The following is a 62974-nucleotide window of genomic DNA, read 5'->3' on the forward strand; positions in this document are numbered from 1 at the left end:
CGTGTATGAGGGGCTTAATCGCTAAATGCATAGCCTACGCCAAATGTTATGTGGGTGCTACTTATGAAGGTTAAAGAAATTAAATGGTTACATGGTGTAACACCCCGACAGCGGCGGAAAACTCGAGATGTAAGATAAAGCACACGCGCACATGGATGTTACATAGGAATACTAAATGAGTGCTTAGGATAAACATAAATAGTCAATTTCATAACCCAACAAGCATAGTAGTAGTTATTACACACACAAGTTCAACAAAGATGATCAAATCAAGTACGAAAGGTTCCCACGCAGGGGATACGATTGGGCATATTGCCACCCAACACAAAGTACAAGCATGCAAACTCCAACCCTAAATCCTGAAGTCTGCTAATAGTCCCATGCTACCACTCCTAGCCACGATTAGCCTGATTACCTGAAAGGAATACTTAAAAGAGTCAACACAAAGGTTGGTGAGTTCGTAGGTTTGAGTATAAACAAGTAGTATAAAAGCATTTTATACCGCCAATAGATCTCAAGTATTAAGTCGTATGTAGTGGCTAGTGACCAACTTGCACATAAGTAAGCGAGCACACACAATCCTCGATAGGAGCGGCTAATAGTATCAATAGAGCACACACAATCCTCAATAGGACCGGCTAATAGTATCAATAGAGCACACACAATCCTCAATAGGACCGGCTAATAGTATCAATAGAGCACACACAATCCTCAATAGGACCGGCTAATATGTAACAAGTAGTCAAATAGCCAAAGAGTAGTAAAAGTAGTTACGACATGTATAAAAGCATGAGTAGTATTCCTTTCACCCCGAAATAAGTAAAGAAAAAGGGGCTACGAAGACTCACAGTGATCTGCTACAAGCGTAGTTCTACAAGCACAGGGTATAAGCACAGATATAGTAAAATATATCTACTCGAATCCAAGTATGTCTTGATGTCAACCTAATCACAAACCATTGAGCATAGATGGATACATGTATTAGTTCTCGTGATTATTTATTTACTAAGTGTCAGGGATTAGAGGGCAATTAGGCAGCCCTAATTGTCACAAATCTTCTGTAACTAGTGTGTGAGAAAAGCTCTAGCCGATCCTTTCCCTCTCCAAGCAAGTTACCTCAAGATTCAATCGTTTCGTGCCGTTTTGATCAAGTATTGTTTAGATCTTCAATCCCCTAAGTCATCTACAGGTAATATAGGTACAATCCTCTTTGAAATCTGATTATTAAAGTCATAGGTTGGTATTCAACCTAGGCCATGGGGTGTGGGTTGGGTTATTTGATTTAACGTTTATCGATTTCATGTTATTCGAGTGATTCAATGATTGATCTAAGTTGTAAAGGATTAAAGGATTGATTGATGGATTAAAGTTAATAAAAGTGTTTTCAAAAAGGTTAATTCTATGTCTCCAGGTCGGATTAATGGTTGGTATTCGTATGGATTTCGATTAAAGGGTTAAAAAGTTGGTTTTTGGTCGAACTGGGCTTTATGTGGCGCATAAGGCTTTTGTGCGGCGCACAAAAGAAAGTTTTCAAAGTAGTTTTCAGATAAATGCCCGATATGCGGTGCACATATTGGCTGTGTGGCGCACAGATGCAATTCTCAGATATTTGCAAAGTTTCTGTGTTAGAATTTGTCGATTTGTGCGGAGCACAAATGCTATTTTTGGTTCTGTGCGGACCAGAAATGGGTCCAGTTGGTACTTAAGTTTTGTTTAGCTTATAGATCGATCTTATACTCCTTCTAGGTTGTCGGGAGCACTTAGCAAGCACTATAAGATACTCTTAACTCGTTGGTAAGCTGTATCAAGGTAAGATACACTACTTTGACACGCTGAGGGTTCAACAAAAACATAGTTTTCATATAATAATTTCCTCTAATGATATCTTGTTTGCTTATGGGTACTCGGGATTATATGGGAGGTGATATGGGCTATGTAAATGTATAATGATGCCTGAAATGCTACCCCAATGATATGAGATAATATGTTCTTAGATGAGAGGCCATGAACTGCTATGCAATGCTTGAAATGTTATGAAATACGATATGTGATTAAATGTGTTATGCAATGAAAGATAATAAGTAATTGTATATGCAATGCAATGACATATGGTGATAACGATATGAGATATATGATAATGTACGTCATGTGACCATGCTTGATTTGTAATGATGCTTAATATGTAAATGTGCATGTGTGAATGTGAATGTGAGATATGATGATTACATGGCTTGTACATCTAGTTCACTAGACTTTGTAAGTTGCCATGACACGTGCACGTTTAAGGGCCCAAACGTTAATGAGATTTGATGTGATATGTGATTAATGTTTAGGTAACATGAACACCTTAACTATATGTGATGAAAATGCTCGAGCTATTTTACAGAGATGAAAGTGTTAAGCTTAACCCGTATGTGCCTTTGCCAATGTAGTACGTTTGATGTGGTTGCTTGGGTGGCACCTTGCAACGAGGTACAACGTGAAGAGTAATACGGGAGGTCTTACCAACCCCACTTGTCTTGTACATACGGATTACTCAGGGATTGGCTTGCCATTCCTTAACGACATTGATGTACTACCGAAAGGTTGTCCATCCAGTCGGGTGTGACTTATGTCTCACTTATAATGATGCAAATGTTATATGAGATGCATGACTTATGTCATAACTATAAAGATATTTAGATGTGATATGTGGAGATGCAAAAGATGACTAGGCACATTTAGGATGACCCATCCTAATATGAAAGATGTTGATGCTATGATATGTATGCGAGATGATATGTTTGATGATATGTGCCTTAACGACTTAATATGACTTTTATATGATGTTTTAATTGGAAAAACGTTTTATAAACTATGTGTTATCTGCTATAGTTTACCCATAGTGGCTGCTCGCTTTAGACATTTGTTTTATGTTTAGATGATAATGACTTGTATTGATAATGTAGTCGGTTGTTTAATGTTGGGCAACCGATGGGTTTCCATTTGAACTTATTTTGATGATATGGCTAGTAACACCATTTAATGAATAAACCAAACTATTATGCTGGTTTGGAGTTTTGGACTTTTAAAGTTTAATTCCGCTTTCTTTTGATTCCGTTAGGCAAAAGTTTTTGGAAATCCATATTTTTAAATGATGGGTGTTACAGTTGGTCTTCCTGTGATTAATCTCATTATACATACATTAAGCATAATCATAAGCATAACAGCAGCAACAGTTAACCAGAAAATCCAAAAAGGAGTTGTCGGAAAACCGAAGCAACACTAACCAGAATACCAAAAAAGAGTCGCCGGAATAAGCAGCGTCATAGTCAAACCAGAAACCTCCAAAAAGAGGTCGCCGGAAAGCAGTAACGCCACTCAAACCAGAAACCTCAAAAAAAGGTAGCCGGAATAACATGTAGCAACAGTAACTAGAAACCCCAAAAAGGAGCCACCGGAAAGCAGCCGCAACAACAAACAAAACCCCTCAAAAAGAGGTCGTCAGAAAAGTGAAAAACCATGGCCCATGGCCGGCGATGAATAGAAACCCCAAAAAGGGGTTTCAGATCTCACCGAAAAAGGGTGTACTATGTTAGGAGCATCGGCAAGTCGGTTCCAACAATACAAGGCAAGAAAAAGTTAATATTATTCTCAAAATCGAAAACCCCCAATAAAAAATATTAGGTTTCTGGTGCAATGACATAATTGGCACTACAACAACTAAAAAACGGTCACATAGCACGTTCCCAACGTTCGCAAGAATCGGTAAAAAAGAGCCGATATATATATATATATATCCGATGCAAGTTTTCGATTGGAGCCAATGGATAGGGTACAATGGATGAATGGAACCCAAAAGCCGATACTTGCCAATTGAAGAAGCCGATGCAAGGTGCCGATACCTTTACCCCTAACAATCTCATTACCAATACAAATAGTTGAAGTTTAGTTACACACTTGAACCAACTGGATTGAATGAAATGTTTGGAGCCCTTTCCTTTAGAGACATAGTATAAAAGTTCGACCTTCATGTCCAGTTAGGTTGGGGGTCGTTTTTTACCTTTGGTAGAAACTGAAAGTAGTCTCTCTACCTTAAGTAAAGGTCAGGTTGTCTACATCACAATCTTCTCCTTACACTGTCGAAGATGACATTAGGACCTGAAACCTATAGAAAATGACAATGGGTGTTACTTTTTTTTAGTTAGCCCACTTGGTAGTAAATAAACAATAGTACTGGTATGATTTAAGAATAGTTGATGCAATTTAGCTGGGGTAAGCATGGTCGATTTGGGTCAGGTTTTTTTTATTTTTTTTTGCCTAAAATCGAACCAATTCGTCTAGTTTTTAGAAAACCAAAACTATTGGATTCAGTTTTGGTTCAGTTCGGTTTGTCGTTTTCCTGTTTGGTTTTTAAAATTAGATAAAAAAGATTACGTTTATTGTTTATTATGTAATAAACTTAACTTTCATATGTTAAGGGGAAAAAAGGACATGTAAACTAAAATATATGGATGCTTTTGTTAAGTAATTATATCTTGTAAGTGCTAAAATTTGTATACATTTTTATAAAATGAATTGATTTTATAGTGTGTTTTCATCTAAACATACAAATTTTATTGTATTGTATACTAAAAGGGCTAATATATTAACATTTTGACTAACTATAGGTAATATATATAAATGTGATATGATATAAATATAAAATAAATTGGAAAATATTTGGTTTGGTTCTGTTTTTGATCAATTTTTTCGCACAATAAAACCAAAAGTCGAACCGATCCGTTCGTTTTCTAGTGAAATGAAAAGCAAACCATTCGATTTTGTTCAGTTTTCGGTTTTGACGGTTCGGTTTTCTCGATTTTTTTTTGCTTTTGGTTTCCCGGCTCGGTTTTTGCTCCACTTATAATTTAGTAGTATAGTGTATTGCTTTTTTTTTTTAAAAAAAAACAAAAACACTTTAATGCTTTACATAAGGTTTTAACTTAAACTACATAAAATCACTACTACTCAATTAAATATTATAATTGTTTAAATAATGGTTTATATTTTACTAGATTAAACCCGTTTGTTGAACGGTAACCTTATAATAATTGTAATATTATAATAACTAAATAATATATGTTACTTTTAATACTTGTAGACTATTAAAAACTAAAATATTATTAAGTTTTTAGAAATTATTATAAAATGATTACTAAATAGTTTTTAATTTCATATTATATGTATGACCGTTTATATAACTTAAAAGAAGAATTATTTGTTTTAACATTTACATAAAGCTAAATGGTCCGATCTATTCACTGATGTAATATTATATTATAAAAAAACAGTCCCCTTGTTGAAAGTTACATGAGATAATTGTTTAAAATGTCGTTAATGATAAATTACACTATAAATCCTTCATATTTATTTAGATATCTCTATTGGTCTTTTACATCAATTACTTTTACATCAATTATCTACCACTTGACGCTGTCTCTACCATTAACCGTCGGCTTCACCACCACACCGTCACGTCATTACCACCACCGAATTGCACGATTACCATGCTAGTTAATTTATAAAAAAAGTTTTGAACAAATCTTTTTGAATGACTTTTCAAAATAACCAGCTTTTCAAGTTAAAAAGAAATCGAAGAATTCAAGATGACATTCAATAATAAATTGGTCTTAGATGGCAATAAAAAGTGCCCGGTTGGTGGTTGAAAATTTTTATGGAATAGAATGAAGAATTACTATTACGTAGGATGTTAAAAAAGTTTACTTTAATGTTGTAATGACTTTGGTCGGACTATTAGGGCTTTTTCTTTTTATTAGGTATTAAGTGAAGGGACTCTCTAACATGAACTCGATTAAGACAACATAGTCTAAACTATCCGTTGTGATATTCGATCTTCAACTTTCAAAAATAAAAATAGACCGCTTAAATCGGGAAAACTTATTTTTTTATGAAGGATTCCCCCCCCCCCCCCTTTTTTTAAATGTTTTTATGGTGGGGTAACCCATTATTGATGAAGTATAATTTCTCAAAATATTTTTACTATTTCTATGGTATATAAATCTTTTGCAAAATTTATAAATGGGCAAATGGGTGTACAATGGGTTATGTTGTACAATGAAAAGGTTGTCCAAACATGAACCATACACAATTAAATGGTGATTCTAATGGGTTGTGTTCAAAATTAAATGATGATTAGAATGGGTTGGGTTCGACTCGTCTGACATAAACCAACGTTGTTTTAGTTTGATTTAAGGATTAAAAAAGTTTTATAGTTTACTGAAAGTTATAGCAGAAACTAATATTTAAAACACATCAAATAATTTAATGTATTCATCGAACCTGGAATATTGACAAAATAGACAAATAATAATTGGATTAGAATTCATGGAGAAAAAACACATGATGGAAAACAATTTCTTAAACCCTTAAGAAAATTCCGTGAAAGTATAAAATCTTTGATCTATCCTAACTAACGATAATTCAAAACAATTGTATGTAATTGTATAAATATAGTTTCGAAATTTTCAAGGATGATATTTTTATTTTTTAAAAAAATTTAGAGGAATGATCGAAAGGTAAGATTGAATTAAAAATTAAGTATGAAATAAAATATTTAAGAAGAAAAAAAAAAGAGAGGACGTGTAGATTGAGATGAACAATTAGGTTGACAAGCCTAGTGCGTTGGCAAGGGTTAAGATAGAGATGTTTGTGTTTCTCGAAAAGTAATTACACTAGGTGAGGATGACATCCCGAAATAAGGATGCAAAGGTACAATGTAAAAACAGGTGATTTGCAGATTCATCACATTGCTTCACATAAGGCAAATTCTTGAAGATATGTGATGCTTATTTTCTGCAAAAGATTGATTGTTGGAATCTATATAATGGGTTTTAGATAAGATAAAATTTCGGTATGGTAACTTTTATATACTTATAATTGTAGCACCTTATTCAACGTGATATTCATGCCAGTGATAAAAACAATAATGTTTTTTGTTTTTTTTTTTAATTACAAATTTCGTTAGGTGATTTTCAATAAGTGGTTTCACTACAAATAATCATGCATTTGTTCACACTTTTAGTTAACGTGAAAATCACACTCTTAACGACACTTCCAAATCACCCAACAAATGGCATGAACAATTAGGTTGACAAGTCTGCGTTGGCAAGGGTTAAGATGGAGATGTTTGTGTCTCTCGAAAAGTTCCTAGGGTTTAATAAAGGGAACATTACATCAGGTGAGGATGACAGCCCGAAATAAGGATGCAAAGGTACAATGTAAAAACAGGTGATCTGCGGATTCATCACATTGCTTCACATGGGGCAAATTCTTGAAGATATGTGATGCTTATTTTCTGCAAAAGATGAGAAAACTACATTTTTGGTCCCTTAAGGTGGTAGGATTTTCAGTTATTACCCTTAACTAAATTAATTACAGAAAAAACCCTGAAGTTGGTCAGTTTTTTCACTTTTCACTCTGTGACTAACAACCGTCTATTAGGTCCATTAAGTGAGGGGATGATTTGTCATTTTACCATGATTAGTTCTTTTTCTACTTCCAAACTCTAATACAAACCCAGATTTTAAAAATAACGGTGACTGAAAAATGAAATGTCAAATGAAAAACACACATCGAGCGCACATACATACTCAGAAACACACACTAAAAAGACACACATCTGAGATCGAAAACAAGGTTTTTGGATTCGGAATTGCTTGGATCGGGATCGGATTTGTATAGATTTGGTTGGATTCGAAGTGCAATTGCTTTGGTTTGTCTTTCTTTTCAATTCAAACAAGTTTTTCCGGCGAGTCAAGTTTTTTCGGTAAAGTTTAGATCGGATTTATTTTGGCTAGGGTTCGTGCGTGATTGATTTCTGATTCGATTGCAACATGTTTCGTGTTCTCATTCGAAGAAACAAGAGATACATTTAGATTTAAATTTTTTCGGCGTGATTTTTAACTTTCCGGTCGCTCGATGATACTTCTTGGTCAAGGAAAGGTCAAAGTTGCAAAAGTTAGACTTTGAAAATTCAAAACATAACCCTTCTAATATGATATAAGACACACTACAATATGATATAAGACACACTACAAATTGGATTACGATTATCAACACTTTTAGTTAGTGTAAATAAATTAAAAAAGTGTGTCACACAGTGAGTATAAATTTATACACACTAAAAAGTGTGAAATTTTAAAATCCATAATTATAGATGTGAACTTTTATATTAAATTCATCACACTACTTTTGTACACATTAACTATATATTTAGTGTACGTAGACAAAAATGATGTGACGAATTAAATATATAAGTTCAGACATAAATTTGTGGCTTTTTGAAAATTCACACTTTTTTTCTGTGAATAAATTTCTAGTTTAATATGGTTTTCACACCTAAAAATATGACAAATTTTTATAATTTAATCACCTTAATTAAGAAGTGTGAATAATTGAAATATTATTTGTTATGACACCATGATCAGTAGCTTTTGAATTGAGTAATAATGATAACTATTAAACGTACTATAAATTTTAAAATTTGTGTTACGATACTTAATTTGTGTTACGATACTTATAATCATAATTTAATTAAGAGTTTCTGTCAAACTATATTCAATTGGCATGCTAATTGTAGAAATGAAGATTAATATATCAGTTTAAGTGTTTAACTAGGGTCAATGACTTATTGACTTCATGTAATATGCACGATTTCATTGTATAAATTAAATTTAATATACGAGATTAATATACATCTTTGTAATTTATCTGAACCTTTTTCTCCTGCCATCACAACGTATTTTATTTGGACAGATTCGAATCCTAAAACAACTAGGAAGTATGAGGACTCATAATTATTCGACTCAAATACATGATTTTTTGACTCGACAAAGTCTAGGCATGTGTAAATATTTATATAATATAATTGTATATGTAACGTCATAATAAATAAAATATAAGCAAATTATCTTAATATATTTATCAAAAATTTATATGTTCGATTGTTTCTAGTCATAACAGTTTACCCACAATTTCATACTAAAAAGACCAAAATATATATATTATATAAAAAAAACAGTCATAAATACAATATACAATATATAATCATAGCTAGTATTAAACTACAATAATCATAAATTTATAATTAGCATTGACTCGTAACAAATCAATTAATATATCGATTCGTTTTTAGTGTAAATTGGCTCAACTCGTGACTCGTAAGACTATTAATTGATTAATATATCGTTACCATGGTACGCTACATCATTTGCAAATATAGTTTTTTTTCTTCTAATAAGAGGGGAGAGAATGGAGTTGAGGAAGAGGTTTGCCGGTAGCGGCCCCGCACGGGTACACTTCTGCTGGCAGTTTGCCGAGGGAGAAAGAAATGAAGAATCGTGGTGGTTCACCGTTGTGGGTAAAAAGAAGAGAGAGGAGAGAGGGAGGAGAGAGAGTGGTTCGTTCAAATTATTTAAAAAAAAAGAATTTTTATTTATTATTTTTCTTACCTTTTATTCTATAAAACCAATACCTTTCACTATTTTTAAATTATAGTAACAAACCATTCTTCTGTATTTTTTCTCTTTTTTTCAAATTATATACCAAATCTCTATCCCTTTTATTAAAAAAAACATGTCACGACTCAAGACTTGTCATACCTCAATGAGTAGTTTTTTTAAAGTATTTCGTAATGTTTTTTTAAGTATGCCATAATGTATTTTTTATGTATGTCGTAATTTTTTTTTAAGTATGTTGTAATGCTTTTTTAATATTTTCAATAAAATGTCATGTTTTAATAAATTTAATGTTTTAGTTTATATAGTTTTTGAAATTTATATAGTAATAAAAATAAATGAAAAAAAAATGAAATGATATTAAAAATAAATGAAAAAAATGATGGGTCGAAGATTGGAGAAAGTAACACTATTAATTTTGAGAAAATAAGAAAAATTGGAGAAAATTGAGATGAAAGATTTGGATTGACTTTAAAGTCTCCCTACCCCCTAATAGTATTTATTCCACCTAAATGATTAATGATCTATCTATTTTTTTCCCCCCAGCTAATTAAGGGCTTAATATCGACATCTATTTATTTACTATTATTTAAAGAATCAAAGAAAATATCTTTTGTATAACTTAATCGCGTTAATTACTTGTGTCATGCATGGTCCTATAAATACAAACACCTTCACTACCTCTTAAATCACAAAAATATCTCACAACATTCATATTCGATCATCAAAACAACAACAAATATATCCAAAAGGGCCTTTAACTATTTTTATATCAAAAACGTACAACAGCCTTGAAAACTAATCATGTCTAATGAAGCGGTTTACAGCGAATCCCCAAAAGTTGACGAGGCCACTACTCCTCCCGTGGAGCAGTCGGAACGTGGATGGTTCGATTTCATGAAGACCAAGAAGACGGACGAAGGAACCAAGTGTGACGATGAAGACGCCGCAATCTCGTCTGAATTCGATCAGAAAGTTCATGTGTCCGACCCCGAACCAAAATTAGCCGAGGAGGAACATAAGCATGAAACTTCTTTCGAGAAAATGTCGACTGAAGCCGAACCAAAGGCTGATGAGAAGCCATATGAAACTTTGTTCCAAAAAATGTCTGAAGCCGAACCCGAAGCTGATGAGAATAAGCATGAAACTTTGCTCCAGAAAATGCATGATTCACATGTCGGTTCCAGTTCTGGCAGTGTAAGTTTTCCGCCGTCAGTCACTATCTATATATATACACACAACTATATTTATATATAATGCTCTTTCATGTATTAACAAAATACTCGTAATGCTTAAAGATGTTTAATTTGGATCAAACTAAAGATGTTTTGTGTGGATATATATTACAGTCGAGTGATGAAGAGTGCGAAGACGGAGAAAAGAAGAAGAAAAAGAAGAAGGAAAAGAAATCAATGACCACGCAGATCCAGGAAAAGATAGAAGAGCGCAAAGAAAAGAAAGAGGAAGAAGAGATGGCGAAACATGAAAATGAGACACATGTCCCAGTTGAGAAATATGAAGAAGTAGCGGCCCCGCCACACATTAGTGAAGTGGCCCACCCCATCGTGACCCCCGAGCAACCACACACTAGTGAAGTGGCCCACCCCATTGCGACCCCTGAGCCAGAGGAGAAAAAGGGGTTCATGGAAAAACTCAAAGATAAGCTTCCTGGCCACAAAAAGGTCGAGGAGGAGGAACACAGTGCTCCTCCTCCATCAACACCAGCAGTCGAGACATATGATGGTGAAGAGAAGGAGAAGAAGGGTATTTTTAAGAAAATTAAAGAGAAAATTCCTGGATATCACTCAAAAGCTGAGGGGGAAATGGTTAAAGAATGTGATTAAGCAAAATGCCGGGTTGTTTTGCTTTGGTTTGCAAGTGTGGATTTATGATTTTTCTTGTTTTTGGTCTGTACCCTTTTGGATGAATAAGTGGTAAATTTGAAAAAAAAATTATATACCTTAAATACAATATTTTTTTCGTGATCAAAATTTGTGAAAAATACTTCAAATTATATCCGTAATTTCTTTTCTCTTTATACAATTAAAAAGAGTCCGTCGAGAGGTTAGACAACCCCTCAACCCAATGCAAATTGCTCCGCCATCTATGATGCCATTTTTGTAATTACGCATCACTATTATTTGGTCTTTAATAATCTTATTTTTAGTTGGTGTCTAATTAAATTAATAACGAATCTATAGCGGTGAATGATAATCATCAAAATATGGTTTCGAATTAACAACATTACTAAATTAAACTTATATTTTCGGTTACGAAATTTGCTTCGTCATGAAACATGTTTTTTCCTTGGTAGGGAAAGGAATTCACGATTAATTTGTTCAAGGGAAAGGAATTCACGATTAATTTGTTCAATCCAAAATGAGTTTCCTCAATTTCCCTAAAGCAATACTCACCAATTTTCATTTTCACAAGAACTACGTTTGTTGACGTGATATGACGTATCAGCATGTTTATTGGCTGAGATGCTAATCTTTACCCCTATTTATATAGACTATTTCTACTCATTTTAAGTAATTCAGATTTTGAAACCATAATTTTACTCAACTTCATTTAATATATTTATAATTTTTTTAACGAAATAATTTATAGATCCTTCAACATACCCTTAAATAATAATATTAACTCATTTACATCAATTAATTTTACATTAACTACCCCCACTGCCATCGTCGTCACATCGCCTCCGCATCACGCTAACATACGTCTGGTCCTACTTATGTGTTTTCATTCGAAGGCATCTATCATGTGACAATACATTTACCATACCCGTCAGTCTTAGATATTTTCTGTTTTTTTTATATTTTTTATAACAAAGATATTTAGAAAAAAAATTTAATAAAATATAACTTGATAATTCAAGATAAACCAAAAGTCAAGATAAAAATAAAAAATTCAATTTTGAAATATTCCTAATGATAAACACTTTTTAAATATATGCATATATCTATAATCTATACTTTATAATATTATGTAAAATATCTCCCTCTTCAAAAATTTTTTTGATATACTCCATTCAATTTTATTTATTACTTACGTTATTCTCTTTAAATCGATTACCTTACATCAATTACATACGTTACTTACCCGACGCCATCACCACTAATCACCACCACCACTACACCGTCGTCACCAACATCATCGTCAGCGCATTGCGCACGACCCTCTATACTTTTATAGTGTCCGCCGTTTCAACTTTTGATATTTGATTCAACCTATTTTACCTCTTCCATCTATGGTGGGTCTATGTGACTTTTCTATATCCATAAATCTACGTTTCAGCATATTGTAAGTTTCTCATCGAGGAGTTTAGATTGAAAATCTAATTGGTTGGGGAGACTAAGACAAAATATGTTAAACCTCTTGATATTAACAAGTAATTACACCTTAAAAGAAAACTATTTATCGTTAACAACTCAACATTGAAATAACCTTAATACTTACCAATTTCTTACTTATACCTTCTTTATGCATTTAATCAAATTAGTTACGAATTTAATTTATTAAAAAATATATATTTTGTAGTTTCTAATTATAACTCATTGGCACATCACATTTTCTTGTATACGAATTGAAGTTAAAATGAATAATTATAAAAGTCATTTAATAGCGTCTAGAAACTATATATATAATTCCGCAATTCACCCTATGCTTAGTATGTTTTTAAAAGTTACTGTATTATGCAACAAACAAATGAAAATCGGTGGCTCGACCTTCGTAAATGGGTTTTTTCTTGTGTCTTGGGTCAGCGTAATCGGCACAAGTTTTTTTCAACTTTTTTACAGTCTTAGCAATTAAAGTTTCGGGTGATCGGTCTAGATAATGTATATGTGTTGATATGAAGAGTAATTAGACATATCAGCTCTTAAAAGTTGAAGGAAAGCAATCAGTTTTTTTTATAGGGGTGTATAGACAGGGATGAAACTTTTAAGAGGACAAAGGGGTTCCAGCCCCTCCAAATGTTTTTATTTTTATACATATTAATTAGTTTCTCTAACAAAACTAAAATTTATGTCTTATTGAGTTCTGCCCCTTTATAGTAAGTGTTCAAGTTCCGCCACTGTGTATAAGTTTTTGTTATAGTTTTAAAAAAAATTACGCAATAGACAAATGAAATGACTTTTTTGGTACTGAAGTTGCTGCCTTGCTGGTTAAGCTTGACAACCGACCATCGACATTGGGTGTGGGACCCATTAGTAGTACAACCATCCATGATTTTATCCTGCGTGGCGTGATAAGAGTGGTTAACTACATTAAAGCAAGACAGCGTGTCCGTCTCCTTCTTTGATTATTTTATTATTAGTTATTAACTATTGTGAACAATGCTAACTTCATATTTGTTCCTTTCTTTCTAAATTATTCAAGTATGAAGTAATGAAGTATACGTGGTATTAATTATTACTTATTATTTTAAAAAATATGTGGTATTAACTATTTTTTTTTAACAAATATGTGGTATTGACTATTAACACGTATGGATAGATATATCTATTGGTTTTGAGTTGTTATATACACTTATATGAGACGAGCACCCGCACGATATAGAGCGATAATAATGCGCAATAGTGGTGATAACGGAGAGTAATATATGTTATTTGAATAAAAATGATAATGTAATTATTTTACTTACTAAAAGGTAAATATTATAAATTATCTACGTTAACTATATATTAGGTATTTAATAGGCTCACCGCCCATGGATAATGATATATTAGTAATGCACTATGGATATTTTAGAGGAAGAAAAGTTTAGAAGGAGACCGAGAATTTGTTTTATATATAATTGAAATACTAGTACTGATTTCCATACACATTGATTATCATATTATTCGAAATAAAACTTAACATAACTATGTATTATATTATAATTAAATTTTTTTTGGGTTAATAGTTATAATATTTTGTCCTTTAACATTTTGACCACTAAATTATGAAACTTTTAAATTTATATTCCTTAACACAATTTTCTATTATAAAATTTACGATGTATTGTTTCACCATATATATGTTTTTCTTAATCTCATCGTAATCATTAACATGTTCAAATTTCTAGCACAAGTTCGAGTCTATGCTAAGTTGTTACTTCGGCCAAAGATCGGGTATAACAATAATCGAGTAATATTACATGAATTTGAAGTTCATTCACATAAACAATAAAAAAAATGTATGTTATAAAAGAATTTTTTTTAAACCCTTAAAATAGTTTTCTTTTAGACTTTTAAATGACTTTGTTTTCGTTCACATGTAATAAACGGATATATATATATATATATATATGTATGTATGTATGTATGAGGTCTTGAAAAAGAATAACATTCATCTCTACTCCTTTATAAAGTAAAAGACTTATTTTTATTTTTAATAATTTCTGTTTTTGAAATACTAAAATTGTCCTTGACATTTTTTATTATCTATACTTCTTTATAAAAATTATCACACCCCATATTTTCAGAATTAGTTACACAATAGTTACATACATAATTACTAAATTACCATTAATAAATATCATTATGGAAATAATTAATTTAAACTTTAAACCTTTATTTTAATAATTAACACTTTATGCCCTTATTTCTAAAAATTTCCACTGTCACAATTACATCAATCTACACCACTTGACACTGTCACCACTACCAATAGTACCATCACCGACACCACTAGACCATCTTCTCCACCACCGCGCCGCATTGTGCGGATACCATACTCGTTATTCATTGTTTATATGTTCGTTTGGAGATTTAAAAGTAAATTTGTTTGAATATCGGACAAAGATCGAAAGTTTCACAACCACAAATTTGTGATACATTTATGTGGCATTAACAATTGTATCATTCTACTACTTGGCTTTCTTCAACAAATAACAACTCATCGTACATATTGTTTTCAAATTTTAAAGGTTTAAGGGATGGAAGGCGTTTATAGAATAAATTATGCGTTTAAAAACTTTATTTAAATAAAATATGTCTCAACCTATTTTTCTAAAACTGTGATTTCTTTATATGAAAACACTGATGATCACTTATTTTGCAAAAAAAACAAACACAATAATCAAATACTTAGGGGTGTTTGGTATTGCATTTATAAAACATAGTTTACGTTTCAAAATATATTATACGTTTTTAAAACTGCGTTTTGAAAAAACATGCATTTATATGCTTCTCAAAAACTGCATTTTTTATAGCAGATAATTACTTTTTTATACAAACACATTTTTAAATTATTTACGTGTTACAAACGTAATAATCAAATAATTATTTCAAAACGTAATTCCAAAAACCTTAGTTTAAAACGCATCACAGTAAACAACCTCTAAAACATTAAACCTTTTGTATAAGAATTAGAATCTTAATATGTGTTGATCAATACCGATAATATAATTGATGTAAATCAATATTGATTATCAATAAACAAGTCGACGAACTCAAAACTATCAATAGATTAATATATCATTACCATATTTACATCATTTTCACAGATAGTTTTTTGTTAATTAATAGTATCCATTTCACCAAAATAAGAGGCGAAGATTCTTTAAAGTCAAAAATTACTTCATTATCATTAGTAAAGTTGGATGGATCTTAACTATTGGATTAAAATTAAAGGTCAACATTTAAACTCATATTTAAATCTTGACCCTTAATTTTAATTTAAAGGTCAAAATTATTAACTTTATTAGTAAAAGTTGGTTTCAAACTTAGAGGATCTCAATCCCCAAATAATCAACTTTTTTTAGTTACCTAAATATCGATATTTATTAAAGAAAAACGGTTTTGTTAAACTCAACATAATCTTAAGTGTCTAATTTATTTAAATAGTTGTGTACTTACCATAAAAATCAGGGATAGAGTAATATGTAAAATATATGAGTAATTTTTTTTTATGCAGGTAACATATATATTTTCAAAAATATAAAATTAAAAAATATCTTGTCTAGAACTTTTAATCGCGTTAATTACGTGTGTCATGCTCCTATAAATACAAACACCCCTCGCTACCTCTTAAATCACAAAATATATCTCACAACCTTCGATCATACTTTCAACAAATCTATATATACATCAAAAACAAACAGCCTGCTTTCAAATTAATCATGTCTACTGATGAAGTTGTTTACCACCATGCCCCAAAAGTTGACGAGGTCAACGAAACCACCACTACTACCGTGGAGCAGTCAGATCGTGGATTGTTCGATTTCATGAAGAGCAAGAAGGAGGAAGAAAACAAGTGTGAAGACGCCGCGATTTCGTCTGAATTTGATCAGAAAGTTCAGCTGTCTGAACCCGAACCAAAAGCCGAAGAGGCGAAGCATGAAACTTTGTTCCAAAAAATGCATGAATCACATAGCGGTTCCAGTTCTAGCAGTGTAAGTTTTCGGTCACCATATATATTATACAAGTACTTTATAATAATGCTCTAATTTCGCGTTTCAATATCCATATATAATTAAAATAAATGTGTAGTAGTACTACTTAAAAATATACTCTATAAAATTTGAGAACTTCTATATTATAAATTAATGTTTATATGTGAACATATTTGTTTACACATGAACTATCAAGTTATATTTATAATTATCTATGTTCATATGTGATTAATTTTTAAACCTTATCTGTTCATTATTAATAAAACACCATATATATGTACTATAATCTATATATATATATATATATATATATATATATGAACCTAGACATTTATTAAGTTGGGAATGCAAAAATTATATTGATGCGAATTATTATGAGATCATTGAAGAATTTGAAGCGAAATGATATTTTGATTAACAAACTCATCAATACATCTCCAGAGCATTTGTATTATATCTTTAATGGAATATATATTTATACAAGTATAAACTTGTAGATCATGCAAGTTTTTGTGGTTGTACATCGCATTGTCCTATATTTTTCTTAGACATTATGTCTTTTTTTTTTTTTTTTAAGTTCTTTAATTTGGATCAAACGAAAAATGTTTGTTTGTCTGGATATATATTACAGTCAAGTGATGAAGAGTGCGAAGATGGAGAAAAAAATAAGAAGAAAAAGGAGAAGAAGTCATTGACCGCACAGATCAAGGAAAAGATCGAGCATAAAGAAAAGAAAGAGGAAGAAAAGGTGGAGAAACATGAGGATGACACATGTGTCCCTGTTGAGAAATATGATGAAGTAGAGGCCCCACCACACGTCAGTGAAGTGGCCCACCCTATTCCGACCCCCGAACCAGAGGAGAAAAAAGGGTTTATGGAAAAGCTCAAAGAGAAGCTTCCTGGTGGCCACAAAAAGGTAGAGGAGGAGCACGTTGCTCCTCCTCACCCACCAACACCAGTGGTCGAGGCACATGATGAGGATAAGGAGAAGAAGGGTATTTTTGAGAAAATTAAAGAGAAAATTCCAGGGTATCATTCGAAGAGTGAGGAGGAGAAAGAAAAAGAAAAAGTTAAAGAATGTGATTAAGCAAAAGGAAATATATTATGGTGGTATGTGGGTTGGCTTGCTTTGGTTTGCAAGAGTGGGTCTATTATGATGTTTCTTGCTTTTGGTCGTTACCTTTTTTGGACTTTTGATTAAGTGGTTTTCGATGTGTATCTGTTTGGAATTTCTTGTGTGGTGTATTGGTGTTACTGGATTTGGTTGTAACTCTATACCATTATTATTTGTATTGAATGTAATTTGTTTGTACACACTATTGTTTCATCTATCGGGTTTATATGTTTTTACTTTATAGTCAAGTTAAGTTTCATTGTTTTTTTTTTTTTTTTTTTTTAATTTAAAGTTTTATTGGTTATCTTTTAATTGAGAGACTATGATACTATAATGGAAGATAATGACTATTTTATATCCTAAACACAAAGGTGGGTATGGTTCAAGAGGTTTTTGGAATCGTCGATGAAAATATCAGTTAAGCTAGTTAATTAATGATGGTTTTAGACTTTTGGTTCCTGTTACCTAAAATAAAGTAGTAGTAAATAAATTTACTAAATAATTCATATAAATTCCATACATTATAATGTATCCTAATGGGATCCCATATAACCTATAAATTGAAGTTATTAATAAAATTACAAAAGCTAAAGCTCAAACGTACCTCAACAAAGTAATGGTTTGGTGCTTGTTGTAAGACCGAGATGCGATACTTTATTTTTTCATTCTTTTGAAAAAAATGAGTTGTGAAGTTTTTTTTTTTTTTAAGTTTTCTAATGAATATATAATCAGGAAAGGAAAATTTTAACCAAGATAAATACAATCTATCCAATATATATATATATGGAGACATCATGATATGGCATGATCTTTTTCTTTGTTTGGGTCCCTTGGTTCCATAATTTTCTTGATTATTAGATAAGAAAGTGATACTTTCGTCTGGAGTGAAGAGAGTAGCATTGAAAAGAAAATGAGATATTCGAAGTAAATATATATAATTCGTTGATTACTTAAAAGAAAATGTTTATCAATACACAATAACATTAAAATTTTGTCACATAAGGGCTATATTGTGCAGAAGGCTTTACTTATTGTCCATATAAGATTTATTCAAACAACCAGATGAATGATGATACATTTATATGGTTTACCAATAGATAATTTAACTAACATGACTAATTGACATCATGTCGAGATTCCTTTTTAGCTCATTTTCGGCCTATAAATTTGTCAAATAAAAAAAAATTATCACTCTTTCAGTCTTTCTCAAAAACTTGATCTTGATACACCCAAAAATAAATGGTGCAGTACTGCAGTGTTTGCCTATTCTGTCATCTATAAACCCATTAAAAAGTAATAATATATAATGAATTTGGGCCCCTTAATATGAGCCCAAACGTGCTCATCTGCAACCCATTATCCAAGCAAAGCCTAAGCTGCATCCCTTAACGACCATTTTCTTTCGTATGTTGCTAAGAATATTCAAGGTAGCCTACTCATTGGGCTATGATGTGGTGGCCAGAAAAAAGGTTCGGAAACGGTCACGTAGTACCCGGATTGAGCAACATCCATCTGATTCAATGACTCGATAGTCTTTTTCAAGTAACCCAATAGGTTATAATTACATCAACACTAACTAAATGAGACATGCCTAAACATAGAAAGTTTTCCATGTTTAGGTTATTCGAGAAAGACATGTATTTGACTCAAACATATGCATTGTGGCCTAACCAAGATACTCCAATTACCAGTTTGCTAGACCTTGTTTGACCACCACACAATGTTAAATTGGAGGTTCAAATAAAACATATTCTGTGGAAGTAAGTTTTCCGGTTACATGCATTATGCATAAATATGAAAATGGAGCATCATTGAAGATATACAGACTATATATTAAGTATTTGACAAATGGAGCATGATTATTGTTCGATCGACACAATTTGATTTTGGTTTATAGTGAGCATAGAGACGGCAAAATTCCCACAATCATGTATTCGTACGACAAAAAAGACATACTTCAATCCTAACATGCTCGTTTTAAACTATGAAACACACGATACAAACCATAACCAACTTCTATAAATTTATAACAATTCCTTAAAATGAATCAAACTTAAAAAATAATATGTATCCAAAAACTTTTATTTTCATACTGTTCATAATACTCCTCAATGTTTTCCTATCTCCAACTACTGCCCAATACTTGATTGGAGTTGGCAGCTATGACAGCACCGGACCGGCTGCTGGAGTCAACATGATGGGGTATGCAAATTTGGATCAAAGCACAGCAGGAATACATTTTAGGCTAAGAGCACGAGCTTTCATCATAGCAGAGAGCTTAGACGGCCCTAGAATTGCATTTGTCAATCTAGACGCTGGAATGGCGTCGCAACTTGTGACAATCAAAGTACTTGAGAGGCTTTCCAAAAGGTACATACTATATAGAGTTGGTACTATATGTACATAAACAAACTTAAACATGAGACTATAACTCAGAATGTCTTGGTCATTTGGTCATCTTGATACTGCTAAGTTGGAGACTGAACTTTTGTTATAATTAGTACTATTTTCAACTGATAATGTCATCGCCGATGTTGCTAAACTTCATGTGATTTGGTTTTTATAGGTTTGGGAAGTTGTACAACGAGGATAATGTAGCCATAAGTGGTACTCACACTCATGCTGGTCCAGGAGGCTATATGCAATATGTATTGTACTCTGTGACTTCACTTGGCTTCATTCCTCAGTCTTTTGATGCCATTGTTACAGCCATTGAAATGAGTATTCTTCAAGCTCATCAGAATCTTAAATCCGGTTCAGTTTTCATCAATACAGGTGGGTTTGAGTCTATGCTTTGATTGTTATATTGCACTTAGTGATACAATCTGATCATTGTATTTATAGCAAAAACTTAACGAAGAATCTTTTAACCAGACAAGCCTAAAAATTGGCTGCTTTCGACTAGTCATTCATATCAGTCGCAAATGCTATTGTTATTTGTTGGGTATTTTATGTTGCAGTCACTAAACCTCATTGCGGATTCATGTATTTGCAGGGGATTTGGTAAATGCAGGGGTAAATCGGAGCCCAAGTGCATATTTGTTTAACCCTCCAACTGAGAGGGAAAGATATCCACGAGATGTTGATACCCTAATGACTCTTTTGAAGTTCGTCGATGGTACAAGTCAGAAAAGTGTAGGAGCTTTCACATGGTTTGCAACTCATGGAACCTCTATGAGCAGCAACAACACACTTATTAGTGGTGACAATAAGGGGGCTGCTGCTAGGTTCTTTGAGGACTGGTTCACTTCTACAAGCACAAACTCGACTACTTTTTATGCACAAGGTACAAGCTATCATAGCATACAATTACTAGGTTCTTTACTGACTGACGTAATTGCTGATCATTATAACAGAGAATACCAGCACCAGTGCTTTGATAAAAAGGGCTTCGACTATTAAAGCTACCGGAGGTCAACCTTGCAGTCAGACATCAAGTCAAGGGTTCAAGGTGAGAAAGAATAATGGTGGGTCACAATTTGTTGGAGCGTTTTGCCAATCCAATGTGGGCGACGTTAGTCCAAATGTGTTGGGAGCATTTTGTACTGATACGGGCTTACCTTGCGACTTCAATCACTCTTCTTGTCATGGAAATGACCAGCTTTGTATCGGACGTGGCCCTGGGTATTCATCTTGTTTTATTGCCTTCCTCAGTGGACATAAACAGTTTTGTTGACATCTACTCGTTATGGAAATATGAAATCGCCAGACAATTTTGTATTGATTATATTGTGCCAAACATAAAAATCTGACAAAAGTTCTAACAGGTACCCAGATGAAACAAAGAGTACCAAAATCATAGGGGAAAGACAATTTCTAAAGGCAGTTGAGCTATTCACCTCAGCTAAAGAACAGTTAACTGGAAAGATCGACTATCGTCATATATACTTAAACTTCACGAATATTGATGTGAAATTAGCTGATAACCAGACTGCCAAAACATGTCCAGCAGCCTTAGGTGCGGGTTTTGCTGCCGGAACTACTGATGGTCCTGGGGCTTTTGGGTTCCAACAAGGTGATAAAAAGGTCAGAATTGCTCCCCAAAAATAAGATTGTTATTAATAATTTTACCTTTCCACTATGCTTTGTTGGATATTACATGACAGGAATAACTTTTTCAGATTAACGAATTTTGGAAACGAGTAAGAGATTTTCTTAAAAAACCGAGTGCTTATCAAGTTGATTGTCAAAACCCAAAGCCTGTTCTGGTTTCGACTGGAGAAATGTTTTTTCCTTACGCTTGGGCGGTAATCTTGATTTCTTTCTTCTAAATGAGTTTTGGTCGTTGCCTTCATAAATTTTCATAGATTCTTTATGTCTAATTTCAGCCAGCAATTGTTCCCATTCAAATCCTGAGAATAGGGAAACTAGTCATACTATCAGTTCCTGGAGGTTTACTAGTACTTTTTTTTTCCCTTCATAACATTATGGGTAATAAGTTCCTAAAAAACTGACGTTATGAGTTTTTCAGAATTTACAACAATGTCGGGTAGAAGATTACGGGAGTCAGTGAAGAAGACATTAATAGATAACGGCAATGGTGGATTTGACAACAATACACATGTCGTAATAGCAGGTTTAACCAACACGTACTCACAATACATAGCAACTCCTGAAGAATACCAGCAACAAAGATATGAGGTAATCAACCTATTACTAGCATATACTGGCTAATTAGTCCAACTATTACTAATTTTCAGTAATAGTTTGGGTATTAATATTAATTTCTAAGCTAACAATAGTCTGTTTAACCTCAAAATCAACAGGCTGCATCAACGCTATACGGTCCTCATACTCTATCGGCATATATCCAAGAATTTAACAAGTTAGCAGAGTCAATGGCGAAAGGGCTTAAGATAGTTGACAAAGGCCCATCACCGCCAGATCTCTCCTCTATCCAACTGACGCTCCTACCAGACCCACCAGGTGAATCACTGCCACCTGGCATAAAGTTTGGTGATATGAAACACGACATTTACACACCAAAAACTGGATTTTTTAGAAAAGGAGACAAACCCAGTGTCGTGTTTTGGAGCCCAAACCCCAGATATGACTTATTGACCGAAGGCACATATGCTGTAGTTGAGATGCTTCAAAGAGAGATGTGGGTCCCGGCCTACGATGATGATGATTTTAGCCTGATTTTCAAGTGGAATGTAGACAACAGTAGTAATAATGGTTTGGCTAGTCTTGAATGGGAGGTGCCTAATTCGGCTATTAATGGGGTTTATAGATTTAGGCATTTCGGTTCATCTAAGGAAACAATTGTTTCTACTGTCAAATACTTTACTGGTGCATCAAGTGCATTCACAGTATCGTGAAACCTGACCTTCAGGCACACTTGACATGACTACGTTTAAACATAATCAATAAACATTAGTGCTTCAAACCATTCTGCTTATTTATTTTAGTAGCTAAATGTTATTTATTTGAAGGATAATACAGAGGTTATTATTCATTAAATTTATATAGCTATTTGAGATCTTAAAGTCAGGAACTTAAACACAAGTATTATTTTTATTGCATATGATGCCAAATGTGACCAATTTTCGCTTGGTACAAAACAATGTTTCGTTGCATTGAAATTTGATCATTTGTTCATCCTAATCACACACCGTATGCTCTTCCCTTCAACAAGCAAATCGAAAGCCTTGTTGACATCTTCGAAGTTAACCTCATGTGTGATAAATTCATTGAGTTTCAGTTCCTAAAGAGAAAAAAATTAATAAGGTTTGGTTCGTTCCATATTATTTTACTTTTAGTTGTGCTCTAATGTGATATTTGCTAATATGCAAAAAATGTTAATTTGGCTAGACACTTAAGAAAAATGCAAACTTTCAGAAAACAAAAATTTACTGCTGTACATTGACTTTTGAAGTCAAAGAAACTTATATATCCTATGAATATATGGTAATGAAAATTTTAATTTGTGAAAGACTTCTACTATGAATGATATTGACATATACACACTGCATTTTTCTTGCATTAAACATATCAAAGAATCCATTCAAATTTTGAGAAAGTTATAGTTTGACTTGAAAGTCAAAGGCAAGTAATGAAAGACAGGTTGTGCTTACCTTGTTCATGTAGCGTTGTATGAGGATCGGTATATCCCATTTTGGTTTGAGACCTCCAAAAAGGGAGCCAGTGATTATTTTGCCACTGTGAAGTACCTCAAAAGAACTGAGGTTCAACATCGCTCCTGGTTGCTGATCATAGCCCAGCACAACTGTTTTCCCCCATCCCTGAAGATTACATTCAAAGATATAGAAATTTCAATTAGTTTATAGAAAGTCCGAGATGATAAACGATGGAGTTCAAAATCCAATTCAACATTTTCAAGCAACACGCAGAAATGCCTATAAGTTTTTATGATTTATTATCATAATATAAATCCAAAGGAGTTGGTGTAAAAAGATATGGATATAACTGACCCTTCTTGAAGAAGCGTAAGCTTCCTGCATCAGGGACGTTAAACCAGCACACTCAAAGCAATAGTCTGCTCCCCCGTCTGTCATCTCAGTTATTACCTGTTTTAATCAGCAAGTTTATGGTATAGATATTTGAAAGGATGCAATGGACCATTATTGAGGGGATCAAATACCAACATTTACACATTGATCCGTAGAAAAAGTTTTTCTATATTTTGTAAATCCAGAATCTTGTTATTAGAAAAGATGGTAAAAAGGAAATGAAGTTGATATTACATTATATTCTATGAAGTTTATCAACAACTTACCTGACTAACAGTTTTATTCCCACAGTTGCGAGAGTTTACGAAATCAGTGACTCCAAATTTCTTTCCTGTTGTTGATACAATAATTGATAAAATAAAATATAATCATCTCATCAATGAATGATCAGATGCTTCTTGTTAATGAGAAGTTCTACATTGTTATAAAGATTGAAATTATAAATTACCCAGTTCAAATTTGTCCTGGTTTGCATCAACACCAATTATCCTTGTAGCACCACATAGCCTTGCTCCCTCGGCAACCTTTAAACACAGATCATGGAAGTCAATCATATTCCAATAAATTTAAAATTGAATGTGCATTAGCTCCCCCATGGTAGATGGTTCAACCACGCCTGGTTCCACGAATCCTCATATTTTGAAATATGTCAAAATCCTATATGTCACAGACGTTTACTCATTCATGTTCGAATTATTATTTCCCATTACAATATATATTGAGCCCTTTACTTGTAAGAACTGAAAGCTCAACATATATATATAGTCTTAATATAAACAGAGCAGAATCATACTGCTAGCCCGATTGAACCCAGTCCAAATATCGCAACTGTTGTTCCAGGTTCAACATTTGCCTTTTTCCACGCAGCACCTATCCCTGTAAGAGAGCTACACTTTCATACACCCAATCTATGAAAAAACATAAAGATGGTATAGATTGTAATTCTACATTTAATGTTGAAAGATAAGTAATTACCAGCTGCTACTCCACAAGTAAAGAGGCAAGCTATATCTTCCGGGGTTGTTGGATCAATTTTGGTTATATGAGCAATGTCAACCACTGTGTACTCACTCAAACTCGACACAAACATAAAATGGTATAGGGGTTTTCCATTCATGTCTGTAAACCTGCTTGTTTCTTCTCTATCAATCCAAGGGGAAATACTAAAAGTGAAATTTGAGCACAAATTGCTTTTATTAGACAAGCAATCTGTACATTCACCACAATCCGGCAAAAAGATTGGGATCACAGTATCGCCTTCAACAACTTCATGTACACCTTCTCCCACGCTCTCTACAACCCTTTAGTAGTGCATCAAAAAATAAAACGATTATGATATGGTTTATGCATTATGAAATAATACCATAGACGATTATTGTTTATCTAAATTAGCAATTTATTAGCATTTCATTTGTTCCATTATGTGACAACTTATTTTTCATGTATATTTAACCATTTTATTTAAAAAACTTATCCTTCGTAACCATCGTGTAATTTAAAGTGATGTGAGAATAACTCGATTGTAAACCCGCGATATATAGTGATGAGAGAATGTTTTGAAGCATAGTTAAACAGTTCTTGATTCATAACTCTAATAAAAGTCATTACAGAACCCGAATTGTGTCATATCACCATCATAAGCTAAAATATCTCACGTTATATCTTGGCTGAGAAGAGTTTGTCATCTTTATTCAATTTTGGGTTTCATGATGATTGTAATCTAAGACAGTTTATAAAAGTACAACAGGTAATGAAACATACACACAAAAAAAGTAGTTGTCACAATAAGGAATAAAATAAAAACTAAGTTGCTATTTCAGATTAAACAACCCTAAATCTAATATGAACATAGTACAAATTGCATCATTTCTTACCCCATTGCTTCATGACCAAGTATTCTAGGGAAAATAGCAGGAGGATCCTTCAAAAACAAAACAAAATTAAAATAATGTAAATTAGTAACATCATAAAAACTGCCATAAACTTTGGTTGGGAATAAGGGATTAGTTTCCTGAAATGTAACTATCTTTGACCGAATGTCTATAGTAGGAAAAAACTAAAGTCATGTGTATTGTATGTAAGCAACTTGAAAAAATGTTTATTGTATATAAGAAAACATACGTGGCAACCATATACAGGTGCCACTTGTCAGATTGTAATTGGTTGAAACGAAATTCTTACATACAATAAACATTATTTCAAAGTTGTTTACATACGATACACATAGCTTTAGTTATTTCCTACTATAGACGTTCGTTCAAAATTTTTTACATTCGAGGGAACTAATCCCTGGGAATAATTATGTACATTCTCTTTAATTACCTGCAATTTCCAAAAGGTAACATCGACGTGACAAAGAGAAGTGCATATGACTTTAATCCGAACTTCGCGAGATTTTGGTGCAGCCACCATCACTTCTTCAATCACCAATGGCTTTCCTGGTTGCCTAGCAACCGCAGCTGCAAGAAATTAACACAGTACGTGTTTGATGATCCATTTAGATTTAAAAATAAATCAAAACTAAAAGTTTGTGACATTAATAGGTTAATTAAAGAACACACATATATATATATACCTCTGCACCGGATAGGCTTGCCTGCGGTGTTGCTAGAGCTTTTTACGTTCATTGTCAACTGTTTTATCTTAATTACTGTTTGTTCACTTAACAAGAATATATATATATATATATATATAAATATGAGTAACTGCTGCTGATAAATTACATGAAATAAAAAAGGTGTAAGCTAGATGTTAGGTGCCAAACGGGGGGTATTGAAAGAGAAGAAGCTAACCGACAGTGGGGGTGGGACAATGCTCATTTAAAGTCTGCATGTGATGAGAACTTGAGAAGAATAAATTAGATGAAAAGAGAAGTCGCAAAATATAGTGCATTCGTGGAGTGTTGTGGCCCGCTCGATTGTTTTCCACATGACCACGATCGAGGAGCTCACAGATCGACTCATGGTCTCGCTCTTGGTAAGGAGTAGCAACCGTTGTGGTAATAAAAAGAAGAAACATTTTAGACTATTCCTCCGGTAATAAGGGTGGGTTGATGAACGCTTAATTAGTCTAATCTTAAGATATGAAAATAACAAGTTTTGTGAAGATTAATAGACGATTAGGGCTTGTTTATATTTGTTTAAATGTTTCAGGTCTTTGGTGACAAATTGAAGTTAAATGGATCATTAAGAAGTCAAGAAAAGTCAAGAATCAAGTCAAGAAGTGTCAATGCAAAAATCTGAAAAATTGTCATTTCTAGAGGGCAGTCTCAGACGCCCAGGAAGCAGTCTGGGACGGCCATAGCTGCATCAAAATTCCGAATTTAAAGGGTTTTATTAATTTTCAGTTTATAACTTCCTCCTGGACGATTTGGGAAGTTACCAATTCATTTTTTCACATACCTGGGCAGTTTTCTAACACACACAACACCCCAAGATCATCATCAAATCACAATTAAATGGAGATTCAAGTCCTAATTGAAGAATCAATGATGCTATCAATGATGAAGATTTTAGGCTAATTCTCTTTAGATCATTCTCATGTGAACAATTATGTAAGACAATTGTATTCAACTTTTCTTATGTTCATGTTGGATTGAATGTTTAATTTCCCATTAGTCTTTTAACATCTAATGTTGTTTGGATTGTTTGAATGATTACTAGTTTATAACTTTGAATGAATTCCATCTATCTTTTGATTTCAAGTTATTGTTAATCAATTATTATTGGAAGAATCTCTTATAAACTTGTAATTTTGTTAATGAATAGATAATTTAGTTGTGTCAATTCCCCAGTTTTCATTATCGTGAATCATCACAACCTAATTGATTAGTTCTTAGCATTCATTCAATCCAAGCTTATAACGAATCATGTCTATGTGATTTCCAACGAACATAAGTTAGGTTATACTTTTGAAAACATAATTTGAAGCATGAGAATGATCCCTTTTATTTAATTGAAGTATTTTGTTAAGTTTATGATCAATTGTAGTTTTAATCAAAATCAATCAATCAAATCGTTTTAAGTTTATGTCTAGTTCAATTAATTATTGTAACTTGTTTAACACTTTCCCTTGATTCCCTGTGGATACGATACTCTACTTGCCCTAGCTAATTAGTGGTATTTAGTTTTAATTTTGATCGGTTCAACGACATTGATCATGGGTGAAGGTGAAAAAGGAGAAGTTGAAATTGTTTTAACTTCTTTCGTCGACAATATTTTCTTTGTCATGGCAGCTCATTTTTTCAGATATAGTTGGAGCCTTTAAAATTAAATCCGAAGATAAAGATTAAATTTTAAATTTAAATCTTAATTTTTGATTTTAGGTTAAGGATGGTACAATTTTACATAGTCTTAGAAGATTTTTATCTCATTTTTTCCATCTTTTTCCTGTTCTTTTCATGTAAATTGAATATCTTATTATATCTTATAAATTTATAATATCCAATTATACCTAATCAAAACCTAATAAATAATATAAACAAAAGATATGGATCTTGCTTCTCTCTTTTAATCTTAAATGATATCCTTCACTTAGGGCATCACCAAGTCGTACACCAATGGTGGATTTTGAAATACTCTTTTTTTTAAATATGTAAGAGTTTTTTATATAAAAAAAGGAAAATGATAATGACAGCCCTAGGGCTGTCACTAAGAACTTATTATATGTTTAAAAACTTGTACATTATATATTAAAAACTGCCTCCTGATTTTTCTAACAGCAATGTACAAAATTTTATGCACCCAATTAATTTTTAATGACAACCCTAAAGGCTGTTATTAACAAAACCCAAAAAAAAAACTCAACCGTCAATAGTAAAAAGCTTTTAAAAGTTTTTCGCTATTGTGTACGACAACGGTACCCAATCTCGGCATAAGCCGGGATACGGGGGAGGTATGATGTAGACAGACCTTACCCCTACATAAAGTAGAGAGATTGCTTCTAGATCCATCATTGTAACTTTGTAAGTAACTCTTTTTTTTATATATATATAAAAAGAAACTCTTACACATTCTTACACCTTTTATAAAAAAAAAAAAAAGCTTTTTGAAAATGATGCTCTTATCTCTTTTTCCTTATCATTCACATCTTATTTCTTATTTCACCTTCTGTTAACCTATGTTTTCTAACCATCTCTCTTCACCTTCCTTTACAAATGATCTTATAATTTGGTGGTTCCTTTTCTATTTATCTATTTGTTTTTTTTAGCATTTCTCTTTTATAAATTGAGTATATTATATTAATGAAGGTCAATGATCAGTTTTTTTTTAAAGGCAGAAAACATTCTTGTTGAATGAGTACTAGCACACCGTTAGTCAGTCGCAAAATAAGTGTTATAATATCAAGAGATAACATGACGAATAGAAAAACAATATGTTGTGAAACAAAAACAATGATGGTTTTGATTGCATATTTGCATTAGATAATTTCCTTGATGCTCTGCCCCTAACAAGTAACAACCAAAGTTGAAAAAAGTTTAAATGTAATCTACAATATTTTAGTTAGTGACGGACTTATGGCCAAATGTCATTAGGTTCATAAAGTATTTAGAGTTTGTTCATTTTTCTCAGACCTAGTACATTCTAGATTTATCATAAACAGTTAACCTTAGTTTTTACGTAAAAAAGTAGATATGGTTCGCGGGCACTCCGCCTCTGATTATTAGTTTCTACTATGGTCACTATTTTGGTTATTCTCAATTTATTACTCTATTTATTATTAGAAAAGTTAAATCGGGAACAGAACACAATTGTTATTGTTAAATATGTATAGCCACAAATATGCAAACCATATTTTGTTGCAACAAAATTTAATCATTTTTTCATCCAAATCACGCAACGTAAACTCTTCCCTTGAAGAAGCAAGTCGAATGCCTTGTTAATGTCTTCAAAGTCAACTTCATGCGTAACGAAATTATCAAGTTGTAGTTCCTAAACACAAAAAAGAAATATTAGGTTTCATTTCATTGTCGTTATTGTTTTCTTGACTTCTTGTATTTGATCTCTCTATTATATCTCTCTATTACTCATCAAACTTGCATACTTTGCTTCGGCTTAGTGGTATCATCTCTTTAACACTGATTTAAGATCTAAAACATCTTCAAAGTTGACAACTTATACTGACGTGAATATGCTACTACATCAATTCAAACACAGTTTGACTTTTAAAGTCAAAGGAAACTGGTATTTACTCCATAAATGTAAATGAACCATTCATGTTATGACCTATTTCATCTAGTACATCAAAAGTATTTAAAATAAAACATGACACTTAGAAAACTTTGGTGTTTATCTGTCAAAATGTCCATACCTATTTGATTTTTTAAAATTAATGGGTTGACCTCAAATATCAAAGGCAAATGATGAACAAAACTGATTGTAGTTACCTTATTCATGTAGCGTTTTAAGAGGATTGGGATATCATCTTTCGGTTTCAGACCTCCAAAAAGTGAGCCCGTGAGCGTTTTTCCACTGTGAAGTACCTCAAAAGAACTGAAGTTCAACATTGCCCCAGGCTGGTCAACTCCCAACACAACTGTCTTTCCCCATCCCTGGAGATTATATTCACAGATAACGCACCTCAATATACAGGTTCAATAATGGATCATAATATTGTGGATAGGCCAATAGTCCAATACTTTAAATAGTTGGCGCTTTATGGCTCGTGTACATATGGGATGAGGTAAAGTCTGGTTACCGTGTCCAGGTAAGTATTTGCAAAAAAGTTGCAATCGGTTGGGCTTGTACATATGACAAATCGACAACTGGGCTTAGATTCCAGCATCATATTTTTTTTCCAGCATCATACTTGATTCTTTTCTGACTACCAGTTTTGACTAATAAAACCTTTTGCTGTATGTAACTAGTTGTTCAGTCCATTTGGCCCATCCCAAGCCCCAAGGTCCTATAATTTTGTTGCATGTTTTCTTACAGGTAAGCTATGCTGATTTGGAAGGCAAATTTACAGCTCTAGTTATAATTACGATTAAAGGAATCATCATAGTAGGAAAAAATGGTGTAGTTGTACAATATAAGTTTCATAAGCATATTCACTCTTCAAGATAAGGCCAAAATATGGAGTTTAGTAGTAACACAGATGTTTGACATATACTAATCCTACATCTCGAAAAAACCAGATATCAGATTTTATGGTCATGACTATAAAGTTCAATAAAGATCCCATGTCGTAGATTATGTAATAATAACTGATTTTGAAATTGGGCAGTATATATGCAGATCAGCATAGATATATAGGTATATGGAATAGAATGGACCTTTCTACAAGAAGAATAAGCTTCGTGTACCAGAGACGTCAAACCAACACACTCAAAGCAATAATCTGCACCTCCACCTGTCATCTCCAATATTACCTGGCTCACAGTTTTGTCTCCAATGTCACGGGAGTTCACAAAATCAGTGACTCCGAATTTTTTTCCTGTCAATACAAGAAAGCATTGATGTAAAACAAATCCCTGCAGAACTCGGTCCAGTAACCTGGTCGTTACTTTTGACCCAAGGTTCAGGCAGATCAAACCATATAAACTCATTCGTATCACCCTCAAATAGTAGCTGATTGTTATATAAAACTAAATCCCCCAATATATTTAAAATAAACTCTCGATCTTTAGGAGAACTACGTCTAAAAGTAAGAGACTACTATACTATAAAGATCGAAATTAGACGTTACCTAATTCCATTTTGTCTTGGTTTACATCAACACCTATGATCCTCTTAGCTCCGCATAGCCTTGCCCCTTCAGAAACCTGCGAAAATAGATCATGGCCATCGTACTTTCCTCAAAACATACAAAAAACTAAAGCTTCTTATTTTTAAGTATGTTGAAAACTGTGTTTATGCAGTTCATTAAGTCCAGTCTCAATTATCGAAGTCGAAATACTTTAGTAGAATACTCTTGATATAAGTTGAGTATAATCATACAGCTAGCCCAATTGCGCCCAGTCCAAATATAGCAACCGTTGTTCCACTTTCCACTTCTGCTGTTTTAACCGCAGCACCCACTCCTGAAAAGCATTACGTGTCTTAGTTTTATTGCAACCTTGTTAAATAAAAATAATTTATGAAACAAGAACACAATTTACCGGTTGATACTCCACAACTTAAGAGACAAGCTCTATTTGCTGGTATTGCTGGATCAATCTTAGTTATATGAGCGATATCAACCACTGTGTACTCGCTAAAACTTGATACGAACAAGAAGTGGTATAGAGGTTCGCCGTTGATGTCTGTGAACCTGCTGGTTTCTTCCCTGTCAATCCAAGGGGAAACCTTGAAGGGGAACTTACTACATAGGTTACTTTTTTTGGATAAGCAATCTGTACATTCACCACAATCCGGCAAAAAGATTGGGATCACAGTGTCTCCTTCAACGACTTCATGTACACCTTCTCCGACACTTTCTACAACCCTGCATAACAGCAAAACGAAATGTTGATGATATATATGGCTAAGTTAATTATGTATATGGCAATGATGAATAGATCATCATGATTATTTCAATTCATTCCATCTAGTGGTAAACATGAAATTTCTTATTAAAGTGTTTGCCTATATGTGACATGTCTAAAGATACAACCGAACAAAGGCCAATTGCCCAAGAAACGCAACGCAGTTTCTGCTATATGCTTTAAGTATTAACCAAATTTTGTCAAACCACCAAAAGTGCAAACTTTTAAGAAGTGTTCAGTAGAGTAATCTAGGGACCAAGATGTTAGAAAAAAGTCAACATTGGCAACTTATCATCTGTGGCATCATCTTTTGACCGGGTAACCGGGTCAGATTACCCAAAAGTCCAAAAATTGCAACAGAACTAACTTTAGTTGGGTGTAAACATAACTTTCGGTACCTATTTATGGGTTTACTCCTTTCTGACAATGACTAAAGACAGAAATCACAATCATCAATATTTTGCAATGTTAAACAGTAGGAGAATTTGTAATTTTAGGTAACAAACTTTCCCAGCAAAAATAAAAAAAATCTTATAGATAGTCTGAAACTCTCAAAGTATTACAATTATGTTACAAAGAAGCATAGTGTATAATATATCAAAATTTACATAATCTGCATGCCGCAAGATAATTGTCCATTAGACAGAAAATTGTACTGTATTAGTGTAATATATCAAATTCTTTGTAGAGGTTGACAATTATTTAGGGACACTAAGAAGATGATCTTTATTTTGACGTTTTGAGACTCATGTAGAATTTTGGTTTCTTCGCAAAAGACAATTATATATAAATAAAAACTATCAAGATGCCAACAAAAACAATTAATCAAAATTGATTAGAATCCTTACCCCACTGCTTCATGACCAAGTATTCTCGGGTAAATAGCAGGAGGATGCTTTAAGTAAGAAAATAAAAAAACAGAAATAGTTAGTATTTAACTTCGACATACACAAAAATAAGGAAAAACTTTAGCAGTTTACCCGTTTATTTACAAAAATGAAAGAAATGAAATGAAAATTGAAAACAATGAATGTATCTATGATAAGAAGTACCTCCAATTTCCAAAAGATAACATCACTATGACAAAGAGAAGTGCATATGATTTTGATTCGGACTTCTCGATATTTCGGTGTATCCACAATCACTTCCTCTATCACCAGTGGCTTCCCTGGCTCCCTAGCAATAGCAGCTGCATCCGAAAAAGCAATCAATATATGTATATACATACATATATATATTTTCATATATTTATATATATGTATCTGTGATATAGTTAGTTAAAGAAGTTAGTTACCTCTGCAGCGGATAGGCTTGCGGGAAGTACAGTTGGTTGAGGTTTGATCTTCCATAGTCACTAGCTAGTCAGTAAGTCAATGGATTTTTTTCCCCCTTTTTTAATAACTTTGTTTGTTTTTGAAACAAATGCACGACAGTGGTGTTGTTTGGATTTGTGTGTTGAGTTTTGTTTTATAGCATTTGGAAGCTGGCGGGAACATGTGTTAGGTTTGGAATATGATGCAAGAGGGGCCATTCATTGAGACTCGGTATGAAAAAAATTAAAACTTGGCTAAAGGTTTATACCGGAAACAGAAACGGGTCAAAAATATGACCCGGACTCAAATGAATCGGATCAACTTGATGCTTTTTTCGGGATATGGTTGGATCCGTTGGGTCAACAAAATAACGAAATTGTGGAATGGTGGGTAGTAGTTTACACCTAGCTTTCAGGAGCGCTTTTTTAACGATTACTAAGGTGGCATGTCACATCTCCATAGTCAATAGCTCATTTATTTGATTTACTACCTCTAGTCCTCTGCCACATATAATACAAATTTTTATTTTTGGTGTTTTGTACCTAATACTCATTTTTAAAAGCAAAGGTCTATGTCAAAAAAAATTATTTTACCATTTTGATTGTGTACCGAACCGCGTAAGCCTTATAGGATTTGAGGATCAAGGTGGATTTGAGTTTATGCTTTGTTAGCAGTTCCTCGAATGTAGGGCAATGTCTCTTTACGCCAAATTTTATTATTTGTGTGATCGGCTAGTTGAATCATGCCAATCGAATGAGGGTTACCTTAAAGGGAAGATTAGGGTTTAATCTTTTCTCCTTAGATATAGCTGCTATGACGATTTATTCCTTAAGATAATGATGAATATCTTCTTATCTTAAGGAGGGATATATCTTAAATAACTAATTAAATACCTCCCAGCTTATGCCCTTCGTGATTACGCTTTGTGAAAGGTACACTTTGTATGGGCACTCGAAGGGGTATATTATCATCTTTTATATATTTATTTATTTATTTTAAACCAATGTTAAAGTTTATATTATTCTTACAGTATTGTAACATTAATTACACCAAACTTTATGCCAAAATAAGCTCTTTCATTTGTTAAACAATTTAATATCGGAGTATTAACAACGACAAGGTGTGAATAACGTGGTACATGACTACATGTGGTTCGGTGTCCTTTTACTTAAAAAAACAAAAGAGGTTTTAAAGAAAAACGCTTGAAGGGTGAAAGGGATATGAAACATTTGAATATTTGATACTCAGTTCGATGCATATATAGCATCCTCTATACCTTTCCTATTATTTCAGATGACGACTCAAACTTGAGAATTCCTATGGTCTCGCATGCTACACATAATAGTACTTGTACTGTATTTCAATATGTACATAATAGTATTCACAGATGAAATAAGTACTTTATATATCGTAGCACACACATATTGGAAATATCGTCAGGAACCACAACACAATTGTCTCTTTAATTACATTAAAATGATGCGAATATCTTAATTTTAATTTTTTATTATACTAAAGCACAATTGCTCTAATAATTTTTTAATATTTTATTAAACTAAAGCATAGTTGCTCTAATAATTTATTGACCAATTATATCTCTTGATTTCTTTAAATTCTCAATTTTGAGTTTTCTTGACTTTTTTAAAAATATTTATATATATCTACATAAATCTATCAACCACATCTAACAAATGATAAATATTACATTTAGATAACTATAAACTATATATATAAATATTTATTATATATAATTTAATCTTAATATATAATATAAGACGGTTGAACTAATGACTTATTAGTCAATCATATCGTTCAATTTCATCGAATTGACTTTTGATGATGTCATCATTTAGATAAACTACAAATTAAAAATCTTAATAATCATTATCCAAATATATTATTATATTAATATTTATATTAATTTGTAGAAAAAGTCTCATTAATTTATAGTTTTTTGTATTCCATCAATAATTTACACTTTTTAACCTTGAATACTTAATTTATATTTATTTTTAGCCATCAACTTGAAAGAATTTTTTAAAATTTACAATCATTTAACTTAATGGCTTATTAACAAATATTAGATTAGATTTTTATAATTATAAATATTAATTTTTAGTTTAATATTAGATATAAATACAATGTGAACTCTAGATACATATCCCAAACATAATAACAGATAACGATATACAACATCATTATCCTAAACACAATAGGAATCACATGAGATGAGACGATCATAGAACCAAACATAATTTACAACAGATAGTTACTTGAATCTTAAATCCAAATCAATATAAACTCCATTCAAGATTTATTTTATCTCTCAATAAAAAAGATACATAGTTTTCTCCTTTTTGGTATATTAGTTTTGCATTTTAATGTTTAAAGTTACAGTTGTCACCCAAATCAAGAGTTCTAATTTTTATCAAAGAATATAAAAACAACCCTAATTATTATCATATTATCATAGAACAAGTGATTGAAAATAAACCTATGCGTGTTATTGACGCGCATCATGATTAAATACATATACTTGAATGTCAAGTACAGGATCACAAATATGTTTATATTTTAATTCTTAATTATCTTTCATAATAATATCACATTATGGGTACATTTGGTTTCAAAGTATTCTATAATGGATAAATTATTATATATAGCTTGTGCCTTGTGGAATGACTACGACAAACATTTCCATCAATATGTCTAGGCTAATAATGACAGTGATGAACCTATTATTATTGTACTACAACTTGCAAAATATAACACTTAAAACCGTATTTCTTTACAATTAAAAGCCTTTATGACTTAAATGTATGAAAATCTTATATTGATAATATCGTAAATCCCGTGTCCAGTGTTGGACACGGGTTTAAAAACTAGTATATACTATAAGACGGTTGAATTAATGACTTATTAACCAATCAAATCGCTTAATTTTATCAAATTGACTTTCGCTTATGTCATCATTTAGATTAACTAATAAATTAAAAATCCTAATAATCATTATCCAAATATATTATTATATTAATATTTATATTAATCTGTAGCAAAAAAGTCACATTAATTTACACTTTTTTGTTTTCCATCAATAATTTATACTTTTGAGCCCTGAAAATTTAACTTAGATATATTTTTAACCATCAACTTTAGAAGTTTTTTTACATATATATTTATCTTTAATCATCAACATGATAATTTTTTTTTAGAACAACAATATTTATATATTTAGTTTTTTAAAGTTATAATTGTCACTCAAATCAAGAATTTTAATTGTTATCAAAGAATATGAAAACAATCCTAATTGTTATCTAATTATCATAGGATATGTGATTGAAAATATACCTATTCGTGTTATGTCCTGCATTATGATCAAATACATATACCTGAATGTTAAGTACAAAATCACAAGTATATTTACATTTTAACTGTGATTATTGTATTACACTTTACAAAGTATAACACTTAAAACCTTATATCTCAAAATTATAAGCTATTATGAACTAAATGTATAACGATCTAATATTAATAATATCGTAAACTCCGTGTCCAGTGTTAGACACGGGTTTAAAATCTAGTATATTAAGATACATGTAAAACAAATTATTATTAAAACGAAGTTCCGTCACTATTTATTCATCCAAATCACACATCGTAAGCTCTTCCCTTCGAGGAGCAAGTCAAAAGCCTTGTTGATGTCTTCAAACTCAACCTCATGTGTCACAAATTTATCAAGTTCTAGTTCCTATATCGTTAGGATGTAGAATATGTCATTCATTTAAATGCGTACGTAACTATATATATAATGGAGATCATAAATCAGATAGTTAAAGTGTTCATATGTAACTAGACCAATACCAATCTTGATTTTAAGAATTTGTTGGTTTGATCTCAAAAGTCAAAAACAGGCAAGCACAGAGAAGATATTCTACTTACCTTATTCAAGTAGCGTTTTTGGAGAATTTGAATATCAGTTTTTGGTTTGATACCACCAAAAAATGCTCCCATGAGAGATTTCCCACTGTGAAGTACCTCCAAAGAATTGAAGGTCAACATTGCCGCCGGGTGGTCAACTCCTACCACAACTGTTTTACCCCATCCCTAAAGATCACACTCATAGATAAAGAAACTTGATTTAGTACAGAAGATGACTTAAAAAGATGATTAAAGTTATACATTTAGATATAGAGATCATAGAGATATAGATAAATTAGACCTTTCTACATGAAGCATAAGCTTCATGCACCAAGGACGTCAAACCAACACACTCGAAGCAGTAGTCTGCACCCCCACTAGTCATCTCGATAATTACCTGCTTAATTTAGAGCTTTATGCTATTACATTTAAGTTAAGATTTCAACTTTAAATCAAAACAAACTGTATCAAACTATCAACTGGGCTTATACACTTTTCATGTTTAACAGAGGACAAACAAAAAATCTTGAATTAAAAGTGCTGCTCAAAAAAGGAAAAACAATTTTTAACAGCTCGTGCATATCTAACTTGTGCAATTGTAACATTTTGAAGATTTCCATTCACAGAGTCTTATTCATATGGGGTGAAAGATGAATGTTAAGTTACCTACCTGGCTTACAGGTTTGTCCCCACAGTTACGCGAGTTTACAAAATCAGTGACTCCAAATTTCTTCCCTGTCAATAACAGAAAGAATCAATGCAAAACCAACATTCTTTATAATCGTCATAATAGAACGCATCCATTAGATATTACCTATTTCAAACTTGTCCTGGTTCACATCAACACCTATGATCCTCTTAGCTCCACATAGCCGTGCTCCTTCAGCAACCTTTAAACGTAGATCATAGGTATTATGCTATCATAACAACACGTGTCACATTAAAAGTTGAAACCTCCTGTTATGAAATTTCTCAAAACCATTAATGTCAACTTTGGTCACCAAATTTACGATTTACACTTGATATAAGGCTTAAGAAAATACAATTGATATAAATAGATCGAGCACTGACATACCGCTAGCCCGACTGCACCAAGCCCAAATATAGCAACTGATGTTCCGGCTTCTACCTTTGCTGTTTTCCAAGCTGCACCCAGTCCTGAAAGCTTATGCTAGCAACTTATTATCTTTTGTAAAGCATACTATATTTACCATGTATTCAAAAGATCTAAGGATTTAAATCAAAGGTGAAGCAGAAGCTTAGCATGTGTTGACCTGACCTGATCAAAGCATTTTCTCTATTCAAAGTTCATAAGGATTCTACTAGAATTTTCTCCTACATATTTTTTTAATTTTTAAAAGCATTAGCTTACTGCTTTAGCAGACCTTACTTAAAATGTACCTAAAAGTTCAAGTATGTTCTGAAGTTGAATCGTATAGACTCAAAACCCAGACTCTGCCACTTTGTTGACAACAGGAAACTAAACCGTAAAGGTGGTAACCTCAACCCGTTTTCTCATCATTGAGATGGTTTCCTAGTGTTTAATCTCTAACGAGTTGTATATGCTTATCGAATTCATAAATAACATCAAATACTACTTTTGTAAAAATGGGATGTTACAACTAAAGTGAATTAAACAAATCAAGGGTAAATGTTGAAACCATGAAAGTTGTCCATTATGCATTTTTGATGTATGTGAACTCCTAATATATAGCTTTAATTGAAAACTTGAATTTATCTTTGTAACAGTTAATAGAATTAGTAAACCAATTCCAATGACTGATGTAACATGTACTAAAGAGTTACCTATTTTGTCCAAAACCTATTACCCACTGCCCAGTTTGCCATCTCTAGTAAATAGTATCATAAAAGTATCAGAGATAAAACAATTAATTTACCAGTTGATACCCCACAACTCAAGAGGCAAGCTCTATTTGCTGGGATTGCTGGATCCGATTTCGTTATATGAGCAATGTCGACCACTGTGTACTCGCTAAAACTTGATATGGACAAGAAGTGGTATAGAGTTTCTCCATTAATGTTTGTGAACCTGCTTGTCTCTTCTCTCTTCATCCAAGGAGAAAGGCTGAAAGGCAACTTTGTACACAAGTTGCTTTTCTCGGACAAGCAATCTATACATTCACCACAATCCGCCAAAAAGATTGGGATCACGGTGTCTCCTTCAACAACTTCATGTACACCTTCTCCCACACTCTCTACAACCCTTTAGTAGTGCAGCAAAGGTGAAATAGCTAGTTATTATCTGCTTTATCTTGTTATCATTAATTAGCACACTTTAATGAACATGTAATATTAATAGTTATTACTACAAAGCCAAAACTTTTTGAAAGCTCAAAAATGTTAATGAACCATACATCAACTATAATCATAGGTGTTACATGCAGCATCTATCTAATGTTCTAATGTGTCAAAAGAAAACGTAGTACATGGTATCTGATTTATGAAATTGTAGTAGTGAATGGGGGTGAACTTATACCTTTTTGTTAGACAAACAAATAAACTTAAGGGATTAGTTTTCTCGAATGTAAGAAACTTTGAACAAATGTCTATTGTAGGAAATAACTAAAGTTGTGTGTATTGTATGTTAACAACTTTGAAATAATGTTTATTGTATGTAAGAATTTCGTTTCAACCAATTAAAATCTGACAAGTGGCACCTGTATATGGTTGCCACATATGTTTTCTTACATAAAATAAACATTTTTTCAAGTTACTTACATACAATACACATAACTTTAGTTTTTTCCTACAATAGACGTTCGTTCAAAGATAGTTACATTTCAGAAAACTAATCTTTAAACTTAATTATGGTGTTTTTGTCAACAAGCAATCTGATACAATGATGCATCTTTAACAGAAATTTAAAAAAGAAGATCCTAATGTTTGAATCTATGTCAGATAGTTTGAAAAGGTAGCGGAAGACATAGGAAATACAGAGACGGACATACATAATACATGATTCTAGCATGAACTTGGAGCCCACAAGTAACGCAACCGTTAAGTGAAAAACTCAATTAGGTACTAATAATTATGCAAAGGGCAATTGTTTTTATACACCACTAGTATCAACTATCCGAAATGCAAAAAGTTACAGATTAGATATATGTGATGGCATAATTAATGAATTCAGGAATTTACCCCAGTGCTTCATGACCTAGTATCCTGGGGAAAACAGCAGGCGGATGCTTCACGAAAAAACAAAACAGAAACCGTTAATAAAACCTCAACAAAAAACATCACTTGACACATTCCATTTCCCATCCTATATATATACCTCTAATTTCCAGAAAGTAACATCACTATGACAAAGGGATGTACATATAATCTTAATCCGAACTTCGTGCATTTTTGGTGGTGCCACTATCACTTCCTCGATAACCAACGGCTTTCGTGGCTCCCTAGCAATTGCAGCTGCAAGAAATATTGAGCACATACACCAATTCATAATTAATTAAGCTAATCCAAACAAGGTTAAATCCCAGTTATAGCTAGCTGGCTCTTCATATTTCAAATAATTAAATAGAAGTATGACAAGTGTTACCTCTACATCGAATAGGCTTGCCGATGGTGTTACCGGAGCGAATTCCGTCCATAAATATATATCTGCTATATATATAATTTCTTAATTTTTGATTTTTTTTGTATGTTTGTTTTTTTTTTGAATTCTAGTTAAGTGTTAGGATCATAGGATGTTTTATATAGTGCAAGTGATTAGTGTCCCGTTCTGGCGGGAATCGGTGATGTGGGTCCCCAAACACGTGTAACCATCATCAGCCCTTATTTTAACACTATATATATATAGACTTCGACAAGCATAAACGAATACATCAAACAACGTTAGTATTCGTGTATCTCAATGTTTAATTAGTTAAGAACTTACAATTGTTTAAGTAATAATTAAATATAATATAACGTTTTGTTAGATATCTTTAGATTAGATTAATTAGATACTATAATATAACGTTTTGTTAATGTATATCATGTAATGTAGTAATTAACAACACATTATTCTCCTTTTGATATATTCTTTAGTTAAGTATTATGTAGAGCATCTTGATCAACCGTTCACCTAATATATAACATTATCTAATATCTAATACTTCCAATATTTAATATCTAATCTACCATCTAATATCTAATACTATTTTATAAAACATTTTGTTTTTTTTTTTTTTCAAATCTCAATTAAGTAATTGAACTATATAAATTACCCATCTTCTTTATTCACTAATATAAACATCTATACCTAATATACCTATAATACCCTTAACCCTCAACTATACATTTTTCTCTCTTATCAAATCTCAACCACTCATTTTCCCCCTCTCCTCGATCCATAAATCATTTTATTTATCTAATTCATTCAAAATCTTTATCTCAAGAAACCATATATCGATAAATTATAAAATTTGTATGGGCAAATTGTTCTTTTATTAAAGATGTCATTCGATATATTTTAGACGAATTTAAATCCGAGGGTAGAGCCCGTACGGCTAAGGTATTTGGCTATTATACTCTATGGCTTGACATATCACCTCCACCATCTCACCTCCGCAACGCACGAGCACTATCTCTCGTTGTAATAAATAGATACCCAACTTTTATCACGTAGTACGTAGTTTAATTTTAAACTTTTTGTCCACTCCAAAATTACTTGGTAAATGTTGTTCCCTCCAAAATTATTGTACTAGATAAATACTGAACTCAGCGGCGGAACTTGAATGATGGTATTGGAGGGGTCAATTTTTTTTAGGGGTGTAAGTTTTCTCTTTATTGCATCTGTGTTTTGTTTCTGAGGGAGTAAAAACACATAAAAAATTTTATTTATCCTTAAATAATATATATAATTGTTAAATATGGTCAAAAACTTTGGAGAGACCAAAACCCTCATTTGGTGAGGTTTTTTACCATCGATAAACCTCAACTTAAAACGAGCATGGTACCCACGCAATGCAGCGGCGATGACATTAGTTGCGATGTGTTGGCGTCGGTGTCTAGTGGTGTTAGTAATTGATACAAAGATATTTGATTTTTAGGGATGATGAATATCTTTTAAAATATTATGGAATGGTTGTGTAAGTTAATTAATTAATGGTAAAATGGTAATTTCTCATGTCCTAAAAGTTATAAACTTTTCGACATGCATAATTTTTATATGGTAGTATACATATCAAAGTTCAGTACTTCAACAAATGTAAAAATAAAAGTAGCCCAATATATAGCTGGGCTTTCTTTGAATATTTTATCTGGGCTCCTAACATCAACTGGGCCAGCACTTTACACACACTGAAACAGCCACACTCCATATAATATAAAATCGAGAAAAACACTCCGAAGATCCAAAAGCAAACCAGCGCCATGGCACCAGCAGCAGCAGCAGCAAAAAAAGCACCAGGTTTCGTAGCAAACGCAATAAAAAACAAACACAGTTTCATCCAATTCTTCGCCATGACCGGAATCTTACTCTTAAGCATGCGCTCCGTCGGCCAAAAATATCGAATCAATGATCTCCAAGAAGACACCGCCGCTTTACTCAAAGAACAAAATTCCCTCTCCGATCGCATCCATCACATCAAACAACAGCTCTTGGCTGAAGCCGCCCTTGATTCCACCGGAACTTTCGCTGCCAGGCTCCGCTTCCTTTTCGGCGATTCGTGAGTCCTTCCTTTAGGCTAATAATTTATTCTAATCTTCGATTTTCGACATTTTAGATAGTAATAATGTTTGTTTAAATATTTTATGTTGCTGAATTGTAAACTATTACTATTACTGGTACTTGTTTAATTTTTTAGGTTAACAAGGATATAAGGTAGTAGTTTATATATAGGTTTACTCGTACTGAGTTTGTCTCCTTGGAGAGGTTGATTTGAGAGTCTTATGTAGAACCTTTTAGGCTAGAGCTCATTTCGGTTTGGTTCAAGTCGAGTTAAAGTAGGTTATATGACCTTAATAGTAAGTAAGGATGTCTTGCTTTTTAGTGTTTGTTGATATTATATGGAATTTAGATATTTGATTTTGATACAAGTTCAACTTAGGAATTTTGAAGTTGATTTGCTGCAATGAATAGATAACCTTTTTTAGATGACGAAAATCGAGGAAATAGCTTTAGGGCACGTTTGGTAGGGAAAAATTCAGTGAAATGAAATGAAGCAAAGAAATGAAATAGAGAGAAATGAAATTGATAGAGAAATTAAGTAATTTGCTTTGTTTGGTAATGACAGAGAATTAACCTGAGTCTAAAAGAAGTAAATTTCATTGTTTGGTAGATAGTTGTAGAGAAATGAAATTCAGTTCTAGTTATAAGTTTTTTTTGTTTATTATTATTATTATTATTTTTACTCATATTATCTTGTTATTTGAAAACTTAATAAAAGAAGCAACATTAAACTTTAGAAAAACCCATACAAAGTACAATTCTATCACTTTAATACGTATTGCAATACCAAATATTGACACACATGATAATGATCTCTCATGGCTAAATGTATACAAAATAAAATGCACAACACGAATACATTTTCAAACTTGAACTTTTGCGAACAAATTACATTCAAAATATCAACCTCATCAAACTACACATATCACCTTACATTTTCCTTAAACCATCGAGCTATCAAAATGAAAATGAAGTTCCATGATAACCTCCAAAATATACAACAATAACTATGAACAAAATACATATCAGAGAGACAAACTGTACGGAGTAATGGTAATACTAATTGCACCGTAGGCAACTGTGTATCAAAAACTATGGAGTTGGGTGAGCATCGGAACAAGTTCACCGTTGGAAGGGCGATCAGCAGGCATATCAGAGAGACAAACTGCCACAATTCATACAACCATCAACATCTCATCTTCCTCCATTTCTTGTCCCAAAAGACTCTTGTCAAGAGTGATAGGCGAAAACACCCCGAATCACCAGTTCACATGAAACAATAAATAAAAGGATAGATCTACGACTCATTTGGATACAGGTTCACCACCAAATGAACCATAGGGCTGCGATTTCCAACCGAAGATACAGATACACCACTACGGTCAGAGAATCGTGTCTAAGAACACCACCCAACGTGCCATGGTTGAGCTAGCATAGACCCAATAATTTAACTCACATGATGAGATAAATTATCACACAATTCTCTATCTAAAAGCCATAAAAACTGCCCTTTGTTTATTTGCAAATATTGATATATATAGTGGATACAAAGAAGGACCCACTATGCTACAAATAAGGAGATAAAAACTACCACAATTGAAAAGTTCAATACAGGAAAACAAATTTCATACATAAATAAATAAAATGGCAAAAGTCTTTTGTCACTTGCTCGAACCAAACAAATCTATTTAGTTCCATCTTGGGCTTGGACAATTGAACTGCACTACCCGGGCTCCCATTATCCTCATTGCTATCAAAGAGCCTCACGAGTGTACCCTGTTTCTACAAGTTGTCTAAACCACATCCCAATCGCAATTTGTAGCCTTGCATCCCAACCCATTTGCAGCATCAATAATCCGTCGTCCTCCTCATGGCGTCTTCGAGACTACCAATTGGAACATAATCATGAACCAAAGAAAACTACTACTAATACTAACAGCAAGTTTGAACTTAAGCAAGAATGGTCATTAGGATGCAAAACAAACAACCGCCACAACATCGTTCGTGCAAGAAGACCACTTACGATATTAACATTAAATTTGATCTTGCGTTGAGATTCATGTCGGGTTTGACTAACACAATCATCATCAATCACCAATAAGGCAATAACATCATCGACATGTATCTTCAAGTTAGAGAACTAAGAACAAAATCAAAAACTTGTGAACATCACAATAATTGGTAGTGCAAATTAGAACAAATAATAAATCAGAAGTAGAAATATCAAATATATAGTCGGCTAGTCCAAATCAGAAAAAACAAATACAGATCAGAAATTAAAAAAAAAAAAGCTGAAAATGACTTGTAACAGCTCTAATCGCAATAAAAGAAAAAAGAATTGAAGAAAAGACAATATAGATACCTCTAATTTATGGAGATCCAAAGCAAACAACCATGGAATTAGATGAGATGAAAAGAATCTCAAAATATCGCCGGAGACAAAAAGGGCCTAGGGTTCTCTCAGATCTATATTGAATGTGCATGTCACGTGATTTACAATATATACTCCTTTTTTTTAGGTATAACCAATTTTTCAAGTAAAGAGGCACGGAGACATTTTATGAGGGAAATTCATTTCTTCACAAAATGAGTGGAAATCAAAATGTGAAGGAACGATTTCTCCGAGAAAATACATTTCTCCGTGTACTATATTCTCTGACCAACCAAACAGTGGAAAACATTTCATTTCCATTTCTCCTGTCTCATTTCCTCCTACCAAACACACTCTTAATGATTTATACTATGGAAAATTCCAGTTGAAAAATCCTAATCATCCTTCTCCATCAGAAATTTTCTCTGAAAGTGAGGATTTGGTGAATGTGGTTTTTCGTTTTTATTAGGTTAACATGATTGACACGAGAGATTGATGAATGTCTTAAGAAACCTATTAGGACCAAGAAGTGCTTCTAAGTTTAGTCAAACTTTTCATTCATCCACTTGTAGGTGATGACTGGAATGCTATTGTCTTTCACTGGATAGTTGAGAACATGGTGAGAGTTTCATCCCTGTAATTCGGTATAAGAATAACATACTTTTAAGGTTTAAAATGTTTACATGGATCATGCATTGTAGGATACTATCTAAAGAGAGCATTTTGTTTTGATGTAGTGATGTACTAAGAAATACAATATAAAACTTTGTAAACGTGATGTTTCTGGAGCCCAGATATAAAACTCACTGAAAGTGAACCATAACAACATTAAATAAACAAGATACACATATATTTGTGAGATAATATAACTCTTGTTGATGCTCTGTTGAAAATTCCAATTCAATATCTTGAATCAAGCATAATAAAATAGTTCTCTAGTTCTTATAAGACTCCAACTAAAAAGCATAACTTAATTAAGATACTAGTCTTAATTTTAATTCTAATTCTGATCCTAGTCTATTAAAGTCAGTATCATCAACATAATCCTTAATCAAATATTGATATCTATCCAACCTCAACATATGTCTCTTCTTATATAGGGTGAGATTTGCTTATTGTCGTTTGTTGGAACATTAAACATATGTAATGAATATGTATGACTTTTGCTAGCATTTTTGTCCGGTGAATTGCTATTGAGTGAAGAATGTAGTCAGCTTATATTTCTTGATTTATTGTCATTAGTCTTGATATGCATCTTACCTTTTGATTTCCCTTACACTTGCATTAATCCATGTGGCTCGCGTTACTGCACCAGTGGTACTCTGATATTGTTGTTACATATTAAGGTGGCAAAAAGGGTGGGCCGGGCCACCTAAGCAGTCATTATAAGGAAGATCCAAAAAATATTGTTCATTGTCTAAATTTAAATAAATGTAATTATTGGAGTTCAACTATATTGATTAATAAGAGCATAATGTTACATGTTTACATTTGCTTTCATTTAGGAATTAATGAAAAGGGTTTTTTTACATGAATAAGCAAATAGGTGGCTGTGAGTTGGATTTTGAGTTGGTAGTGGTCAAGTGATAGAATCCCAATTAACATTAAATGGGTCAAACCCGATACAGTTAAGAAGCATATTCATATTTTGAATCATGGGTCAACTTGGGTCAACCCAATTATTCAGTTACCAAAAATAGGGTCAATGCAATCAATCAGTTACCAGAAATACTGGAGCTGATAATGGGGCAGTTTTTACTTTAATTTGTTTATATAGTAGTACCATAGAGATTTGGAGGAGAACATGGATGTTTTGTTTTTCAACTTAGGTTTCTTTACCCTTGTAATTGGAGATCTGCCTAACTCGAATTAAGCCAACTATGTTGCTTGTTCTTTTTTAAGTATAATTAGATTTTCGGTTTCTATCATCAAGCCTCAGTGGGTTGTGATAAGCTTAAGATCAACTGGTTATGCAGGGAGTGTCTTTGAAGTTTTAACTACCTGTCTGATCCCTTCTGAACTTACACAGGCATTCTAGAAACACCCGGTAGACCCCACCAAGTGATCTAAAGCTTGCTCAAACTCCTGAGCAAACCCATTAAGCAAAGGTGTTCACCCTAATAAAAATAATAGTGAACCCACGGGCCGTGATTGCCAGTACTAGGCTTGATCTCTATAAGAGGAATTTAGAGTCAAAATAAAGTCTAGTCACTTACAGACCGCAGAACCATAACAATCCACCACCACCTACCCCAAATGTTTTACATTTTTAGCATCATATTATCATAACTATGAGTTTGACAGCAAGTGGATGTGATGTGTCATACATCATCTTTGACATAGCTAGCCTTAACTGGTGTCAAGACCATTGTGTAATCTTTTCCTACTGATATATATGTATTCAATTGGTCCTATTATATCTAAATGACAATTTACTAAACATTAGCATATGAACAGGACACTTTTTTAGAAGTATTTTGTATTAGTAACATGTAAATTCCAGAAAACTTAACAGAATACAAAATTAGTTCATAACTGTCCTAACTGAAATGCAGGAGTGCTTATGGGCTAGCTTTTATGGTTGGTCCAAGCAAGGGTTTTGGCTTTTTGCAGTTAGTCCCATAGTTGTCAAAAGCGAAGGCGATCTCAAAGCGCAAAGGCCCGAAATGAGGCGAAGGCGAGAGGCGAAAAAAAAGCGCACGCCCGAAGAAAAAAAGGCGCATGAAGTAAAAAAATATAAAACTTTTATATATAATAAAAAAATAATAGTAAAAGATATCAAATATCATTAATAAAACCAAATGCCATTGAGAAAATCATAAATCTTTTTACCAAAAACTTTAAATTATGTTGTTTTTTGTTTTTGTTTTTTTTAGTAGTAGAAAAAACTAGGTTGGTCTGACCAAATTATGATCTATTATAATTTGAATATAAATAAATAATAGAAGTTATAAGAAATTTATTATGTAAATAATAAATTTTATAATTTTATATAACTTATTATAATTTAAATATATAAATAAATACTAATAAAAACTTGTTTATAGTGAAATAATATTGATGGACTAAGCTATTTAAAAATAAGAATAGATCTGGGCTTTTATTTAATTTATAATGGGCTTTAATTTATTACTCCACATAATAAGAAATAGAGATGTAATGTAACAGTTACATTACATATCAGTTATCTTCTTCCTCCTCTTCTTCTTCTACATATTCCTTCTTCCTCTCCCTCTATGTATTATGTCTTCTACTACTATCTATAGTCGTCTGCAACAAAAAAAGCACCGATCTGGCCCTAGTCATATAGCCGGAAGTTAACTGTTCGTCGCCGTTGACCACTACCGTTGACCTCCCTTTCCCCTGGTCGACTTGGCCTAGGGTTCCAGGCGCTGGAGGTGGGCCTCGCCATCGCCTTGCGCCTAGGCGCACCAGGTGACCGCCTTTGACAACTATGGTTAGTCCTGGGTCTGTCTCAGTTAGGGCCCCTCTCTCGTTTATTGTTTTATTATATCTTTCTATAAATTAGCCTTACGGAAATGTTGAGCCATGATCTTTAGTTCTAGTAATCATTATAAGATGCTGTTTGTGGTGAGAGCCCTGTGCTACTACTCTTTTAAACTAGCTTAGCGTGAAGTCATTGAGCACTTCAGACAAAATAAAACAAAACAATAAGGGCAACTAAAACAAAATCAAAAGTTTTGCAATATTGTAAAATACCAATTGTTAGATGCCGGATCAAACAATACAGACACTCACTTTCATCAACACAACTGAAGCCGCACCTTCTCGAAACCAAAAAAACTCCAGCTCAGATTTCTTTTATGCTGATACCCTTTTGTGTTTACAGTAGCTCGTATAAAAGTAATGTATATATTCCTAAAACATACTTCTATTAATCCTCCTACCAACAAGATCATGACACTAGTAATATCAAGATATGTGAAGAAAGAGAATAATTGGATTGGTTCTATGAATATCATTAGGGTGATTTTTTAAATATAAATATCATTTTCTATTTTGTAACCTTCCAGAATCATTCTGTTTGTCAAGTAACAGAAACCACGTTTATCACCATGGCTGGCATATCGAAGAATATTACAACACCCAATTCGTTTATGGAATCTCTACGACCTCCAATTCTAATCGTATAGTTACAAAGTGAAACAGGATCAGTGTTAAGCTAGGAGCTTTCTCACAGACATACATAAAGGGTGTTTTGTCACAAACCATACGAGCTTTAGTTCTTCCTGAAATTGCAAGAGAAATAGTATTAGCTGACATCAAGTTGTTTCTATTCCACCTTAGTCTATACATTTGATTGCGTGTTTTATTTGCACTTGATGTTGGGCACCATAGATTTGTTGCGACTATTTTCAAAGAGAATTATAAGAATTTAAGATATACCACCAATTGATAGGAAGAACTAAATAATATAACAAAAGTTTAGAGTGTGGTTTGATAATCTTTTTTAGCTAAGGTCTTTTCTGTGAAGAGTGTGATATGGAATTGTTAAACATGGCATGTGGTTATGTCAAGTCAAATGCAAAAGTTCAACCTAACTGTTTCAGACCATTATGACTATGCTACTTTCCTAACAAGCTTTTGAATAGGTAAATTTAATAGTTTATTTATCGCTTTACATATTATAAACATTAATAAAATAGATCATCACGAATGAGTTTATTCTGCACCTAACTTTCAACAACTTGCTGATGTATGAAATTCTTTTAATGTATTTATTTATGCATGTAACCATCTATTGGTTACTAGTATTTCAACTGGGTTTTATACTACGAGTAATTAAGATGCGGACACCCGCCTTGGGTCTGGTTAAGTTGATATGGGCTTTTGTTTCCTAAGGCAATATGATTATATAATTTTATTAGCACAATAGCACCACCTCAACTCAAATCAGGGTGGGTCAAATACAAAGGAATGTTCTTTTATTGATCGAACAGAAGGAATGTTCTCAAAACATATATTAATACAAACCCATTGAGTCCGAGTGTCAAACCACTAGGCCTTTTTAAGTCTTCAGAGGTGTAAGAAGGGGTTAACCGATTTTGGTTACTAATTTTAATAATCGGTTTCGGTTATTTTTTAAAAGAGTAACGGTTACGGTTAATTTGTACCGGTTAATAATTGGTTTCTAGGTTTTAAAACTGGAACCTATCTAACCGATTTCGATTAATAATAATTGGTTAACCAATACCGGTTAACCTATTCGGTTTTTTTAACCGCCCATTATAATATTGAGAAAGTGGTGAACAATAAGGAAAAAAATCATTTCCGACAAGTCAGAGCGACGAACCCGTGTTCCAAATAAATATTATTTTCTAAACACAAAACAAAATTCATCATCCCAAATCTCAAAAACAACCATAAATTGATGTTGGATCTGCTGAAAGAAGCATTAATCTATATATAGTATAGATATATTGAAAGCTTACGAAATCATCTGATGGTGCGATCTTTACGGTTATATATTAATGTATGTATATAATATGATTGATATTGATATATATATATATATATATATATATACTAGATTTAATCCCGTGTAAAACACGGGTGGATTAAATATATAAGTGATAATTCGTCTTTGAAATTGAAATAATGGTTGAAATTTGATCATCAAACTATATAAAAATTTAAGATTGTAAAAGAGTAATGCTAGAGTGACAAACAAACTTTTACTAACAAAGTTTACAAACATAGGTGGCATTCATAGCCACTAATAGAGTTATTTTTCTTTTCTCTTTATTCACCCTCTCTCCTTCTTTTATTGGTCCACATATGTTTGTAAACCTTGTTAGTAAAGATTTGTTTGTCAATTAAGCATTTCTCTTTTTGTTATTGAAAAATATACATATTTATTATGTGGTCCATTATGATAATTGCTTTAGCCCAATTATAGGAATTATATTGGGCCTACAAATAGAAATCTAAATTTTAATGTAGCCCAATTATCAGAATTGGTTTAGCCCAGATTTGATTTATATATAAAGTTGTAATTCAAAACAAAATATAGTTCATACATAAAAGTAATATTATACTTCATACTTGATACATAATATAGTTCATACATAAAAGTAAGATTTAAATCCCGTGTTAAACACGGGTGGAATAAAAGAAAAATATGAATTTGTTTTTTTACACACTTGTATAGAACAAATAACCATGTTTTATTTGTTTTGTTTGCGATTAATTTTGTATAATGAAAATAAACTGAAATACGTTTTGAGTATATGAATGAAAAGTTGTTTGTAAAATATATGTAGTCTCAAATGTGTACATTATTAGCCAAAATAATGCTATATCCATTAAGTTGTTGAACACTTTGACAATGTAATGCAAACAATGAGACACATCAAACAAATGTGTACATTATTAGCCAAAATAATGCTCACATAGCCCATGTAATGCAAACAAATGAGTTATTTTAGTCCATCAATACTACACTTAACACCATCTTTAAATAATACGACACATCAAACACAAAAATACAACAAATATAAAGGTACATCTCAAACAATTCACAATGGTATAAAAGTTAAAAAGAAGACATGAACTACCATTGACAACAAAAACATGGTCTCTACCTACATTTCACTGGAACATCTCCAAGCCTTGGTCCCTGTAACAAACCAACACCCCAAACAAATGCATAAATACATATCCAGCCCTTTTTTTTTAAATGATTTAGTTACAGAGAGATGAAAGTAAATTGCAGATCACAACTAATCGAAACAGACTGGCGATTTTAACGCTTAAAAGAAGTCCAACATCAATGCTTTAATTATGAAGCACTGCCAACTTTTTGAGATTGTCTCACTTGTTGTATTCAGAACCAGGAGCTTTAATGCTTTAATAAAAAATAACTGCAAGTTGAAATAATCACAATCTAGTATAGCATGAACTAATTATGAAAAAGATAATAGAATGGTAACAATGGAATACAAGTATCATTAAAGATAACTCTCAAGCAAATTTGGAGGCTTGTAGTTTAGGTAAACTACCTAGTAACAGGAGCATGTAACAGGAGTAGATCAACATGTCCATTTAGGTTTTTACACATACATTAAAGTTATAAGACAAGCCAGATAGAGCACTTAACCTTTGAAGTTCAACTGTAAGTAACAAAAGTAACCAAAATTTGTTCCAACGATCCATGGCTTGGATGCTCAAACTTTTTCCCCTGTGCCGAGCAGCCTCTTTTCACGTTAGGAACCTTAACAATCCACGTCCGGATGCTCAAACTCATGATAAGACATGATACTTGGTTAGCTATAAATCTACAAAACTCATGAGCAATATGCATATATTATTCAATTTTATGTATGCCTGTACAAACAAATGGCTGACCCAAAGCTGCAGAAAATAGCATAAAATTAAATAATAGCAAGAGAACCTCGTAACGACCATAAAAATCTGCACAAAATAGCCTCCAAGCAGCCTCCAAACAGCAGCTAAAAGATTCAACATATACTCCTTTGGCTACATAAAACCTACAATGATTCAAGTATACTCATTCGTATAATTAATCATATACTCATTTGGCTCAGACATGATCAAGTATGAGCAATGATTCAACATGGCTTCATCAAAGAAAGTTGTCATACGACATCAAGGTCACGTTCACATCTCAAACGCCATGCCAAGGAACACATAAATTCATTTTTTTAATCGATACACATCATCATAGCCAATAAAAGGGACGTTTATTATCAGTGGGTTTTGCTTCGATCTATGAGGAAAACTTTGCAAACTTAGAACACCTAATCAATTATCATCAATCACCAAGTGTTCAAGTAGCAACAAAAATGTCATCGGATCCATTTTGACACCAAGGAATCAATCACAAACTGTGACCAACTTCAACAGGCACCAAAGGTTCCAATCAAGTTGCAAATTTTCTCATACGAAGAATAAACCGAAAACACAAATCATATTGCAAACCAAAATCTAGGTCAAATAGCTTTTGTCTGACCCACAAATTTCACAACAACCATGAAATTTCACAACAACCCTGAATCAATCACAAACTGTGACCAACTTCACTTGTTTTTATATTTCTCAAGAAACATAAAAAGTTACCATGTTGATGCTTAAGGCAACTGTTCAAAACCTAAAAAAAAATATAGTATACAACAATGAAATTGATAAGTGGTCACTTACTTGTAAATTGACAGCTTCACACCACTGAAAAGAATTCAGCACTACTCATAATCGAAATCAATAACCATGAACCAGCCTCTCAGAAAACTTTGCACAAACACTTGGTGTGCACCCACATTAATTCATCGAGCACTTTATATGCATCACCATAAAATTTATTTTCTTGTATTAGTAATCACCTAATCACAAATGGAGGTGAAACTCACGAATTGTAATAATCACAACCTCTTTTAAAAACACCAATTATCCAGACTACAAATCCTTACACAAAAAACTTACCAAGAAAGTCGTTTTCTCTTGTTCTTTGTTCAACTAAGTTAACAAACCAACCACCATATCATCATCTTCATTTATATACATGTGAAAAATAATTTTAAAAAAAAATAATCAAAAGAATGAAAAAGATGAAGAACATTTTTTTATAGGGTTATTTTCAGGAGTAACCCTAAATCACAAATAACTAAAAACATTTTGTTCATAATAATAATAATAATAATAACAGCAACAACAACAACAACAACAACAATCAGTTTTTACTTCTTTTCATCTTTCTCAAATTATACACAAAATTTCTTTCTGGATATAAGACAACACTTAAAAAAGTTTCAACTTGACATTCATTTGATCAAATAATAGGATATCAGTATTGTTTTGCAATTAACCACCGAAAATAAAAACCTAAAAACCTACAGATTACAATAACACCAAAAATTAGAAGCAAAATGAAGATGAGAAATCAGATCGAAATAAGCAGTTCAAAAGATCGAAAAAGTACCTGAGATAAAAATGATGAATCACATCGAACACGAGCAGATAAAACAAAACGATTTACATCAGATTTCTTAGTCAAAGAAAGAGAAAGAGATTTGATTTATATTTTTTATTTGATCTGAAAATGGGAGAAAGAAAGAATATTAGGAGAAGAAAAAACATATCCCCATGCATCTCTGTCGCTTCTCTCTTTGCTTTTATTCAAAATTTAAATCCTCGCTCTCTTTTTCCTCCCGCTCCCTCTTTCCTCCCTGATATCTAACTTTATACACATAGTATAAACACCATGACACATAGCAATTTCATCATGCAGTGACATCAAAATCCTACGTGGACAAAGCCTCTAGTTGACACCACTTTTTTGTGACATCAGCCGAACTCCTCCTCTAGTAGAGGAGGAGATAGGTTTTAGGTAAAATAAAACAACTATTAAAGTAAAACAAATAAAACAATATGTTTTTCTTCATTGACAATCACCATGCATCATGAAAATCATAGTACATCAAATGCTTCGTGAATCTTCGTGCATCAATTTAACCATGATCTAAAGGTCAAGAGCTTGTCTTATTTGTTTTACTTTAATATTTGTTTTACAATACCCAACCCCTATATGTATATACATATATATATATATATACATAGAGAAAAGTGAATATATGGCTATCATGTACCCAAGCTTAAGTGTAGATCCCCTCACATATCAATTTTTAAATATTTGTTATAAAATAAATAAATCACATGGCCCCCATGGTTTTAATGGTATAAAAAAATGGCATGTAAGGGGTTCTATATCCAAGCTTAACTACATGATAGTCACATATTTACTTCCCTCATATATATATATATATATATATAATATGTATATAATATGTGATTAATCAGTTCATTGGTTATTATCTGGAATAATTAACCGGTTAATAATCGTTTTTGGTAAGAGTAATCGGTTAGTAAGCGACGGTTTCTGATAACCTATAATCGGTTTTTACTTTTCTGGTTACTAAACTGTTTTGGTTACCGGTTACAAACGATTCGTTTCGATTAATCGGTTTTTTCTTGCACCTCTATTCTGAAGTAGTGAAGTCTGAAGTGATTCAAGTGAACCGTTTGACATCATATTGTACACGTTTAAAGGGAAATGAAACATATCATATATATATATGTACAAGCAGTTATAAATATAATATGTTGTAGGAATTTAAGTGGAAAAAACAGTAGATTTATCACTTTCCTTTTCCAAACATCGAGTGATACTCCAAATATAAAGATTTTGAAGAATTTGGAGCTAGCCTATTACATAATCCAATTCATAGTGTTTACAAATGCACCAACAAGGCAACAAGTTGTACATCTAATTAGATAATTAAGAGAAAAAAATTCATGTTCCAATATGCAAGTGTAATGTAGTAATTTGATACAAACCATTACGCGTACTGAAGAAACATCCTTTAAACGATCATTCATTGAATAGGCATAAAAAGTTGACTAACATGATTAAATGTACACCTGGAAGCACTACAGCTAATGAGAACTAGCAAATTTAAAGCTTGACTTCCACTACACGGTTGACTTTTTTGGTGCAAATCGTAATCATTCAAAATTTGGATCTAAGTTTGTCTTTGATATAAACTGACCATGGATATTCAAATCAAACCCGCGATGGATGGACAAATTACCAAATTAGTGAATTACCATTATGTAATGATTGACAACCGATACTTTATTGGATATTAAAATAATAACCCCTTCAAAACAGATAATACGTAATAGGTCTCTAAGAGGACAAATAATCAAATGATCCGTGTTAACTTTTTTTTGAAAGGTGATGATTACTCGCAGTACGTTGTTTTAACTGAGTTTTTGTTAGAGAGCCTTTTTCACCTCCAATATCTAATAAAGGAGAAACCCTCAACGAAACCGCTCAAAAACACGACATTTAATTAGGATAAAACTTTGTTCCTTTTGTAGGACTCAAACCTATTTCACTAGAGGAATTTTTTTGTGAAATTCCTTGAATGTCTATCCCATGTCTCGAACTTGAGACCTCCAACATGTAAAATTGACGTTCAACCATTAAGCTATAATGGGAAGTACAAATGATCCGGCTTTCTAGTGGTACACATCTTACGTGTTGCGCATAAGGTAAAGGTGTACATATCAATTAATGATACTAGCACGGTACTTACACAATGCGGTGGTGTTCGTGACGATGACGGTGTAGTGGTGGGAACAACTGTTGACGGTAGAGGCGTCGTTGAGTGGTGTAAAACTGTAGATAATTGATGTAAAAGGTTAATAGAGATATTTTAAAAGATAGAAGACTAATTGTAGAATATATTCATTAAGGTTATTTTAGACATTTTTCTTTATGTAACTTTCAACATTAATTGGGGTTATTCCTTTTATAAGTTAGTATAAATATTTTACGTTTATATAAAATTATGTGCGGTTTTATGTTAGGTATGTAGTATGTAAGATGGGATCATATCCCCCCATGTGTTTATATTTAGTGATAAGTGCTCTAAAATGTAAGCAATGAAGACGAAAAAGTTATAGCGTGCATGAAGTATCAGAACTTTTGTTGTATGAACGAATTTAGTAAAAATGTTCAAATCATGTAACATGGTATACGTGGCACCTCATATGAGCTATCACATATGAGTTGTCACGTGCAAGTTTTTGATTGGTCAATCATAGATAGTTACAGAACTTGAACATTTTTACAAAGTTCGTGCAAGTTTCGATGTGAGCTATCTACATTTCGACGCAATTATCCCTAATATTTACTTCTACGTTATATCCGTAGTAAATGTCCAATTGTCCATGTATAATACGGAGCATTCAGATTTTCATTTATATACTATTAGTCCACATAGTTGAGTCTAGTCATGCTTAATTTAGTATTATTGTCTTATTTGGGACATAATCAGTTTGTCTCAATGTATATAAACTTTGTTTTATGTGTGTCATGTTCTTCTATTTATGAAATATAATGTATTGATTTGATTCGGAATGGCCTTTTGGATGTTTATACAATTTATTGCCTTAATTTTACGTGGAATGAAATTCAACAAATGATAATACAAAAATTAAATCAATTTCACTATTATAAATTTAGAGGACCATATCATACCAAGATGGTGTGCAGTGTTATTGACACATTTACCTGTAATGATAACCTTGAAAGCCAAACCTTACGTTATCCCAATACCCAACTAAACAAAAATCAATCAAACAAAAATAGCAAACCAAAGACGACCAAACTGGCATGTTCCCAACCACGTTGATCTAAGACCTAGACGATACCACCATTTTGACGTCGTAGGCAACGACACTAACGGCACCACCATTCATTTCGTAGAAATCAAACTAATTGGCTTACATTTATGTATGTCATGGTATGAAAAAACTATTGATTAGAAAAATCAATTCCATGGTTAGAAAAATAAACCAATGGGTCATGGTAGAAAAGTTGAAATCAAAATCGCGATACATCTGTCATCTGTCATTTGTCATTTAACATGAAAGTTATTATGAAAAGAATAAAGTTCGTTGTATAATTACAAGATACTCAATATTTATTTGATTTAAGATAGGAAAAGTCAAAACTTCCGTGAGGGGAATAAATAAGAAATGGTTATGGAGACGACAGTGATGAGAGTCATGTGCTCATCTTTCTTCGGTCCTTCCAAGTTCCACCTCCCTTCACGTGAAAAGAATTATACAACCCCTCGCGTTTCTTCACGTACATATATAGTACGCGAATAGATATCACGAATGATATATATAAATACAAATTTTTCTATTTATGTGGTAATGACATAGGGTAAAATGAAAAGTTAAAGGTATAATAGGAGGAATCGTTTTTAAAACATGCCATAATCTCTATATATCTATATTATATTATAAAGCAAATTCTTTCGGACTAAATTTTAAGTTTCAATATTTACTTTTCTAAAATACCCCCTATCTATTCTATATTTACCTAAAATAACTATAAGGGGCAAGGGTGTAGTGCCAATACTTTGGCAAATTGGCAAGTTTTCGGCCAATGACAAGGCGACACATGTCGTTGCAAAAAACTAGTCAAAATTTACCAATTTACTAATGTCGAAAAAACATATAAAAGGTAACCGGTAAATAATCAAAGTTGTCGGAAAACATAAAAGGTGACCGTTTTTTGTATAAAATAAAAACTTGGGCTCAGAATTTGGGGTCGGGAATTTCGGAAGTCGGAGATGCCATGGCTGCTAAACCGAAGGTTTACCCCGCCAAGATACGCCTCAAATCATCCGAGTCCCATTTTTATGAACATTTGTATCATCATCGCTCATTTAACCTAACACTGGCAACCTAACTGTTCAACAATACCATCATCGGCTAAAACTACTTTTTCCGACTACCTATTGCTTTAATGGAACAAAATCCGGCAACGCTACCAAGGAAAAATCCGGCAAAACTACCACTAAGTTAACACTACCAAATTAATCACGAACATGCAATTAACGACAATGTACAAAGATAAATATATATATATATATATATATATACACACACACATATAAGCAGCAGCAGTTCACCGTAAAACCCAAGAAAAAGGCTCGCCGGAAAAACTAGTTGTCGTAAGCAACAACAGTAGCATCAGTTAACCATAAACCCAAGAAAGGGCTTGCTGGAAACCGGTGCAACATGCAGTTCACCGGAAACCCAATAAAGGGCTCACCGAGAAACTGAACCAACAAAGCAATAGAAAACCCTATCGATTAAACCGAAAACCCCAAAAAAGGGGTCGTCAGAAAAGCGAAGCAACAAGCAGTCAAATAGCCAACTACACCCTTGCACAAGACAAACAAAGTTTTGGCCGTTAAAAAGGTGAACGTTTCTGGCCGGCAACCACCGAAAACCCCAAAAAAGGGTTTCCGATCTCACCAGAAAGGGTGAAATATAACGTTAAGGAGCATCGGCAAGTTTTATCGGCATGTATTTCGGTAATAGTTGCAAAGAAAAACATAGATCTAGCCTCAAAATCGAAAACCCACAAATTTTCCGGTTAGGTTTCCGGTGAAGATGAGATTTGGCACAATAACAAAAAAAAAACGGCCATAAAGACACGCTCCCAACGTTCACAAGGATCGGCCAAAACACGTCGATATATATAGCCAAAACTAGTCTATTAAACTTGTCAAAACTAGTCGATGCATGTGCTATAGGGTTGCCAGAGAGTCGATGCTTTTTGCCAATATAAATAGCCGACTACACCCTTGCCCCTAATACCCTTTTTCACTCCTTAAATCTCAGCCAACCTTTTTTTCTCTCTCATCTATAAATCATTTATTCATCCAATTCATTCAAAAAAATTTATCTTATAAACCTACATCGATAAATTATAAAAATTATATGGGTGTTCTTAAAATTTCATGCTCTTTCATTAGAAATGTCATTCGATATACTTTCGACGAATTTTTAAATCCGATGTTGGAACCCGTACGGTTAAGACATTTGGCTGTCACACTCTATGATCTATCACCCCGACCATCTCACCGTTGCAACGCGCGGATATTTACTCTCGCTCGTATGTTAACGATAGAGTAAAACTAAAGGGTAAAAGAGCTTACCAGATCTTACAGTTCTTATTAGCTCAATTTCATAAACTTTCATTTAGATATCAAATTTTTTGATAGGTTTTCATAAATAATAAACCCATACGCTATTTGAAGTAGCATTCGGAAAGTAGTTAAGTTACCTTTTTTTGAACGGAAAATGAAAAATTACCTAAATGTCAATTAATTAACCAAGTATCATTTTTTTAGAATCAACATGTTTGTCTTTTTTTATGCCCAAAGTTTTTAACTTTTAACTATTTTTGTCAAACAGATTTAATTTTTTTAGAAAGGCGACAAACAAATACACATAATTTACAAAATGTTTGTCATGTGATCTGAATTTGTAACATATAAGTTACCAAGCTAAATCATCAATTATTTACCCTAGTTTTTCTTCAAATTATATAGTTGATGTACATCATTCAACACACATATATTTAACATACACGGTTTATTAAAAATATCCTTAATGATATAAATTTCAATATTTATCTCAACACATCCTAAAGTAATTGAGCTATCCCTACTATACATATATAAATTTCAAAATTCTCGTTACCACCACCACCAGTCGTCCATGTTGCCGCATTGCGAGAGCATTAACTAATATTGTATACAACATTTTACTCTCCTTTTTAAGCCACAAACATTTGAAAAATCAATTATACCCTATGCACTCAAACACATTTAACAACTAATAAACATGGTCTATGTTATTCCCTTCATAGAATTTTGGCATGGGAGTTAGCCAATGAAGGCTTGGCTTCGGACATCCAAGTTCAAGACTTCGTTGTAATGCCTACAAGTGGGTGGGTTGTAGGGTTTCTTGTGGAACGTGGAGTTAATTGGTTAATTGGGCTAGGGCTCCTTTTGTCTGTGTTAAGCCAGTTGGTGCGTACCTTTAGCCATTAGGGCTCCACGTATACCCGACATCATATTAGTTGGTTGTTCATATAAAAAAACAAACATACATGATCTAACAAAAGCAACTTTAACCAATTAATTTACATAATCTATCGCTCAACTTATAAAATAACTATACTATTATATTAATAACATACTTTACTCATCATCTCCGCCACCACCACCGATCTACGTCATTCGTCGCCACAACCATTACACTGCAACCACCACCACCATCTGTGTCGCATTATGCTCGTACCCATCTAGGATAAAAAGTTTTCGTGTGAATAGTGAAGTTAGCTAGCAGCTGGCTCAGCAGCCTGCCTGCTTACTTAGTTTTTTTTTTTTTTTTTTTAGTTTTAATGTAATGTGTAGATATCAACTTGTCTTTTTGGGTTTTTATTTTTTATATAGTTTTCATGTGAATAGTGAAGTTAGATAGCAGGCAGTTGGCTCAATAACCTTCCTGCCTACTTAGTTTTTTTTTTTTTGTTTTTTTGTTATTTAGTTAACGTAATGCGTAGATATCAACTTGCCTTTTTGGGTTTTTTATATTTTATTTTGAATTATATCATTATTGTTTGGGTGATATCGTTTTAGTGTTTCACATAATTAACTACTTAACCCTTTAAGGCTTTTAAATTTAACCATTAAAGTTTTATATTTTGTAATTCATGGTACTTCGCTTTATTTTTATTTTTTTTTATTTTAACCAAAACTTCTAATTTTTATCTTTTAAGACAGTTTACGATTTTTTATTTCACCATCAAATCTTTATGTTTTAAAATTACGTGTTGTTTAAGGATGTGATTTTTTTTTTTCTAATTATAATAGTTGACATGTTAAAATTAATTATCCAGATTCAAGTCTATATCCGATGGCCGGATATAACACTAGTTATATGTTAACAAAAGTTCATAAATGCAACATGTTATGTAACATTCGCGACTTTTGACTATGTTGACTTGTAACGAAACGAAATTTATGGTATAATTAAAATGACAAATTTCCGGGATGTTTTGACATGTTTTAACGTAACGTTGAGTTAGATTGTGTTTACGGTTTCGTTTTAGCGTTTAATTGGGTAAGGAATAGCTATCGGTCGAGGTTAGCGGAGCGGGAGCCACTTTTGGACCTCTATAGGCCGGCCCCCAACTTCCCCCTTCCTTTCCCTTTTTATTTCTTTCTTTTTCTTTCTCTCCAAGATGAACACCAAAACACCTTCTCCTTCCCTCTAAATTCTTTGGATTTTTCTATTGTTGTTTGGGCTAGATTAGTGATAAATACTTCATCATCATCATCAACTAAACA

At 32.6% G+C, this 62974-nt stretch overlaps 7 protein-coding genes across 9 annotated transcripts; 4 read left to right on the forward strand and 3 right to left on the reverse strand.

The window, feature by feature from the left end:
* Nucleotides 1-10172: 10172 nt before the first annotated feature.
* LOC122608992 (dehydrin ERD14-like) lies at nucleotides 10173-11488 on the forward strand. Its single transcript, XM_043782057.1, has 2 exons — nucleotides 10173-10694; nucleotides 10847-11488. Exons 1-2 carry the CDS (start codon nucleotides 10302-10304, stop codon nucleotides 11339-11341), a joined length of 888 nt encoding a protein of 295 aa, XP_043637992.1. The 5' UTR covers nucleotides 10173-10301; the 3' UTR covers nucleotides 11342-11488.
* A 5022-nt stretch (nucleotides 11489-16510) lies between these two features.
* LOC122601882 (phosphoprotein ECPP44-like) lies at nucleotides 16511-18192 on the forward strand. The gene is made up of 2 exons (XM_043774620.1): nucleotides 16511-16878; nucleotides 17510-18192. Exons 1-2 carry the CDS (start codon nucleotides 16606-16608, stop codon nucleotides 17963-17965), a joined length of 729 nt encoding a protein of 242 aa, XP_043630555.1. The 5' UTR covers nucleotides 16511-16605; the 3' UTR covers nucleotides 17966-18192.
* Nucleotides 18193-20057: 1865 nt separating this feature from the next.
* On the forward strand, nucleotides 20058-23357 carry LOC122590982 (neutral ceramidase 2-like). The gene is made up of 9 exons (XM_043763163.1): nucleotides 20058-20362; nucleotides 20559-20767; nucleotides 20988-21278; nucleotides 21349-21616; nucleotides 21760-22018; nucleotides 22114-22239; nucleotides 22321-22384; nucleotides 22464-22633; nucleotides 22759-23357. Exons 1-9 carry the CDS (start codon nucleotides 20058-20060, stop codon nucleotides 23311-23313), a joined length of 2247 nt encoding a protein of 748 aa, XP_043619098.1. The 3' UTR covers nucleotides 23314-23357.
* A 15-nt stretch (nucleotides 23358-23372) lies between these two features.
* LOC122609832 (alcohol dehydrogenase-like 7) lies at nucleotides 23373-27202 on the reverse strand. The gene is made up of 10 exons (XM_043782782.1): nucleotides 27041-27202; nucleotides 26788-26924; nucleotides 26340-26386; nucleotides 25441-25766; nucleotides 25259-25341; nucleotides 24914-24989; nucleotides 24732-24796; nucleotides 24427-24522; nucleotides 24070-24237; nucleotides 23373-23699 (listed from the first exon to the last, which is right to left on the reverse strand). The coding sequence occupies exons 1-10, from the start codon at nucleotides 27090-27092 to the stop codon at nucleotides 23583-23585; spliced, it is 1167 nt and encodes a 388-aa protein (XP_043638717.1). The 5' UTR covers nucleotides 27093-27202; the 3' UTR covers nucleotides 23373-23582.
* A 2990-nt stretch (nucleotides 27203-30192) lies between these two features.
* Nucleotides 30193-34393, reverse strand: LOC122584942 (alcohol dehydrogenase-like 7). Its single transcript, XM_043757032.1, has 9 exons — nucleotides 34224-34393; nucleotides 33982-34118; nucleotides 33778-33824; nucleotides 32564-32889; nucleotides 32403-32485; nucleotides 32152-32227; nucleotides 31739-31899; nucleotides 30851-31015; nucleotides 30193-30395 (listed from the first exon to the last, which is right to left on the reverse strand). Exons 1-9 carry the CDS (start codon nucleotides 34276-34278, stop codon nucleotides 30279-30281), a joined length of 1167 nt encoding a protein of 388 aa, XP_043612967.1. The 5' UTR covers nucleotides 34279-34393; the 3' UTR covers nucleotides 30193-30278.
* Nucleotides 34394-37873: 3480 nt separating this feature from the next.
* LOC122585588 (alcohol dehydrogenase-like 7) lies at nucleotides 37874-41774 on the reverse strand. Its single transcript, XM_043757712.1, has 10 exons — nucleotides 41723-41774; nucleotides 41456-41592; nucleotides 41320-41366; nucleotides 40059-40384; nucleotides 39236-39318; nucleotides 38975-39050; nucleotides 38831-38895; nucleotides 38462-38557; nucleotides 38182-38346; nucleotides 37874-37990 (listed from the first exon to the last, which is right to left on the reverse strand). Exons 1-10 carry the CDS (start codon nucleotides 41772-41774, stop codon nucleotides 37874-37876), a joined length of 1164 nt encoding a protein of 387 aa, XP_043613647.1.
* A 1728-nt stretch (nucleotides 41775-43502) lies between these two features.
* Nucleotides 43503-50436, forward strand: LOC122583761. Of its 3 annotated transcripts, none has more exons than XM_043756137.1 (2): nucleotides 43503-43835; nucleotides 50268-50436. In XM_043756137.1, exons 1-2 carry the CDS (start codon nucleotides 43540-43542, stop codon nucleotides 50371-50373), a joined length of 402 nt encoding a protein of 133 aa, XP_043612072.1. In that variant the 5' UTR covers nucleotides 43503-43539; the 3' UTR covers nucleotides 50374-50436. The 3 variants fall into 3 exon arrangements, with proteins under 3 accessions (XP_043612072.1, XP_043612076.1, XP_043612081.1); XM_043756141.1 differs by lacking the exon at nucleotides 50268-50436 and adding an exon at nucleotides 48764-48961; XM_043756146.1 differs by lacking the exon at nucleotides 50268-50436 and adding an exon at nucleotides 46781-46799.
* Nucleotides 50437-62974: the final 12538 nt, after the last annotated feature.

This window comes from Erigeron canadensis, chromosome 1, assembly GCF_010389155.1.
Source record: "Erigeron canadensis isolate Cc75 chromosome 1, C_canadensis_v1, whole genome shotgun sequence".
Classification (NCBI taxonomy): Eukaryota; Viridiplantae; Streptophyta; class Magnoliopsida; order Asterales; family Asteraceae; genus Erigeron; species Erigeron canadensis.

Bases quoted from the DNA above. Each gene is read 5' to 3' on its own strand.
- LOC122608992 (XM_043782057.1), top strand. From the start codon at position 10,302: ATGTCTAATGAAGCGGTTTACAGCGAATCCCCAAAAGTTGACGAGGCC. The intron at 10,695-10,846 runs GTAAGTTTTCCG...TATATATTACAG, and splicing joins TCGGTTCCAGTTCTGGCAGT to TCGAGTGATGAAGAGTGCGA.
- LOC122601882 (XM_043774620.1), top strand. From the start codon at position 16,606: ATGTCTACTGATGAAGTTGTTTACCACCATGCCCCAAAAGTTGACGAG. The intron at 16,879-17,509 runs GTAAGTTTTCGG...TATATATTACAG, and splicing joins GCGGTTCCAGTTCTAGCAGT to TCAAGTGATGAAGAGTGCGA.
- LOC122590982 (XM_043763163.1), top strand. From the start codon at position 20,058: ATGTATCCAAAAACTTTTATTTTCATACTGTTCATAATACTCCTCAAT. The intron at 20,363-20,558 runs GTACATACTATA...TGGTTTTTATAG, and splicing joins CTTGAGAGGCTTTCCAAAAG to GTTTGGGAAGTTGTACAACG. The intron at 21,279-21,348 runs GTACAAGCTATC...TCATTATAACAG, and splicing joins GACTACTTTTTATGCACAAG to AGAATACCAGCACCAGTGCT.
- LOC122609832 (XM_043782782.1), bottom strand. From the start codon at position 27,092: ATGAACGTAAAAAGCTCTAGCAACACCGCAGGCAAGCCTATCCGGTGC. The intron at 26,387-26,787 runs GTAATTAAAGAG...TTGTTTTTGAAG, and splicing joins TTACCTTTTGGAAATTGCAG to GATCCTCCTGCTATTTTCCC. The intron at 24,238-24,426 runs GTCAGTTATATC...TGTAATCTTCAG, and splicing joins CTTACGCTTCTTCAAGAAGG to GGATGGGGGAAAACAGTTGT.
- LOC122584942 (XM_043757032.1), bottom strand. From the start codon at position 34,278: ATGGAAGATCAAACCTCAACCAACTGTACTTCCCGCAAGCCTATCCGC. The intron at 32,486-32,563 runs GTAAATTGTGTT...AATGCTTTTCAG, and splicing joins AAGTTGTGGAGTATCAACCG to GAGTGGGTGCTGCGGTTAAA. The intron at 31,900-32,151 runs GTAACGTCTAAT...TTGTATTGACAG, and splicing joins CCAAGACAAAATGGAATTAG to GAAAAAAATTCGGAGTCACT.
- LOC122585588 (XM_043757712.1), bottom strand. From the start codon at position 41,774: ATGGACGGAATTCGCTCCGGTAACACCATCGGCAAGCCTATTCGATGT. The intron at 38,558-38,830 runs GTAGGTAACTTA...TAAATTAAGCAG, and splicing joins GGGACAAACCTGTAAGCCAG to GTAATTATCGAGATGACTAG. The intron at 37,991-38,181 runs GTAAGTAGAATA...CTAACGATATAG, and splicing joins AAAAACGCTACTTGAATAAG to GAACTAGAACTTGATAAATT.
- LOC122583761 (XM_043756137.1), top strand. From the start codon at position 43,540: ATGGCACCAGCAGCAGCAGCAGCAAAAAAAGCACCAGGTTTCGTAGCA. The intron at 43,836-50,267 runs GTGAGTCCTTCC...GTCAAGTAACAG, and splicing joins CGCTTCCTTTTCGGCGATTC to AAACCACGTTTATCACCATG.